The following is a 72,089-nucleotide window of genomic DNA, read 5'->3' on the forward strand; positions in this document are numbered from 1 at the left end:
TGCTACTTCCTATTTCTCTCATTCTCCATGTCTCCAAGGCAAACCAACAAGGAAAATATTATTATGAGGATTGTATCCCAAATCATTCTCTTGCTAACCTAGACTAGGCTATGAAGACAACTTTTATTTTTTTTAAGATTTTATTTATTTATCTTTAGAGGGGAAAGGATGGAGAGAAGTATCAATGTATGGTTGCCTCTCCTGAGTCCCCTCCTGGGAACTGGCCTGCAACCCAGGCATGTGCCCTGACTGGGAATCGAACTGCGATTGTGTTGTTTGCAGGCCCAGGCTCAATCCACTGAGCTACGCCAGCCAGGGCATTATTTTTCAATTATTGGTTGGAATAAGGGATCTCTTTTTTGCACAGAAACACGTCCACTTATTATTCTAATAGTGAGAAAAAGAAAGCCAGGGAGAGTTGATTCATGAAAGAGCATGCCCTGGCTGGTGTGGCTCAATGGATTGAGCACCAGCCTGTGAATCAAAGGGTTGCTGGTTTGGTTCCCAGTCAGGGCAGATGCCTGTGTTGCGTGCCAGGTGCCCAGTAGGGGGCGCACAAAAAGCAACCACACATTGATACCTCTCTGCCTCTCTGTGTGCCTTCCCCTCTCTAAAAATAAACAAATAGAAACTTCCAAAAAAAAAAGAAAGAGTATGGCATTTTTATTTACCTCTAAGAGGTAAATTTACCTCTTAATTATTTACCTGGCTTAATCTGCTCGCCCAAGACCTTCCTAGAGTACAGACTACTTCTAAACTGTAGCAATAGCCTGCCTGCTATAAATGGAAAGGAGGTACAAACAAGAAGGAAGAATTGCCTGGTATACCTTATCCAGTGGGTAGAAATCTTTACCACCTCCATCAATGGAGCTCCACGTCTAAGCACAATAGTGAAAAAAGAATATTTTCTTTATTCTGACCCATCAGTGGGCAGTCAGAGCTGGACAGAACAGGGAGTCCTGAACAAACAATTACAAAACACCCTGAGGATACACAGTCCGTGGGATGTTTTTAAGTATGTGATGTACAGGACAGTGATGTAGCGCAGCGTTCCATTCCAGGGCATTCACAGTCAAGTTTGCAGTCCTTCTTCAGTGAATGGTACCAACAGCTCCTCTGCTACTTTCACTTCTTTTTATGTATGTGAAGTTTCATGGATGATCAGAATTTAGACACACCTGTTTGGACATATAAATCAAAGCTAATGATGGCACTTTCTCTTTTAAAAATAAATATGTTTTGACAGCCCTAATAAATATTCAGTAGCCGATCGTAGAGATGAACAGGTGATCTGCAGTGATATATGTTTTAAAAAATGAAGATGCCATGTGTTTTCATTGGTTGTGCACAGAAGAATGAATGCTTTTTCCCCCTAAAGTGCTATGCTTTGAGTGGGATGGCAATACATTTATTTTATTGGTCAGTCATCTAAAGTGCTTATTACAAGGCAGCTTTTATGGACCTAAGACCAGAATTGATTAGGTCTGCCATTAAAATCTGCTAGTTTTTTTTAAAACAAATATCCTAGGGGATTCCGATATAAGTGGTCTGCATACTGTACTTTGAGATACACATTGCCCCCAAAGGATCCTGCTCCTATTAAAACAATTACACAAACTAACTCCAAATGAATGGCAAAATGACTGGCACATCCTTAGGTGAAACATCAGAAATATGGAAGTTTTAATTCATTATTTTAATGCAAGAATGATAGTAATTAAAATAAACATGAAATTATAAGAATGAACTCTAAACAATTTTAAATAGAAATGCATCTGGTGCATTTCTTCCATGATACCTCCATTATTAAGAGCTACTAATAAATCTTAAATAATGTCAAGGAATATTTCTGTGTTAACAGAATTATCTAGGGCTATCATGAAAATGGAAGGATGTATGAACTTGTCTCCTGTTGTGTCTTGGAGTTTTGCAGACCTCTAATGAAATTAACTCAGATTCAGAGAAATTGAGTCAACTTCAGAAAACTATCCCTCAACGGCAGGATAATTTATCCCAGCAGCTGAGCAACTACAGAAACTTTTCCATGGAGGAGGAATTCCTCAAATCACAGATCTCCAGTCTATTGGAGAAGCAGGGACAAATGGCCATCAAACTCTGTCAAGAGCTGGTCATTCGCACTTCAGGTAATCAGGACCCACTGATAAGTCTGTCGTCCTGGTTTAGGTTAACTGTGGGCACCACCTATGGGAGCCTGAGGGAGTCACGTTATCCAATGGCCCCCAATGATGTCATGTTAATTTTACAGAAGGCAAGGGAAGATACAAATTTATATTTTATATTTTTGAAAACACAGAGGCAAGTTTGGGGAAGCATTGTGGAATAATATCAATCTGGATAGTTCAGCCCCTCACTTTATAAACTATTTTTTTAGGGGACCCTGTTGTTATAACAAGTTAAAGATATAACTGATGATTCTAAGGCCAGAAAACTGAGCCCTGAAAAGAGAATTTCAGTCACATAATCGGGGCAACTTCATTTTCAGAGGCTCTTGAAGCAGCATGTTTTCAGGGTCCTGGGTCTCACACCCTATTATCAAATTAAATAATTCAGTTCCCCGAACCTTCCCCAACCACTCCAAGGTTGTTTCGTTTGTACTTTTGTGTATAATTTCTTTTTCAGACCACAAATGTAATCCTTGTCCCAAGATGTGGCAGTGGCACCAAGATAGTTGTTATTATTTTGCAACAAATGAGGAGAAAACCTGGACTAGCAGTAGAAAGCACTGCATGGACCAGAACTCCACCTTGGTGAAGATAGACAGCTCGGAAGAAAAGGTCTGAATAGCATTTCCTGATTACAGAAATTACCCGTATAGTGGAAAATAAATACGTGGAATTTCCGATTCACACAATAGGAATTCCGTGCCATCTCCCTTCGGCAAATGAAAACGTGGCTCTCACATAGTATTTTTTTTCTTCTCTCCCTCAGGATTTTCTGAAGCTACAGCCCTTACCTAAGCTTCCTTTCTTCTGGTTGGGATTATCATGGGATCCATCTGGCAGAAGTTGGCTTTGGGAGGATGGCTCTGACCCCTCTCCATCCTTGTAAGTCTCTGTTTGGGAAAAAGAAATGGAATACTGAATAGATACGTGATCTGATTTGTATTGATGGTGACGTGGAACATCTTTTCCTCTGCCTGTTGTCCCTCTGTGAATGTCATCCTTGGAGAAATGTCTATTCAGACGCTTTGTCCATTTTTTTAAATTTTGGTAATGAGAATGCTATAGTGTATACAGATATCAAATTATAATGTACATGTGAAACTTGTTATTAATTAATATCACCTCAGTAAAAAGGTTCATTGTAAGAGTTATAAATCTAGACACAAAAACAGTACAGCCTACAAAGAAAATACAGTTTCAGAAGCAGTACTGAAAGAAGGAATACCGACTTTCATGTGTGTGACGAACTCATAGCAAGGCATTGAACTTCATCTATGAATTTACATTTTTTATTTAACAAACACAAATAACACTATGTTCACACTGCTTTATAAATATTATCCCTATGATGAAAGCATATTATATTCCACTTTTATAGATGAAAATTGTCACAGAGAGCTTAAATAACTTGACTGTGGCCACTCGGGTCAAAAGTAGCAAAATCAGAATGAAGTGCGTGATCATGAGCTCAGCTTCCCAGCTTCTCTGGCTCCCCAGTGCTTACCATCCAGGAGAGTTTATTATAAGAACATACACTCAAAATAGAACAGTTGCTAACAAAAAGAAAATCTACATTGGTTGGTTAGTTCAACAATTAACTTTTTTAATGATGGGGACTTGGCAATTCAGTTATTTGACAACTGTTTTTCACACATTAACATAAAGCTCTTCCTGGTTTTGATGAAAACATTTAAAGTACTTATAGAATATATAATATTTTTAAAATTGCATTTCTGACAACTATTTAAAGATATGAAAAAGTAGGTGTCAACATAAAAATATGTCAAGGGGCACATAGTTTTGCAAAATTCTTTTAATGACTGACTACAAAATCAAATTTTTTGTGGGACAAATATAAAGAACAAACTGACAGTGAGCAGAGGGGAGGGGGAAGAAGAATAAAGGGGGAAAGAAGGGGAAGGGTCAAGTCAAGGAACACGTATAAAGGACCCATGGTCAAGGACAACAAGGGGAAAGGATTGAATGTGAGAGGGGGGATGGGGAGGGCAGGGGAGAGTAATGGGAGAAAATGGGGACACTCGTAATTGAGCCATCAAAAAAAGAAACACTAAAAATAAAAAATGAAAAAATAAATTCTACCTGGGATCACCATTAACTTAAAAAAAGAACTTACATATATGCCAGCTTCAGAGATTGTTTTGTGTCATGAAGCAGAAGTCTCCCAACATCCAGATACATGATATGTGGTAACTGGGAACACTGAGTTGTGATCAAATTTTAATATGTGATATACAGATTAATTTTTAATTTATAATTAATTTTGAATTGATTAATTTTCAGATTTAGTACTAAAGAATACGCCCAAATCAATGGATCCAAAGGATGTGCCTATTTTCAAAATGGAAATATTTATACTTCCCGCTGCAGTGCTGAAATTTCTTGGATTTGTGAGAAGACAGCAGCATCAGTGAAGATTGAAGATCTGGATTAATAAGCTTTGTCCAAGTTCAGCAAAAAGTAAGACAGTTGTGATTAAGTTCATGTGAGGAGGGAGACAGCCATCCCACCAGAGCCAAAACAGGTTAAGAAGTGACTGTGTATTAAAACTATCAGGCAAATAAACTTGCTTCACAGAACATTCTCCACCTCATTGTCCGGTGCTTTCTGATCTGATGTTCTGGGCATTGCTGGAGACTTAAGGGGACAGCTGTTCTAGGTCCCTGTCATTCTGTCTCAGAATCATTTTATTGACTTTTCCTTTCTCAAATAAAACACTCTTTTCTTGCTTTGTTGTTACATACACACAAGTGCTCTGGGGTGTTATATAAATATTTCATCAGTCAGAACGGACACAGACCATAGCCCTGGAATGAGGGCCAGGAGAACTTGCTGTGAGAGCTGCTGGACCATATAGAGGTTGTGGGGGTCCCGTTAGGAGTCCTAGTTGCTGGGCGGCAGCACGATACCAAATGAAGGGGAATATCTCAGTCGATGATTTGCCTGTACCCCTGTATACCAGGTAGGCACCAGCCTGCACGTACAAAATAACTTGTCCTCTTCATCTCCCTGTGAAAATACATTTCAATTAATCTGTAAATTTAAATAATTTGTAATCTAGGTGAAGTGGCACATCATTTAACATTACATTCTTTTTTATTTAAATTAATAATGTTGAGGTTATTCATGTGATAATCTGGGTATTATTCTTTGAAGTTTATTCTCTTATAATTGACATTTATTTCATTCAGAAAAGTCTTAATAAATTAAAGAGATTAAGATATTAGAATAATTATTTTTAACTTTTCTGCATTTTCCTTTGACATTGTTTGCTAGTGTCTTTGCACACTAGATGATAAACATTGTAAATTTAGAGGTCAGGTGTTTTTCTGGGACAAAATTACTGATTTGAGGATATCAATAAAAATATAGTTCTTATGTTCTCATATAATTGTATTGCTATGTACAAGCTAAAGAGAGTGGTAAACTCATCTGTGACATCGATTTTGCTAGAACAAAGATCTGGAATTTACTGGAAAAACTGATATGATCTCAATTCCAAGCTAAGTTGCATTTCAGAATACTGTGGCAGTTTTTTGGAAGAACATCTCCACACATGCCACCTAGTAGCCTGCTAGACCCTAAAGATTTGAAATTATGAGCCAATCAACATTTATTTCTGAACCAACAGGAAGTCTAGAATAAAGGAGTTAAAGTCTAATGTGAAAATTTAGCAAGATTTTAAATAAAATGTATTTAAGCACAACTCAAATATAATTATTTTATCATCATTCACCTAAACAGGGTATACCATTTTTCATACAGGACCGCTATTTATGAAGCATCCTTGCTTCATTTCTCTTCAGTAGCTTACTGCCAATGTCATTCTCACAAAGATAAAATTATTTACTAAAGGTCAAGAACTCTGCCCCTGACTCCTACACATCTGAGTTTTTCTCGATTCCTGGAGTAAAGATAATTTCTTCTTTTAGTCATCTATTTATAACCATAGAAATATCTGATCTTAGTAGTTAAAATATCTGCTTTGGTTATTTTGTTCCTATAAAGAAGTTACAAGTTTTTTTTTTCCTTCTGGTATGTGGTATCTTTTAACTCGTACATCACGTGTGCTCTGACTTTCACACTCAGCGGGAAGACCATTTCTGTCTCTGACCTCGGAGTGGCCCTGGGATTTGTGGAGATCTCATTGCCCATAGACCTCCCCGCTGCCCTGCCCCCAACCATGGTGTCCCTGGCAGCCCCTCTACAGTAGATGAGCAACTCCAAAGCTTGGGACACCTCGTGTCACAATAATTGATCTCTTATTGCTTACTGCTAATGGCTTGTGAAACATGGTGTATCTCAGGAATTTCAATCTCTCTCTTTCTCTCACTCTCTCACTAGTCAAAATTCCTCAGATATATTTTCTCTCTCTCTCTCTCTCTCACACACACACACACACACAGTCAAATTTCTTGGCAAAAGGCTGTTTGATTTTAATCTTGAATACCTTTTCTTCCCTCACTGAGTGATTTCCAAACCAGCCTTTACATTACATTTACAAAAATAGTGTCTTAAAAGTTCATGTCTAAGATCTAGAGACTCACAATGGCTGGGGGACAGGACTAAAACACTTGTGAATTTCGCAGGTGAATCTTAACCCAGCCAGTGTAATGTTTGGGTAAACGACCTCAACTTCCTGAGCAAATATGCGGAAGCAAAGTGCTGGAACCATCCTTAAATTGGATGGCTCTTTCTTTCCTCTCCTTTTTTTTGATATTTTGAACCTTTTTTCAGGTTCATTGAGATAATTGACATATAACATTATATTGCATAAGTTTGAGGTGTACAGCATAGTAACTTGATGTATGTGTAAACTGCGACATGATTTCCACAGTAAGTTCAATTACCATTTCCACCACCCCACTGGAATGGCTCTTTTTTACAATGATAGCAAAATTAGTTTGGTTTGTACAGGTCAGAGCAGATCTAAACTGGGAGAGAAATAACTGCAAATATCAGCTATTTTATTGGTGCAGCTTTGATCAACAACTCCTTAAAGAAGGGATGTTATTGGATGGGCAGAATAGACAGTCAATATGCAATTGGTCTATCTGATCTTTGTAGAAGTAAAGTGATTCTCAATTTAGGTGCACACTGAGGAGCTTTGAAGAATCACCGATGCCTGAGACTATCCCATCTCTTACAATTCTCATTTGTTTGCTCAGTGGTGTGGTTAGGCTATCAAAAAAAATTGAAGTTTCCTATGTGATTCTAATGTGTAGCTAAGGTTGAAAAACCACTGCAGAGAGATCATTCTAGTGACCCTTATGTTGGTGTGGAGGTAACATATTGGTAAAATAGCCAATCCTTGATTATTGCAAGGGAGTGTCCCCAGAAAGCCATAATTATCTTATGGAGGGTGGGCTCCCTTGTAGTACTGGCTTTCGCCACTATGTGAGTGTTCTAGGAATCCATCTATATCAGTGTACCAGCTGGCATCATTGTGAGAGGCTGCATTTGGCTTCCGTGAATTTTTTGGAAGACTCTTTCAATGCATTTTCCCATTTAATGATGGGTGATTCATGAGTGTACCTTCCCACACTGCAGTGAGTGTTCAGTAGTTTTTGACAAAAAAAAATGGCATGACCCCTTTGCCACATCCTCCTATCCACCCCATCTCGCTCTGAGTAACTTTTTTTTTGTTTCCCTGGATTAAAAAGTCCTTAAAGGGAAACTTTTTACTGATGTGGAAGAGGTGAAACAAAAAACAGCAAAAGCACTAAATGGCATCAGAATTGAAGAATTCAAAAACTGTTTTGAGCAGCAGAAAAATGTCTCGATAGGTGTATTACATCAAATGGACAGTACTTTGAAGGAGACTGAAATTTAAACATGTAAGAACAAATGCACAACTTTTTATAAATAAATTCTAGGTTTGGGGGCTACCAAGTTTTTTGGGTATTAAGAAAGTAGGTGAGCTAGTCTCATTGGCAGGGATTCTATGGAGCTGGGACAGTGAGCATAGTGACTATTATCTCAAGATAAGTTTGATGATGTGTTCAAAGCTATCTAATGACTGATTTACAGGTAATCGTGCGTGTATATGTTTGACCAGGTATGGAGAAAGATGTGGCAAATGCATGGTTGACATTGTTTTTCTCAGGGTAGATATGATGGTAGTGAAGTGAGACAGGAAGAAGAAATGACTGACTTTGTAAATTGAGAATTTATGGTGAAGCTGAAGACTGAAAGTGAGACATGGATTGTGCAAAGATGACCAAAATTAGCAAGGCGATCTTGAAGCAAATGTAACTCTTTGTTCTTCAGGTATGGCAGTGTTGCTGAACAAGTAACATCAATCATAGCATGGGTTTTTCACTCGCCTTCAACATATATAATAATATAAATATGATAAAGTGCATCTTCCCTGAGTTTTCTCAAACTATGTATTAGTTTCCAAGATTTAGCTGTGCCCTAGCCTTTTATTGAAGAGTCATATTGTCTCGTGCTTAAGGCAACATATTTTCAGTCAGACAGTTGCAGGTGTATGTTCTTATTCTCCATTTAAAAGCCGTATAAGCTTAGATAAGATTCATAAACTCTCAGCAGCACAGGGTCACAGACGTAGTACCTGTCCCCCATGAAATTTGTGGAGAAAAAACATGCCACGCAAAGCACGTGGGGCAGGGAGCAGCCAAGGCAGTTTAGCCGTTATTACTGTCACACTCCCAGCTTCCACTCCAAGAGTGGATTCTTGTGACCCTTCTGGGCCTGTGCACACTGCTGCGTGGTGCTCCATGATTTTCACCACCAGAGCCTGTTTTCGTGTGCTGGTGCTGAATCTCTACTTCTGTACCTGCGGGGTTTTTAAGAAGTTCATCTGGATGTAACAGAAAGGCAACCTTTTTTTCTTACAAATATAACGAAAGCTAGTGCGTGCAACTAAACACCAGTTCATCAGAGTACAAAGGGCTGGGGCAAAAAGGCAAGCTGTAGGTGGGAGACAGCCCTAAGTAATGCCCTGACACTGGCGCTGTTTCCCGCGGACTATTTTTGTGCTTTCTATGCCCTCTGTGATGTTCCTGGTCAGAAACGAGGTAGGCAAGGGGAGGGGCCAGGCCCTTTGACTTTTTAAATTCCGTAACACTGAAATTGTTATGAAACACTAATTTTTACTGTACCGAATGAAACTGTTAGGAAACACTCATTTTATTGTACCATCATTTTCAGTCCTCCAACTTTCTTGATTCTAGACAGAATTTGTTCAGGTAAAAAGTTGCTTTCTATGGGTGACCTTGAGGTTGCAAATTCCGTCCAACTCAGTTTTATTTCACAAATTACCTTGGCTATGGTAGTCACATGACCTTGAGCAGGCCAATCAGCATATCCCATCTCACTGGCCACAGTGATTGGCTCAGGGCAGGGCATGTGACCAATCAGCTCCCGTGGATCAGCCGGTAGTGTTGGAATCCTGGGGGAAGAAAAGCTCTATTTCCGTTGGAGAGCTGAAGTTCTGTGTTACTAGACCGTCGCAGTTGGTGGCCATCTTGTTTTCGTAAAAGGAAAGCCTCCACGAGAATGACGGCAGCAGAAAGCGAAGTAAGCTAAGCCGAGGGGTCAGAAGAGATGATTCTTGCCGAGGTCCTCGAGCACCCAGGTACAGTTTGCCTGAAGCTGTCTGCCTTTAGACTTCTTAGATACATAAACTATGTTTTCCTGCTTTGGTTGTTGCTTGTTTATGCCACTTTCTGGATTTTCGCCTCTGGCTAGCGAAACAATTCTGACTGCCCCTTCTAGTTTGCTAAACAGAATACCTTGGAACTGCAACTCAATGGATTTAGGCTATCTTTAAGGAAGATTTTCCAGATAACACTGCAAGGCTCTAGTCCAATCTAGGATCCAAATGGATTTCAGCACTATCTGGTGAGGGCTGGCCACAGGCTGGACCATTCCCGTTACCCAAATTAATCCTCATGTGGTTAACCTTGTTAAGGTAACAACTGTGTCCTCATTTTTCAGGGCAAGACTAAGGTTCAGAGAGCAGAAGTAACTAGACCCTACTGAGGAAGTGGGGAGCCATCCTGCAAATCCAGAGTCTGCTCCCCGCAATCTGGGAAGACACATGGTGTGCCTTGGCCATGTGGCAGGTGCTAAGGCTCCCAGACCCACACCCAGTGGGCTCCTGAGACTTGGCTACTACCATACGGCCATTGGGACACTCACGAAAGCAATTTGCACTTCAGGGAGGAAGGTGACCTTCCTCCGTCAGCATCACCATACCCTCCCAGATCCACGACATCCAACATCCCTTTCTCCTGCTTTGTTTGGCAATTACAGAGCCGTGTTCATGTGACCCTTGGGCGGTCCCCCATTCACAGGCTGGCATCTGGAGCTGCTACAGGGAGGGCCAAGAGCCTCAGCCCCACCATACCTGGGGACGTCTCCTTCCTTTGGACCTTGGGACACCCTACTTGCCACTCGCACGCAAGAGGTCTTTTCCAAAATATGCAGAGAATCTCACTCAGTTTGGAATGGGATCTATCCATCACTGGTCCTTCCATAGTTCATTTAAAACTCAGCTGGTACGCTCCTTTCTTGGCACTGTGGCCTCTGATGGGTCCTGCAAGAGAGTGAGGGGACAAAAAATCAGCAGCACCTGAAGACATGCTTGAGGTGAGGTCGGACAGCTCTGACCTCACACAGGCCACTTGTGGACAAGGCAGACAGAGCACTATAGCTCATGAGCTGCTTTCATGGATGGAGGGCCAGGACACAGGGGTCAGAGAGCCACGTCTGCTTGGGAACTAGTTTTCAGCGGCCCATATCCCCAGGAGACCAGTCATCCCCAGCAATTACAAGCACATGGGATGAGTACAAAGAGGGCTGAGTGTGGCAGGGTGGGGGTGGGGGCGCTAGATAGGAGGGCCAGGAAAAAAATTTCTAGAATGAGGACCTGGATAAAGAAGACAAAGAGATGTGACAGAGGATCGGGTTCTGAGATCAAGATCCAGACCAGAAGGGGCAGGTGTGTAGTGGAAAAGGCTTGAGTACATCTAGACATTCATGAACTTGGGTTGGCAGGGTGGACTGTGGAAGTCATTTCACAACACTGCTGAGTCCATGGAAGCCACCCAATAAACATGTTCTGACTTGACCCAAATTCACCCATTTTCCTGTTAAATCGCTGTGATAGAATTTAATAGATGGATGACCCAGGCTCAGGTTAATTAGCTAACATAAAACTAAGGATTACAAATGAAAGCAAAATACAGACTTGAGACAAAACTAAGAATCCACACTAATAACTAAGACTTTCTTCTCTTTTTTTTTTTTAACTAAGATTTTCAACATGCGTCCATGACCTCAGGGCCTTTGCACTTGCAGTTCTCAGCCTGGAACACTCAGCCCTCTACATTGCTTGCTCCCTGAACACCTTCAGGAATTTCCTCAAATGTTCTTCCTGACTTCATTTTTCTACACGGTACATATAACTGCCAAATTTGCCTATGTTTTAATTAATTTTTTCTCTGTCTCCTCCACTAGGCTGTCAGCTGCGTGAGAATGGAGACCTCTGCCTTCATGACCCACTGCTATGCCTCAGTATCAGAAACTGGTCCAGCATGTAGTAGGGCCTCACTGTTTGGGTTCTGGGTGAGTGAACACTGTAGACTAAGATAGGAATGTTTCAGGTAGGGATAAGTTATTCATTCACTATTTGCTGAGCCTCAATTAAATGCCTGGCACTGACCTAGTCTGTAGACACAGAAGTAAATGAGGAAAAAAAAACCTCTACTGCTTCTGTGGAGCTGACATTGTGGAAGGGAGACAGAGAAGACAGCGTGTTAGGAGGGGTAAGCGCTATGGAGAAAAGCAGAGCTCAAGGAAATCTGCAGAGCTGAAGTGGGCCAAGGGAGGAAACGGGTGGGAGAAGAAATGAGAGAGAGGTTAGGGGTCTCAGATCACACAGGGTCTGGTGGGCACTTTTCCTCTGGCTGGGGGTTGCTGCAGCTGGGTGCTAAGCAGGGGGACAAACCCTGAATGCTATGAAGAGAGTGAAGTGAGTAACGGCTGCAGAGACTGCACTGTAGTTTGCACAGGTAGGGAAGGCTCCTCTAAGAGGCCGGTACCTGAGCTGCACCATTGTGCGGACTATGACTCTAGCTTCTGTAAAGTCATCTGCCCTGCACATACCAGTGTATGCTGGACACACCTTATACTAAGTCACCTCGACTTGGCCTTGTGCCTCTGTTTTTGGCCGCCTACCCTCTGCCCCTGTGGAGGAATTCTCTTTCTAGGGGCCCACATTTCAAATACAAACAACCAATCCAGTGTCCACAGCCCCACCGCCTCCTCTTTGGACTATCATACTCCTGACATTATCCCCCCCGCCCTAACCACCCATGGACATTACCAGACAACTTGGGAGCAGCAGTATGGCACAGAGCTCATGAAGTCAACAAACCAGCCAATCCTAAACCCGCCTACCGCACCTTATTCCCTACTTCCTACAGAATCGATAGTAACGGCTCCTGCCCACAGCTCCCTCTGCTCCTAACCTACCCTGGGGCTTCTCTGTGGGCTCTGTGTGGCATGACTTGCCCTCTACTCTGGAATTGTGAGCTATCTTTTCACCTCCTGATCTGTTGACCTCACTTAACTTGGCATATTCTATTAATGCATTCTATTTTAGACCAGCCGTACAGCACAGTACATACTTTTTAAATAATATCTTCATTTAATATATATGTTAAGATTCCTTTTCCCCATAAAAATTTCAGGCACTATAAAAGTGGAGGGCAAATACAAAATTACAGGGACAAGAGCAGACACTGACAATGAGGAAGTTCAAAATACCTGTCTCTCCAAACAGATCTCAGGCCAAGGTTAGCCAAGTCCCCAGTCTCTGCCTTTATATAGCAAGTGGGATTTGGTTGGTTTTTCAGATTAAGCTTTTAAACTCATCAGCTTAGCAGGGAACTTGTCAATTCTGAACTCATCTTTCGAACAACAACCAAGTTACACCAGACATGAGACAGTCTGTTCCCTGAGTTATTTTGTTAGAATCTGCATATATTAGCATGGCAAAGTTAGCATAGCATATTTCAAAACAAGCAGTATCTTTGGGAGAGAGTGTGTGGTGCACTCATGTGGGAGGAAAGAACAAGATGATGCCCCTGGAAGAGGTTTGCTCCAGATTAGTTTAGGGGGAGTATTGGTCTTCACAGGTTAGATCTCCAGAGAAGAGCCAGGAGAGGAGGGTAGGTTGGAGCTGAGGTTGGCTGTCACCCCATGGAATACAGGGCTCAACATTTTACACAACTGTGGTTCTTCAAGCAGCCCTCCAAAACAGCTGCCCTGCTTAGGTTAAGGTCTACCTGTTGTAAAAAAGGACACCCATGTGAGAGTGGAAGATAGAAGGTTACATCTCTTTCCTGGTGAGTCTGGCTGGGCCACCCGGGGAGCTCTCTCCCACGTTGCCCTGTCATACTCGAGTACTTGCCCTCATCCACACAAACCACGGAGAGGCTCCAGCCCCAAAGCTCACCTTTCCAACAGCAGGAAGAGGAGGAAGTAGAAAGAAGAGTCTGATTCTCTCCCCTAGGCAATGTCCTAAGAGCTGTACAAATTGTTTTCCTTCCTATCCTGGAGAGGGGGCTTGGGCACATACCCAGCCTAGCCGCAGAGGAGGCTGGGAACTGTGCCCCACTATAAGTCAGGTATTTAGTTGTTCTCAGAGAGAAGTGGACAGGGCTGTTGGGAGGCACCCAGACATATCTGCCGTACCCCTTTTAGTGTTTCCTTCTATCACCTGACCACTTCATACCCTGGGTTCTTGTTTAATGAAAGATTGTATATCAGACCAAGTTGCAAATAGTTCACAATTCAGGAACCAGCTGAAAATCATGGGCTGATGGCTACTTTTCACTAGATTTTATGGAAAATCTCTGGTGGGATTCCATGACTGATTCTGAGGCTCTCTCTCACCCATGGGCATGCAGCCAGAAGTATCGCATCCAGTGGAAGTTGATGACGTCAATCCCTGCTCACGGATCCCTTGCTCTGTAGAACAACACCCAAAGCCTGTCTTGTGTTACTGAGCTGGGAGTAATGAGGGACATCAGAGGCAGCCACTGGTCCAACTAGTCAAGGTCAAAACCAGTCACAGGAAGAGAAAGTCTCCTTAGCAGACCATGTGGTCATCAGAGCTGACTGCTTTCCATACCCTGAGCAGGAGATACTTTAGTACGGAGACGCAGAGCAGAATGCACCAGTGGGGGTGGTCCCAGAGGAAAGGGGTGCTGCCCCACTCCTTACTCCCAGCCCCAGCCCCACTGTCCACTTGTGTCCTGTATGTGCCTAACACTCCAGCTGCCTCCTGACCCCAAGCCTCCTCTCCATTTTCTGTGGTAAAACTCAGGCTTCAGGGCCCCTTCCCAGTGGGGAAAGGTAGAAGGCTTGACTCCTGTATTATAGTCAGGAAACTTAGCTGCACAGGCAATTGACCCCTAAGCTGCTTGGAGGCCCACACCTCTGCCACTTCTCTGACTTCCCAAACAGACTGGTTCATGGGACTGTGTTATCTTGTTTGGACTTCTTGGTCATGATTAACATAGGCCAGAGGACCAAAAGTTCCCCTTAGTTCTCCTGCAAATGTTAGGTAATGTGAGTGTAGGAAAGGAACAAACAGTTTTGAGTTTCTGCCCTGCAGTGTGGCTCACAGCCTTTTCCCATGCCTGTTGCTCCTGGAAGTTACCATGATAATTCTCTTTTCTTCCCCATTTAGTTGTTCTGATTAAGTCCCAAGTACTACATCACTACATGCTTCTCAAACTGGATCCTGCATGGGCCCAATTCTGTGCTGGGAGGAGGCAAAACAGAGCTTTCCGTGCATCTTCCTGAAATATCAAGTTCATTACAAGATTTGGTAAAACCAAGTACTTGAATAAGAACTGTCCCATGGAAGGGAAAAAGAGAGCATGGGAGGCAAGAAGGGCCTCAGGAAGAACAGTCCAGTCTCTGAAGTTTCACCCAGGTTGGGGCCGAGTGGAAAACCTGTAGTGAGAGTGTCCTCTCCTCTTGTTGCCTATGGGCTCCAGGCCATCCTCCAAGGCCACCAGGTATTTGGACATTATGTTTCAGAAGGCCACGAAGGTGCCAGTTAACCACCTCATTTTATTCCCATGCAGAGACTGTTGTGGCCCTTTGCACACTTCCATTGTCCGCTGGATCAAGTCCTCTTGCCCAGGGTCCTTGTACACACGGTGTACACTCCTTGCACCTCTCCATCCCTGTTTGGGTCCAGTCTCTGGCACCACAGGCCTGTGGCCAACATCTCCAAAGCTCAGCATCTTCAAGTAGGGCCTTTAAAATCCCGGGAGCCCAGCTTAACCTCCCAGGAGTCCTCGTGGCTCTGCTTTGGTTGTCCACAATTTACATTGGTTCTAACCTGTTTTTGCCGTCTGCCTCTTGTAGGATGGCCTAAAGAAGAACTTTGTAAACATAAAGTTTAAGAACCTCCCAGCAACACCCCTTCCTTGTTCCTCATCTGGCTAAGCCTGGCGGTGACAGAGTGAAAAGCTGGGGCCACACCATCAGACTACCCATCACAGATGGAGATTTGCTTGTAGGGCATGGCTTGGGGGCAGTTGGTTCTTACTGGGGAGCCCCCAGATCCATTATGGGGGTCTGGGCTTTGGGCGTTGATCCTCAACTCCTAGGTGGTCAGAGGAATGGAAGGTTCTATAATCTTCTGCCCCGAATCCTGGCATTCAGGCTGCTGATCTGTCTTGCCGATTCAGATGGAAATAACTGACTCACTCCAGTTTCCTTTTATTGGTGGGGAGGAGTAACAGAGACCTGCTGAACCTCCCTGGTGTGGAGGGAACTATGCCTGTTAGGTTGATGGAAAGACAAGGGCCTTACCTTGATGGTGCAGACCTCCATATTGGTTTCTTTGTGCTTAGGATACAGTATGTGCCCATCATGTTGTCATATCTCTTGCTTCTTAAAGAGTCATTCACCTGGTACCACTGAAACCCCATGTTCCTCAGGACCTCTGTGATACGGTGTCCATGCTCTCACAGAGCTGCTCACTGGAAGACTTAGGTTCTTCCTCTTGGCCCATGTTTTGTCATGGGTCCATCCCAGTTTCTTTTGAAGTTTCTCTGTTGTTGGGGTTCAGGGATCCTCGGTGTTTAAACAGTTTACTTCATCGAAAAGTTATACAAACGGTATGTCACATTGTCAGTTCAGTGTCCTGTGGCGAAGCTGCCATGGATGCTCCTCACAGAAAGACAGGCTCCCAGTGAGCAGCTCATACAGCACCACTTCCAGGCTCCACGTGTCTACTTTGGGGCAGCCACAGTTTCCGCCCTGGGAGGGGCTCTGTGGCGAAGTAAGAGAGTCTGCCACAGAAGGTGCTCAGCTTGTGGATGGCAACTCATTGCTGGGGTCAAAGTAATGTATTTTTCATGGCCTCGTGACATAGCACCATCCCTGACTTCAGGTCCCTGTGGACAAAGCCCTTCCGGTGGTAGTCCTGCCCAGTGAATTCCAGCAGCTGGAATTTGCATTAAGCTTCACTTTTGGTAATGCTGCAGCAGTTCTGTGATTATCTACATGCCCCCTCCGTTCACATGCTCCATGAAAATAAAGTGTTGTTCTCGAGGCAGTCACCTTGAATAACTTTGTAAAGGTAATTCATAGGTACACACATATAGTTTATATGTATTATCTGTGTGCATTATCCACAACTTTTAAAATGGAGGAAAATGCACATTTTTAAAAGAAAATAATGAATTTTCATTTAAAAAAGGGAGACAGAGTCCATATTTTGCTCCTCCAACCTCCAGCCACGACGTCACAGGTCACAGACAGATGAACTGAAGCCTCCCGCGGCCGCACCCAAACACCACATGCTATCAACTGTAACAAATGAGAAAAGAGGCAGGTACCTGCCCACCATCCTCTATTCCTCTTCTATTTATGTTTGGGTGGGAGTGAAAACTTTCAAGCTCTTTATTTGAGGGTGAAGAAAGCAACATTGGGTAAAAGAAGTTATTCATCCGTGCAATGCTGTTGCAACGGAGGCCTCAGTTGATGGATGGGGACAGCTGGCTCTGAACTGGCAGTACTTCCAGGAGACCCAAAACATCACTGTGGCTAACCACTCGGAGTAGGGGCTTATGGAAGTGTGGTGACCAGTACAGTTGTAGCTCAGAGCCCTCTCACTGTGAGCCCCAGGGGTCCTCCAAACCCATCCCGGTATTTGCCTTTCCTAGAACGCACAATTAGAATAGATACCCTCAGCAACTGGCAGAATCTGCACGTAGTTTCCCTGATCTGTGCAGTGAGTGCTATTGTGGTGGGAACATCAGTCCAAGTGGAAGCTTCTTTGCTGATCTGACTTGCAGATCCAGGTTGGAACAGCACACTCACTGCAGCTTCCTTCTATTGCGGGACAGAGACGTCCCACTAAACCTCCCCTGTTCGGGAAGGACTATGACTGATTGGTTAAGAGGAAAGGAAGGGCCTTAACTTGATGGTATAAACCTCCAACTTGGGTTTCTTTGTGCTTAGGACACTATGTGCTCTTCACGCTGTCATACCCCCTGCTTCTTAAAGAGTCATTCACCTGGTACCACTGAAACCCCATGTTCCTCAGGACCTCTGTGATACGGTGTCCATGCTCTCACAGAGCTGCTCACTGGAAGACTTAGGTTCTTCCTCTTGGCCCATGTTTTGTCATGGGTCCATCACAGTTTCTTTTGAAGTTTCTCTGTTGTTGGGGTTCAGGGATCCTCGGTGTTTAAACAGTTTACTTCACTGAAAAGTTATACAAACGGTATGTCACACTGTCAGTTCAGTGTCCTGTGGCGAAGCTGCCATGGATGCTCCTCACAGAAAGACAGGCTCCCAGTGAGCAGCTCATACAGCACCACTTCCAGGCTCCACGTGTCTACTTTGGGGCAGCCACAGTTTCCGCCCTGGGAGGGGCTCTGTGGCCAAGTAAGAGAGTCTGCCACAGAAGGTGCTCAGCTTGTGGATGGCAACTCATTGCTGGGGTCAAAGTAATGTATTTTTCATGGCCTCGTGACATAGCACCATCCCTGACTTCAGGTCCCTGTGGACAAAGCCCTTCCGGTGGTAGTCCTGCCCAGTGAATTCCAGCAGCTGGAATTTGCATTAAGCTTCACTTTTGGTAATGCTGCAGCAGTCCTGTGATTATCTACATGCCCCCTCCATTCACATGCTCCATGAAAAAAAAGTGTTGCTCTCGAGGCAGTCACCTTGAATAACTTTGTAAAGGTAATTCATAGGTACACACATATATTTTATATGTATTATCTGTGTGCATTATCCACAACTTTAAAAATGGAAGAAAACGCACATTTTAAAAGGAAATAATTTTCATTTTAAAAAGAGAGAGCCCCCACTTCACCCCTACAACTCTTCCCTGTTGTTAGAGACAGAGGAACCGGCCTCCACTGGCCGTGCCCATCCTCCCCCGTGCTATCAATTGTAGCAAATGAGAAAAGAGGTGGGTACCTGCCAAACATGCTGTATTGCCTATTATTATGTATGTCTGGAATGGAAGGAGAAATTTCAAGCTCTTTATTTGAGGGCGAAGGAAGCAATATGGGCAAAGGGAAAAATCTGTGTTGTTTCATTTATCCATCCATGCGATTCAGATGCAACAGCGGCCTCAGCTAACCTACGGGGACTACTGCATCTGAACTGGCAGTACTTCCAGGAGACCCAAAACGTCACTGTGGCTGACCAGTCAGAGGAGGGGCTTATGGAGGTGAGGTGACCAATAGAGTTTTAGCTCAGATCCCTCTCACTGTGAGCCCAGTGAGTCTCCAAACCCATCCTGGTGTTTTCCTTTCCTGGAACGCACCATTGGAGTAGATATACTCAGCAGCTCAGTGCTGTCAGTGAGAAAGTCCAAGTGGAAGCTATTCAATTGGCCAAAAATTTTATTCAGTGTTAAAGTAAACATAAAAGACACAGTTTTCGTTTTCATCAATAACTTAGTTGAACACATGCACTGTTTTATTCTACCCTCTGCTTTCGGACAACTTTATAATTCCAACTTTCCAAAACTTTTTATCTTTTTGAGTAAAGAATTCTAGGTGCCTTTTGCAGTCTTCCAGGGAATTGGAATTTTTTCCCATTGAGAGAATTTTGAAAAGACAGAGATAACTGGCGATTTAATAATGGTGCAATGTCTTGTGAATACAGTAGATAAATGAGAACTTCCCAGCCAAGCCATAACAGTTTTTGCCTAGTCATCAAAGACACATGAGGCTTTGCATTATCCTGATAGAAGATTATGCATTTTCTGTTGACTAATTCTGGTCAACTGCTGCTTCCAATTGATATAGTTGGGAACAGCACTTGTTGGAATTAATTGTTTGGTTTTCTGGAAAGAGTTCATAATAGGGGACTCCCTTCCAATCCCACCATATACACAACATCACCTTCTTTGGGTGAAGATGGCCTTTGGTGTGGTTCGTGGTGGTTCATTTCACTTGCCCAATCACCCCTTTTGTTCCACATTATTGTAAAGTACCTACTTTTCAATACACATTATAACTTGCTTTAAAAATGGAACATTTTCATTACATTTAAGTAGAGAATCCCATGCCAGAAATGGTAAAGAAGGGTTGTTTTCTTTTTTTGCTTAATTTATGTAGAACCCAAACACCAAAGTGATTAACATAATCAAGGTGACATGAAGGATGTCCAACACTTGACTTGGATTATTTGAGTATGTCAGTTATCTCCCACGTGACATAACATTGATTGTTCTCAATGTCTATTTAATCCCCATCAACTAATGTCTCTAAGTGACCATGGAGCATTGTCCAGCAAGAAATCTCCAGCGTGAAATTTTGCAGACCACGTTCGGTACATTTAGTCAGTCACAACATCTTCCCCACACATGGCACAAATCTTTTTTTTGCGTTTCAGTTGCATTTTTGCCTTTCTTGAAATAATAAAGCATACTGTACTGAAAATGTTGCTTATTTTCTTCCATCTTCGATATTAAAATTGCCACACAAAAATTTACCAATTTTAATGATTTTTTTAAAATGCACACTGATGTGACATCTGTCACATAACACTCTAACAAAATTGTTTCAAATGAAGTTGAAAATAACAAAGTGCTACTACAGCCATCTTACAGAAAAAAATGAACAAACTTTTTGGCCACCCCACTTTGCTGGTCTGACTTGCAGATCCAGGTTAGACTAGCAGACTCACTACAGCTTCCTCCTATTAGGGAACAGAGATCTTGGTTGGGCAAGGACCACGTCTGTGTGGTTGAGGAGACGGGAAGGGCCTTACCACGATGGTAAAGACCTCCATCTTGGGTTTTTAAGCTATGTGGCCATGCTGCTGTCATAACTCTTGCCTCATAATCAGTCATGGACGTGGTTTTATTCAAACCACATGAACTAGTAATAGTCAACCAAAAGCAACATTGTATTTCCAGAGGCTTTGTGGAGATTAGTGCCACCTACTGTCTAGGTCTGAAAAATGCAGGGGTGGTGACTCATCCCATCTTCATCTGACTTGCCTATTTGATCTGTGGAGAAGACAGATGGGTCTTGGAGAATTACAATAGATTATTGTAATATTAATCAGCTGGTTATCCTAAGTGAAGTTCCTCTACCAGCTCTGGTTGTTTTTCTAAGCAAATTAATTCATTTCCTAGTATTTGGTGTGAAGCTATCCATCCGGCAAATGCTTTTTTCTTCATTCTTATCAATCAAACAAATGATGCTTATGTCATAATTTAGTTCACAGAAATTGTGATCACCTTTTTCTTCCACAGATTTCATACTGGCCCATTGCTTTGATAATAATATTCCAATTGGATCTTATAAGAAGCAGCAACCCCTCTCAATTTATTAGTAACACATTTGTGTGTCAGAGAGTAGGAAATAAATTTGCCCATTAGGGGTATTCTTTTTCAGTGAAATTTCTAAGGGTCCATTGGTACAGGGCATATCAAGAAATCTATGATAAAATTATTTATTGTATATGGGCTCTTCTACAACCAAAAATGAGATGCAATGCCCACTGGGCCTCTTTGAATTTTGGAGGCAACACATTTTTCATGTGGGTATTATTTAGATCTATTTCTAGCTAGAAATAAAGATTTAAGTATTGTCTGTGTTTTCTACTTAAATCCATGTACAAAGGTGAGGCCTGCGAGAGTATATGTACAACAAAAAGATTAAATTCAAGGTGGGGCAAAAGTAGGTTTACAGTTGTGAGTACAAGAAACAGTTTATTCTTGTGTAATTGTTTATTGGTTATTGTATTATTTTCCATATGGACAATGTGGGTTTGTCAGTCTGGAAATTACTGATGCTTTTTGCAAGTACAGTTTCCGTGTAGTGACAAAGGCTGAAGACAAAATATGGCAGCAAATAAGAGAAATGCTTTTGAGAAATAGAGAAAGCTAAGAGATGCTTTCCAGATTCTTGACTCTAAGACTTCACCTCCCTCTATTTGAAATACATTTGCAATTAATCTTGTGTTTCCATGTCATTTGCTTGTATGAAATTACTGAGGTTTTTAAATTTTACCTTAACTTCTATTGTTATAATTTGCATCTTTCCAGTAAATAAATACAGTTGTAACCAATTGATAAAAAACAGAAGATAAATTAATTTACTAACTAGGAACCTCAACTGAATGTGTCCTGGAACTTCCTAATCAAATATTTTCTTAATACTTTTTTTTCTATTTCATATCTACTTCTACTGAGTAAATTCAACCACAGAATGATATATAGTTATAATGCTCATCTATTCCTGTTCTGTAAAGTCTGTAGTAATGTAATAATGTGGGAAAAGACAGAACACTGAGTATAATAATGATTGAATTATAATAATGTCTTGGCTTCACCATGTGTTAAATACAATCTTAGGCATAAAACCTGAATTCTAAAGTTCAATTTCTTTTTAATTGTGATATTCATAATGATAACTTATGTAAATCACAAGGTCAGACAAGAAAATAATATCTGATAAGTTGTTTTTAATGTCAAGTGTCATACAAATAAAATTTTTTCCTAGCATCACTTTCTTCTTTATTCTTTGGTATATTGTTTCAAAAGTATAATGTGTAGATTCTGGTAATATAAGTGTAGAATTAAAGGTAGATCCTGGTTTCACATTAAACATGAAATTAAACTTCAGATTCAAATCTAAATGTAAAATAAAAATAGCAATACTTTGAGAAAACCTGCAACATGGAGCATTTTATTTCAAAGAACACCATCAAACATAACACATGGTAAACAAACTGGGGGAGAGTCCGTTCACCGTCTAAGCATACAGAGAACGGAAGCTGTTGCACTGCAGAAGTCCATATTCTGTTTCTCCTCTGTGAGGTCCTTAGCAAAGTTTAGGAACTTGACTTTTATGCTCCCATTCTTATTTCTGGTTTGAACTTCAGATTGGCCTTATCATCTTCTTTCTCAGCAGTCACTCTGTGCACTTTTTTCTTCTACTTTTTTCTGTTATCCTATGCCTTATGAAAGTAGGAAGAATATCTTGATTTCAGGACAAAAGACCAGGCTTTAAAATCAAAACTAACAGTGGGAAACATATTTTTTCTATATTCTCCCAGATTAGTTTTGTTCTGTTATTTCACTAAAACGTGGCATCATTTAACAAAATCTGTTTTTACCCAATTCCTTAGAAAAGGACTCTTGTACTGAATAAGTCTTCCAACTAGCAGTATAGCAGTTGATAGAACTCCAGAGCAAACTTTTTATCTTCCCAATTGAGCAGCTTTTTGTCAGGATGGGTGGGATAGGACAAAATGGCTGCTGAACTACAACTCGGAAAAGATGGCTGACTCGGAAAAGAAACCAGAGAGCTGAAAGGGTGGGCTTTGCTAAGATGGATATCCCCATAGCAACCTGAGCCCAAGGAAAGCCACCGATGACATATTGCCACTTTGTTCCAAGGGGACCAATCCCCAGCTCCCACAAAGAGAGCCAATGAAAATAGAACCCCACCACATTCCTTGCTTGGGCACAACTTCCTTGGCCCCACTCTGTGGACTGGGGAACCTCGCCCGGGTGCGCAAACCCCAGTAAAGCTCTGTACTGCCTAACTTTGTGGCTGATTGGCATTTCTTCCTCGATGGAGCCTAAGAAAATCTTTCACTTTTTTTATTAATTCAAAACAACATTAAACTCAATAAAGACAAGTTTATTATATCAACTTTCAATTTTTCATATTAATTTCTTGATATGCCCTGTACCCTTAGAAATTTCACTGAAAAAGAATACCCCTAATGGGCAAATTTTTTTAATTTTTTAATTTTTAATTTATTTAATTTTTCAGTGGAGAAATATGGGAAATATTTTCTGCCACAGTTTTAACCACTCTCCTACCAAGTCAAATAACTTCTAATCTAGAAATTTTTTTCTATTCTTCTGTATCTTTCACATTCTCTAATTTAGCTCATTCTATGCCCTAATCTATGTGGAAATGCCATTTTCCACATCTCCTCCATTATAATATCTATTTATTAGGTTTCAGTAAAAAAATCAGAAAACATCCAATCCCTAATTCATACATTTCATTGGATATAACCAATTTTTTAGCACATTTTATAAGGTCTTAATTAGTTGGATAGTTGGATTCTATCACGAGTGTGATAGAATCTTTAGATTTGTGTCTCTGTGAAGGCCTCCAACGCAGGACTAAAAGGTATAAAGAAGAAAACTGTACTTGAAAAATAATTAAATAAATTTAAGAAAAGGTATAAAGAAGAGGACGTGACTTAAGAATCTGAGAGAAAAATTTATTCACTGCAATAGATGTAAGGAACGAAATGAAGGTTATGGATTTAGTTTTCAGGGAAAAGCTGCATTTTTTTCTGTAAAACATATCCATTATAGAATATTGGACCTATTGACAGTACAGTTCTTGATGGAAAACTTAAATGCACACCTTTCTAAATCATAAAAAGGGGACTAACCTTTTTTCTCATCTCCTATGTTAAAATTTTGTATTTTTAATACCAAGAAAAAAATTTTTTGCTTACTATATTAGAAAGCAATAAAGACTTTCAAAAATTTGTTTGTATGTTCCCCTTTAGTCTTAATATTCTTTATTTCCTCTAATTATTCTAAATTATGTGTATATTCTAAGGGGGAAATTCCCTTAAAGGACATTTGCTTGAGAAAAAGAGTGAGATACCAAAGACACCTTCTGTGCTAATCTCATAAAAGGAAACAACACTTCAGCAAGTGTGTCTAGTCTATCTTCACATCATTCTTCGATAAACCAGAATTATTTCCAAAGGACTCGGCGAGGACAGAGTGAGGCAAGTATATGGTTAACATACGTTTGGACTGAGCTGAAACTCATGCTCTACATTTGCCCTAAGAATTCAATATTAGCAACGATAATTGTGTCTAAATGTTTATAATCAGTAAACAGCTTGCCAGAACTATTGGAGGATAGATAAGTAAAATTAAAATACAAAAAATATTTATAAATTAAAAATGAAGTACAATGAAGGTTTTCATTTTGTTTCTGCTGCTGCTGCAAGAAGTTACCACTCTATCGTCTCTCACTGATCAATTAATAATGTGACTAGAATTTATTTATGTATTTACTTATTTACCTACTTAATGTACTTACTTATTTACTTATCCTTAGAGAAAGTGGGAGAGAGAAAAAGAGGGAGAGAAACACCAGTGTGTGTTTGCCTCCCACAGGCCACACCTGAGGACCAGGCCTGCAGCCCAGGCATGTGCCCTGACTACAATTGGAATGAGTGACCCTTTGGTCCGCAGGCCATTGCTCAATCCACCAAGCCACCCTAGCCAGGGCTGGAGTTGATTTTAAAGAGTTAAATTTTTCTGATATGTTCTACTAGTATTAAATCACCTGCACTGGATTTGAAAGAATGATTAGGAATTAATATGGTAAATATAAAATATAATATTAAAATTTTAAGGAGACACAAAGGCTTTGATGTAAGATATGCATTTTCTTGATTTTAGGAAATTAAACACTATAGATACTTATTTTATGAAGAAATGTGGTACGTAATAACATTGGAGATATGTTTTGTTTCCCATATGACTGAGAGATTTATATGGCAGATATGAAAAGACTATTCTGGGAGAAGAGATAAAAGAATGGAAGATACCCAAATTATTTTATACTAGAATTGTATATAGAATGGAAAATAAGGAATAAATTAAAAAGTTTCAGGGGTGTGGGTTATCTCAGACTGATGGTTTACCATACAAATAGCATAAATATAATGAGTATAGAGATTATGTTTTTAGAAAATGTACATTCATATAACATAATATAATTAGTCATAAGTTCTATGTAATGATGTCATAGTACATAATTAAGACCTTATAAAATGTGCTAAAAATTTGGTTATATCCAATGAAATGTATGAATTAGGGATTGGATGTCTTCTGATTTTTTTACTGAAACCTAATAAATAGATATTATAATGGAGGAGATGTGGAAAATGGCATTTCCACATAGATTAGGGCATAGAATGAGCTAAATTAGAGAATGTGAAAGATACAGAAGAATAGAAAAAAATTTCTAGATTAGAAGTTATTTGACTTGGTAGGAGAGTGGTTAAAACTGTGGCAGAAAATATTTCCCATATTTCTCCACTGAAAAATTAAATAAATTAAAAATTAAAAAATTAAAAAAATTTGCCCATTAGGGGTATTCTTTTTCAGTGAAATTTCTAAGGGTACAGGGCATATCAAGAAATTAATATGAAAAATTGAAAGTTGATATAATAAACTTGTCTTTATTGAGTTTAATGTTGTTTTGAATTAATAAAAAAAGTGAAAGATTTTCTTAGGCTCCATCGAGGAAGAAATGCCAATCAGCCACAAAGTTAGGCAGTACAGAGCTTTACTGGGGTTTGCGCACCCGGGCGAGGTTCCCCAGTCCACAGAGTGGGGCCAAGGAAGTTGTGCCCAAGCAAGGAATGTGGTGGGGTTCTATTTTCATTGGCTCTCTTTGTGGGAGCTGGGGATTGGTCCCCTTGGAACAAAGTGGCAATATGTCATCGGTAGCTTTCCTTGGGCTCAGGTTGCTATGGGGATATCCATCTTAGCAAAGCCCACCCTTTCAGCTCTCTGGTTTCTTTTCCGAGTCAGCCATCTTTTCCGAGTTGTAGTTCAGCAGCCATTTTGTCCTATCCCACCCATCCTGACAAAAAGCTGCTCAATTGGGAAGATAAAAAGTTTGCTCTGGAGTTTAAGAGAGAGGATACTTGAAAAAAATGATTTGGATATTATCAACATTTCAGTAAGTGTTAATATTTGGGCATATGAAGAAAACATGTGTAAAGAGAAGAAGGTCTCAAGAAGAACCTCAACACAGGACAGTGGACAGGAAGAGCCTGAGTGGTAAAAAGTAGTCAAAGAGGCAATAGGAGCACCACAAGTGAGGGTAAGGATGAGAGAATTTCAGAGGCATGTGTTATCTATAATATGAAATGTTCTGAAACTGAAAACTGCCTGTTTAATGGCAATTTGATGATCAATTTTAAGTGTGACTAAAGTTTTCTTAAAGTGAATTGAGAAGTAACCTAAAGGTGAAAAAGTGAATAAAAATTATCCATGAAGAAGCTTCTCTTAAAATGAAAGTTTTCCATATTTGTGATAAGAAAACACGTCATTGCCTGTATGCTTCACAGTATGACTCTCAGAATATGTGTGTCACTTTATCCACTGCTATGACTTTGGTGAAGGTTGCTAAAAACAGCTACTAACTTATTATCATCTGCACCTAAGTTTTTTTCTTCCTTTACTTCTGTTTATTCCCTTTTGACAGTGCAACTTTCTAAACATATCACTTATTCTGTGCTAGACTGATTGAAATAGTTAATTTCATGTGTCATCTTGCCTGGGCTACGGGATGAATAGATAGCTAATAAAAAATTATTTCTGTATATATCAGTGAGGTTGTTTCCAGAAGAAATTAGCATTTGAATCAGTTGACTGAGTAAAGAAAATCCACCTTCAACAGCATAATCGGGCATCATCCAATTTGTTGAAGGCCCAAATAGACCAAGAGGAATGACAGATCTCTCTTCATGAGCTGGGACATTCATCTTCCGCCATTACACATCAGAGCCACTGATTCTTGGGCCTTCAGAATCTATGACTGACACCAGCCTTTGCCCTGTGACTAGGGCTTATATTGTACTATTGACTTCTCTGACTGTCAGATTTGGACTAAGGTGATTTATAATATTGGCTTCCTGGATCTCCAGTTTGCACATGGCAGATTGTGGCATATCTAAGCCAGTCTCATAATAAGCCTCTTTTTTTAAGAGAGTAGGGAAGGGAGGAAGAAATAGAGGGAGGGAACATCAATGCATGGTTGGTTCTCATAGTGGGGACGTGGCTCAGAACCCAGGTACATGCCCTGACTGAGAATCCAACCAGCGACCCATGGCTCACAGGCTGCCACTCAACCCACTGAGCCACACCAGCCATGACAAATATCTTATTTTCTTATATCCTATTCTTTCAATTGCTCTGCAGAACCCTGACTAATACATAGATTTTTATTGACTCAACTTTAATAGCTGTGTGCTCTTATACTCTTGGCCATTTTCTTTTCTAATTCTCCACTCATTATTTTAACCAGTACCCATTTTTCTGTAATAATTCTAACATCTTTTAAAGGGAGACTGTATTCAAAATGGCTTCCACAAAATTGCTATTTAACACATTTTGTCAAATATTTAGTAAATATAAACATTGATGGTTCAAAATTCATGCCTCCAGATTCTTCTCCCCTTCTCTTTCTTTCTCTCTTTCTCCTATCTTCCTCTCTTTTCTGAGCTCTGAACTTATATATTTACATCCATGTAGTAAAAACTGAACTCAATAGAGTTCACAATACAAATTCACTTCTATGTTTGTTTTTATATTACATTTTAATGAAATATATTAATATCCAGTCATTTAAATATAAAGTTGATTTTATTTTGGATTTCTTCTCCTACCCCTCCCAAGAAAATTGGATTATATAAAATTGAGAAGAGCGGGATTAACACTATACAATGATGGGACAGTTTGCAACCAAAAAATAACAACAAAAGTGATAGGAATGTTGAAAAAGTTATTTCTAGAGCATGGTGTGTATAATAGAAAAAGGAATTAGATGTGACCAAAAGAATAGAATAGACTAGAATAAGATAGAATAGTACAGGATAGATGTAGAAATAAAGAGTGAAGGGGCATTTATCATATGGCAAATAGATTGGACTAAATTTTTTAAGTAATTGAGAGACAAAAGAGATTTCTAAATGACAAGTTTACTAGGTCATATTTGTTTTTCCTGACAGTGACTTTAGAAATTCTGTATCATTTGCTTATAAGCCCCTTCAACTAGAGTTTTATTTGAGTCACTGAATTTACTCTATGTTTTTGATATTGCACAACTACTATTTATCTCCTTGAAACCTGTATTAACCTCATTTTTGTTGTTTTTGTCAGAGTTATTAAGAAAGGAATTTGGTGTTGTGGTAGAAAACTTGGTTAATGTTAGTTGAGGAAAGAATAACAAAAGAAGAATTAAAGCTTGCATGTATTCCCAAATCTAGAATATTTTTGTAAAATGGCAGAAAAGAAATAATGCAATAGCCACAGAAGACATACATGTTTGTATGAACCTGGGAGTGATTTAATAGGGAGGGAAGTTTGATGATGCAGGAGAGAGAAGACTACTATAATGATGCCTTGAATAGGTAAAGGGGAGGGAGGATGTGGAAACATTGGTTAAGATCAGGAATAGTCTATTCATAGTAATACTGCATGAGTGAGAGCACAATATGTGGACAATGATGTATGCAGCTTAAAGCTATGGTGGTGGGGCTTTGTGGAAGTTTTTTTTCTATTTTTTCAATAATATAGGAAGAAAGGTTATTAGATGACAGTGAGGATAGGAAGAAAGTGAGTTTTGAGGGGAAAATGCATAGAAAAATTGAGTAGGCAAGTTGGTGAGTAAATGCACTATTGAGATTAAATATAGATTTTGAGCTGCATTAAGACCTATTTGAGGTTAGTGGATACGTCTTTGTCTAGTCACTATTAACTGAAGGGGTGTAAGTGTGGGCTAGTCGAAGATTCAGTGTGATTCTTGTTGGTGTTTTTTTCAGCATAAGGAAGTAAGCAAGGGAGTTGAGAGCATATTTAAGGGGGTGGTTAAAAACTGTTTACTAATTTAAGTGGTCAATAAGGAGAGTGAGGATATGAGGGGAGGAAGTGGCAATGAAGAAGGTAAAGGGTCATCAGATAGTAAGATCTGGTGAAACAACATTTTTGGGAATCAGAATAATGGAGGAAATGATTTGGGAGTGTAGGAGGCTGAATTTAGACCATGGGTCACTTCAAGTTAAGATTATGGAGGGGTTTCAATAATTTTATTATTGACAATAATAAAATTTTATATTATGACCAAAAGGGTTAGCAGAATAGGTAAGAAAGCATGCAAGATCACTGGAGGTCAAGGAACTAAGTGTCTAGAATGTTGGCAGAATCACTACATATTAGGAGAATACTGGTGCTAGAGATATGAACAGTGAGCTGAAATCTTCAAGGAATCAGGAACATGGTCCAGGGTTGGAAGATGACTGAAATAGTGTTGTGTCATGGTTGTAGTAGTCTGTGGTCAAGGGAGTCAACACTAGAACTTTTTAAAAATTACTTTATTGTTGTTCAATTAGTTGTCTGTATTTTCCCCTCACCACTCCTCCCCCCACAGCCAAACCTCCCTCCCTCCCTTGCTTCCACCCTCCCCTTTGGTTTTATCCCTGCATCCTTTATAGTAGTTCCTGAAAACCCTTCCCCCCATTATCCCCTCCCCCCTCCCCTCTGGTTATTGTTAGACTGTTCTTAATTTCAATGTCTCTGGTTATATTTTGTTTGCTTTTTTCTTTTATTGATTATGTTCCAGTTAAAAACACTAGAAATTTTTAGAGATGGAGGGAGGAAAGATGTTCTGGAAATTGGAAACAAGAGCAAAAAAGAACTTACAGGCTTAGTTGTACAAGGGATGTGGGAAACAAAACCACCAACAAACATTTGTGTTATCTGCAGAAAACCTAAAGGAGAAATGGATTTCAATTAAAGCAAGAGGTAGAAGAGATGTACAGTGAGTATTTGAGTTTATACAGATTTTGGTGGTGAATAACAATGGCTTTCAGATGGTGGGAAAGCTAGATTTTTAGATGTCCACAAGGTTTTGAAAGTCAGAACAGATGTTCAGAGCCCTATATATACACATTGCAAACTCTGGAGCAACCAGTACAGAATTTTAAAAAGAGGTGTAATAGATATTCTAAGAAAGGAGATAAATAAAATTATATAAAATGCTCAAATAGAACCAGAGAAGGTGAGAGAGAGAGAACAATCCATCTAGTTCAAAGAATAGAAAAAGATACAAACACAGCAGATATTAATCCAACTATATCAACAAACACTTTAAATGTGAACGGTCTAAGTACACCAATTAAAAGCCAGAGCTTTTCAGAATGAATTTTAAAAAGATCCCACTATATGTTGTCTACAAAAAAAAGAAACTTTAATTGTAACAATACAGGTTATATGTAAAGGGTGGGGAAAGATGCATCGTTCTAACACCACTCAGAATAAAACTGGAGTAGCTATATTAATTTCAGACAAAGCAGACTTAAGAACAAGAAAAATTATCAGGGATACAGAAGGGTATTACATAATGATAAAGTGGTCAGTTCTCTAATAAGGTATAATAATTTTAAAGTGTCTGCACCTATCAATGTAACATCAAATTATGAGAAGCAAAAACTGTTAGAACTAAAAGGAGAAATATTTTAGCACCCTAAAGGTGAAATGAGTTTCTTATTATTCATAACAAGTCCATTTCAACCAATTGCCGACTTGTGGACATCTCCTAAGAGGGTAGAGGCTGATTGTCAGCAACTACGTCAAGGGGACATTGAGACTATAAATACTGAAAGTGTGTGAGGACTATCTGAGAGTTTCTACTTGAGTGAGGTGACTCTTTCCCAACCTAAAAACTCTCTGAAGACCCTTTTGATATTTGCTTCTACTGTGGCCAAGGTGACTCCTTCATTGTTAGTGGTGTTTCAACCAAGCAGGGGTCTCAAGAGCAATAGTCTTTAGAGCATCTCAGCTTGCCGCCTAACACTGGCATCTTTGTTACCTTGCAACGTGTTCTAGCTACGAAACTTTTGCTTTGTGCTGGATGGTGGAAATCAGCTCTTGATAGTCATTGACTCTCTCGAGTGTGCCTTCTCCTTGAACAAAAAGGCACACCTCATGTTAAAAATTTTACTTTAGTCTTCTCATTATCCCCTTGCCTAAAACAATAGCGTGATTAGTCTGTCATTGGTTTGAAGTGTATTATTTCCTTATTTGGCTTACTAAGAGATATTACCCTATACCCTAAGTTTTGGCTTATAAAATTATTGTATTTCTCACAGTGAATCTATGCTAAATAAATTGCTGGCAGGCAAAATCAGTTTCTGGAGCCTGATTTTGCTGCCTCCACAAAACAAGAAGGTCACACTGATTCTCTTAGGTCCTAGAGTGAAAATATGCTTCTTACCACCAGACACTAAAATCTTATTCTTTATGGACATTTGGACAGGCTATTGACTCTACATCATGTGATTTCTTTAGCTGAGTTTAAAAAAAAAAGATATCAAGCATACCACTGAAAATATTCAATCATCCTAACAGGAAGTAATAGTGAAAGAAGTGTGATCGGAACTTTTTTACCACACTGTGCAGATAAGAATCTAATACAATTAAAGAAGGGAGAGCTAACCAGAGAAATATTGACACTGTCATCATTTCAGAGTCTTGATATGCATTAGGAGGACATTACTAAAGGAAATGTATTGACATAAACAAGAAAGGTAGTTGCAATGAAGAAGACTAAGACACCTAAAGGAAGTAATGACAGCCAAAAACATCACACGAAAGGAACTGTTGAAAATATTTCATGTCTTTATGACCACAGAGAATAAAAATGTTAAAAGCTGATCCCAACCTAGAAAAGAGTATGGCAATTTGCTAAGGCATGGAAAAGATATTCAATATGCTTACTAAGTTGGACCACAGAAGAAGTTGCTCCATTATTCATGCTACTCTTAAAAAAATGAAAAAAAAATCACTTTAATTCTCAATGTTCTAATATTACAAATTCTAATGTAATAACTAATATTAATTTCACTATATTTATTTCCATATTTACTTATAATAAAAAGTAATAGAGTTTTAATGTCGAGAAAAAAATTTTCAGGTCACAAAACAATAAAAAATTTTTCTTTGATTCTGAGATTTTTTTTGCATAGTTTTAGCTTGCATATGATATTTACATTTTGTAATATAATAAGCTATACATTTGTGTTTATCTAGGGCTAAAATGTGGCATATCTACTTTGTTTTCACAAATATTAACTACTAGAGTCATGAAATTTTCCAGTTGCTTAATTCCCATTGAATACTTCATACTTCACTGTTTCAGCACTTGAAACATTTAAAAAGGTGCCAAACCTGTAACAAAAAAATAAATAAAAATGAGCAATATGCTTTATTTATTTTTAAAAAACAGACAACTACCTCACAGATCCAATCTGTTATATCCAAAATCTATTATTGTTTCCTTGATAAAAGAAAAGGAAGTGACAATAGCTATGGTAATTCTCTATCCTCCTGTGAGAATTCACAGGAGCCCTCAACTGTCTAGGATCCCAACCCACCTTCTTGGCCTTGTGTTCCCAGTTTCACCTAGGACGTCATTGAGTAACCTCGGCTTGCCCAGGACACTTCTGATTTATTCCCAGTGTCTTGATGTAATTATTAACAGTACCTCCTTTCACTCTCAAAAGTGTTCTAGTTTGGAAATAAGTCATGGTTACCCTGATTATAACTCTCTTAAAATACTTGCATAATCTTCATTTAATGAAGTATGTAAACCTACTATGTTATACAACATGTAAAGTAGTAAAATCAAAGCATAGCTTTGTTGCCTCCACAAGGACCCTTTCTCTTATACAGGGTAATGCCCTTGACTGTGATTTGATTTTGTGTTTATACTTTAGTGCCTTGGCAAATCAAGGGATGGTAGTGTGAAAGGAAAGGCAGAAAAATATAGCAAAGCTTCTGAATTTCTACCTCCTGTGTTCCTAATTCCAAGGGACTCCTTTTACATAGGTGATTGTTGGAGAAACATATTCAAAATTAGTATACCAGACATTACTTTATTATTGACAAGATAGAAGAGACAGATTAACTCACAGGTCAAATTATAAAATTTTGAAACATTATCTGCCATCTTTTTTTATCTCGGTGCATGTACAATTCAGATCCTCCCAGGAGACAGGTGATGGAAGACATGTAATGAGCAGCTAAACACAAAAGAAACATCAATTACTGCTCTTTCATACCTCTGGGGGCTAAGTCAAGTACAACAGAACTGGATTCATATCATCAAAGTTCCACTCAACAATCATTTCACTTATTCTTGATTCCTTATCCCCTTTCCCTTAGTGAAATTTTAAAACCTTGTTTATTTTCAGGTTTCCTATTTAACATCACTACACTCTTAACATTCATCAGATGATAGGCAAAAGCAGAAAGTATCAGATGAGCTAAGTTCTTAGACCCCCAAATACCACCATATCTACATCTGTAGGGGTTCTAATTTTTTTCTGCATTCACTGCAGAATGGTTCCCATTTATTCAAGACTAGACTTTCCAATGAGTACCCCCACAAATTTCTAACTTACTACCTCTCTCCTACTCCACCAATCTTTCTCACTTCTTTGGGACCTACCCTGAAGTAGGTAATAATGTCTTTAAAACTCTCCTGTTCTCATGGACTTTCTTTAGTGACATAAAACATAACTTCTCTTCCATTAGCTTCAAAGACTTGAAAGAGAAAATCTGGAGTTTCGGCTTTATTTTACTCCTCCTTCCTCATTCAGATTTAAAGCCATCTCTATCCTCTCTGAACACTGTACTTTTCATTTGAATATATGAAAGACCATAATTGCAATAAAATAACCATTTGCATGATTTACTGCTTTGATTCACTTAGATAAAAGCTTCTGAAAGATGTATAAAGGTAGGGCTTATTATTACATCCCCAGAATTTAGCCTATGTTTCAGTCCTTTATAAACACAAGAGATATTTGTTTGAAAATAATAAAATATTATCAATATTTAACCAACATTATTTTATTTATAACACTCTTGCCTGAGTTGTCTTTTAATTGTTAACTAACTTTATTTTTAGGCATATGTTGGGCTTCAAAAATAGGCAGACTATAATTTGAGCCTGCATTCTGGTGCTTATTACCCATGTGGCCTTAAGAAATTTATTTATTCTCCATGAAATTCAACTTCCTGATCTGAAACTTAGAGATAATGATAGGTATATCATAGATCATTTTAAGGTTAAATAAAATATTGAATAGAAAGGCCTTTTCGTTATAAGCATATAATACATAGTATTTGTCATCACTGTTTTGGGGTATTTTCACTGTTAACATTATTCTTTTTTTTCTTTTCCCAATTTTTTTATTTAATTATTTTTCAAATACAGTTTTCTGTCTATTACTCTCATCCCCTCCCATCCCCCGTGCTCCTCCTCCCTCCCATTTCCACCCTTCTCAGTTGTTGTCCATGTATCCTTTGTATATGTTCCTTTAAATCCCTCCCCTCTCCCCTCTGGTCACTGTCAGCCTGTTCTCTATTTCAGTGTCTTTGGTTATATTTTGCTTGCTTGTTTGTTTTGTTGTTTAGCTTCCTGTTAAAGGTGAGATCATATGGTATTTGTCCTTCAACACCTGGCTTATTTCACTCAGCTTAATGCTTTCCAGTTCCATCCATGATGTTGCCAAAGGTAGGAGCTCCTTCTTTCTTTCTGCAGCATAAAATTCCATTGTGTATATGTACCATCGTTTTTTGATTTACTGACGGGCACCTAGGTTGCTTCCAACTCTTGGCTATTGTAAATTGTGCTGCTATGAACATTGGGGTGCATAGGTTCTTTGGGATTGGTGTTTTAGGGTTCTTAGGATACAATCCTAGCAGTGGAATTGCTGGGTCAAAAGGCAAGTTCAATTTTAGTTTTCTGAGAAAATTCCATTCTGTTTTCCATTATGGTTGTACCAGTCTGCAATCCCACCAACAGTGGACCAGAGTCCCCTTTTCCCTACACCCTCTCCAACATTTGTTGTTTATTGCTTTGTTTATGATAGCCATTCTCACCGGTGTAAAGTGGTATCTCATTGTGGTTTTAATTTGCATCTCTCTGATAGCAAGCGATATTGAGCATCTCTTCATGTGTCTCTGGATCCTCTGTATGTCCTCCTTGCAGAAGTGTCTGTTCAAGTCCTTTCCCCATTTTTTAATTGGGTTAGTTGTCTTCTTAGAGTGAAGTCATGTGAGTTCTTTGTATATTTTGGAGATTGAACCTTTGTCTGAGGTATCATTGGCAAATATGTTTTCCCATACAGCTGGTTGTCTTTTTATTTTAATGCTGTTTTCTTTAGCTGCACAGAAGCTTTTTATTTTGATGAGATCCCATTTGTTTGTTCTTTCCTTTATATTCCTTGCTCTAGGGGACATATCAGTAAAAATGTTGCTGCTTGAAATATCTGATATTTTCCTGCCAATGTTCTCCTCTAGGACTTTAATGGTGTCACGGCTTATATTTAAGTCTTTTATCCACCTTGAATTTATTTTGGTGCATGGTGTAAGTTGGTGCTCGAACTAATAAATGAATTTGGCAAAACAGCAGATTACAAAGTCAGTATCCAGAAATCGAAGACATTTTTGTATACTAAAAATGAATCAGCAGAAACAGAAATCAAGAAAAAAATCCCATTCGATATAGCAAAAACAAAAATAAAATATCTGGGAATAAATATAACCAGGGAGGTAAAAGTCCTGTGTGCAGAAAACCACACAACACTGTAGAAAGAAATCAAGGAAGACACAAACAAATGGAAACATATACCGTGTTCATGGATTGGAAGAATTAACATCATCAAAATGTCCATACTACCCAAAGCAATTTACAGATTCAGTGCAATACCTATTAAAGTACCAATGGCATATTTCACAGACATAGAACAAACACTTCAAACATTTATATGGAACCATAAAAGACCCCGAATAGCAGCTGCAATGTTAAGAAAGAAGAACAAAGTAGGAGGGATCACAATACCTGATATCAAACTGTATTGCAAGGCCACTGTAATCAAAACAGCCTGGTACTGGCATAAAAACAGGAATATAGGCCAATGGAACAGAATAGAAAACCCAGAAATAAACCCAATTCTCTACTGTTTACATTATTCTTGAAGCTCCTTTTTTTCATCAGCTTCCATTCTTTCTCCTTTTTCTTTAATCACGTACTCTTAAACACTTGTGCTAGTGTCCTGTTTGTCTGATCCATGTAGTGTGGATATGTAGGTTTTTATCCCGTGGCTTCTCCTTTTTCCAATTTACCAAGTCGTTTTGGATAGTTTTTAATTTAGCAAAGCTTTCTTACCAAGATCAAATTCCCCTTGATGATGACTCATCTGTTATTTCCCCCAAATATAGTAAACATTGGTAAATGTTTGATAAGTAATTAATTTTTAATAAAATCATGGGTAGATACTTTTTAAAATTTTTCTCCACTACTGACATGTCCCATTCACCTGCAGGTTTGCATTTTATGTTCATGTGATTCTCACAAGTACCATAAATTTGACATATTAATGTTCACAATCAGTATCAATTCCAAAGATAAAAATACTATACATATACTTGATATTTTTTTATTTCTTGTTGTTCTGTTACAGTTGTCCTGCCTTTTCCCCCATTGTTATCCCCTGCCCCATGACCCCCCACTCCAACAGTCAATCTTTGCCCCTGCATTGACCTTGTCCATAGGTCCTTTATACATGTTCCTTGATTTGACCCTTCCCTTCCTCCCCCCCGGTTATGCCCTTCCCCCCTCACCTCTGGTTACTGTCAGTTTGTTCTTTATTTCCAAGTCTCTGATTCTATTTTGCCACTTGTTTGTTTTGTTGATTAGGTTCCACTTATTGATGATATCATATGGTATTTGTCTTTCACTGCTTGGCTTATTCATTGAGTATAATACTCCCTAGTTCCATCCATGCTGTCGTGAGGGATAGGCATTCTTTGTTTTTGCTGTGTAGTATTGCTCTGTGTAAATGTACCAGAGTTTTTTGATCCACTAATTTACTGATGGGCACTTAGGCTGTTTCCAGCACTTGGCTATTGTAAATTGTGCTGCTATAACATAGGGGCACATAGGTTCTTTTCAATTGGTGATTCAGGATTGTTAGGGTGTAATCCCATCAGTGGAATCACTGGATTGAAAGGCAGCCCATCTTTAGTTTTTTGAGGAAATTCCATACTGTTTTCCACAATAGCTGCACCAGCCTGCATTCCCACCAACAGTGCACTGGGCTTCCCTTTTCTCTACAACCTTGCTAGCACTTGTTTGTTGATTTATTAATGATGACCATTCTGACCAGTGTGAAGTGGTATCTCTTCATGGTTTTAATTTGCATCACTGTAATGCCTAGTGATGTTGAGCATTTTTTTCATGTGTCTCTGGACCCTCTGTATGTTTCCCTTGGAGAAATGTCTGTTCAGGTCCTGTTCTTATTTTTCACCTGGATTGTTTGTCTTCCTGGTGTGGAGTCATGTGAGTTCTTTATATATTTTGGAGATCAGACACTTGTCTGAGGTATCACTGGCAAATATGTTTTCCCATACAGTTAGTTCCCTTTCCACTTTATTGATCTTTTCTTTAGCTGTACAGAAGCTTTTTAATTTGACGTAGTCCCATTTGTTTATTTTTTTATTTTATATCCCTGCCCTAAAGGATGTATCATTGAGAATAATGCTGCATGGAATATCTAAAATTTTTTTGCCAACATTTTTCTCCAAGACTTTAATAGTGTCATAACTTATATTTAAGTCTTTTATTCGTCTTGAGTTTATTTTTGTGTGTGGTTTAAATTGGTAGTCTAATTTCTTTTTTTTTTTGCATGTACTTGTCCAGATGATAATTTTTTTCTTATGTGTAAATTCAAGAAAGAAAACTTAAACTTATCATAGTCTGCTCTCTTTTCTTCATACCTCACACCTAATTAGGTTTAGCCCAAAACAATTTTATCTCAATTTTTCTGTTTTAATTTTTTATTATTATTCTATTACAGTTGCCCCAAATTTCCCCCTTTGACTCCCTCCAACCAGCATTCCCTACCCCATCAGGCAAGCCCCCACCATTGTTCATGTCCATGGGTCTTTGTGTATAAGTTCTTTGGCTACTCCATTTCTTATACTGTACTTTACATCCCCATAGCTATTCTGTAACTACTTGTTTGTACTTCTTTTTTAATTAAATATTTTATTGTTATTCTATAACAATTGTCCTAATTTCCCCCCTTTGCCCTCCTCCATCCAGCCCACCCCACAGTCATTCTCCTCCCAGTTGTCCATGTCCATGGGTTATTCATACATGTGCCTTGCCCAGTACTTTCCCTTTCTTTCAACCCTATTCTCCTCTCCCCTCCCCTCTGGTCATTGTGAGTTTGTTCCTTGTTTCCGTGCCTCTAGTTCTGTTTTTCTTGTTAGTTTACTTTGTTCATTAGGTCCCTCTTATAGATTAGATTATATGGTATTTGTCTGTTACCCACTGGCTTATTTCACTTAGCATCTATTCTTCAGTTCCATCCATGCTGTTGTGAAAGATAAGAGTCCCTTCCTTCTTTATGCTGTATAGCAACTGTGTAAATGTTCCACAGTATGTTGATCATCTTATTCACCAATGGGCACTTAGGCTGTTTCCAGAATGTGGCTATTGTAAATGGTGCTGCTATGAACATAGAAGTGTTTAAGTTCTTTTGATATTTGTACTTCTTAATCCCCTCACCTCTTCAACCATTCCCCCACAGCCCCTTTGAATCTCTCTGTTGGCTAGTGATGCTGAGCATCTTTTCATATGTCTCTGGGCCCTCTGATTGTCTTCCTTGGAGAAGTGTTCAGGTCCTTCCCCCATTTTTAATTGGGTTGTTTGTCTTCCTGTTGCAGAGTTGTGTGAGTGCTTTATATATTTTGGGGATTCAAACCCTTGTCCAATATATCACTGGCAAAGATGTTCTCCTATACTGTAGGTTTCCTTTTCATTTTGATAATGGCTTCTTTACCCATGCAAAATCTTTTTTGTTTGATGTAATCCCATTTGTGCATCCCTTGCACAAGGGATGTCTTGTGCAATCCCTTGCCCTACAGATATATCAACAAAAATACTGCAACTTGGGATATCTGCAATTTTGCTGCCTGTATTGTTCTCTAAGACTTTCATGGTGTCATGATTTATTTTTAAGTCTTTTATCTGTTTTGAGTTTATTCTGCTTTATGGTGTAAGTTGGTGGTCTAATTTCTTTTTTTTTTACATGTACCGGTAAAAAAAAAATCTCTCAGCACCATCTGCTGAAGAGGATATTCTTACCCCATTCTATCCTCTTACTCCCTTTGTCAAATATTAATTGACCACAAAGACATCAGTTTATTTCTGGGTTCTCTATCCTGTTCCATTAATCTATGTGTCTGTTCTTATGCCAGTACCAGACTTTTTTGATTACAGTGGCCTTGTACTATAGTTTGATATCAGGCTTTGTGATCCCTCTTACTTTGTTCTTTTTCAGCATTCTTGAGGTCTTTTATGGTTCCATATAAATTTTTGAAACATTTATTCTGCACCTGTGGAATACACCATTGGTGTTTTAATAAGAATTACATTGAACCTATAGATTGCTTTGGGTAGTATGGACATTTAATTATGTTAATTCTTCCAATTCATGAACACAGTATATACTTCCATTTATTCGTATCTTTTTCAGTTTCTTTCTTCAGTGTTCTATAGTTTCCTGAGTACAAGTCTTTTACTTCCTTGGTTATATTTATTCCTAGGTAGTTTATTTTTCTTGTCACTATATTAAATGGGATTTTCTCCTAGTTTCTCCTTCTGATATTTCAGTTTTGAATTACAAAAATGCCATCACTTTCTGAATATTAACTTTGTATCCCACTATTTTGCCAAATTCACTAATTAAGTTGGGTAGTTTTTTGGTGATTTTCTATGTACACTATCATGTCATCTGCAAATAATGAAAGTTTTACTTCCTTCCTTTGCAGTTTGGATGCCTTTTATTTTTTTTCTTGTCTGCTGTGGCTAGAACTTCCAGTATTATGTTAAATAAGAGTGGTAAGAATAGGTATCCTTGTCTTGTTCCTGATTAAGGGGAAAGCTTTTTGGTTTTGCCTGTTGAGTATGATGTTGGCTGCAGGTTTCTTGTATATGGCCTAATATTCTTGATGTATGGTCCCTCTATTAACACTTTGCTGAACCTTTTCATCATAAGTGGGTGCTGGATTTTATTAAGTGCTTTTTCAGCATCTCTTCAAATGATCGTGTGATTTTTCTCCTCCATTTTGTTTATATGGTGTATTGCATTTATTGATTTGCAAATATTCTACCATCTTTGCATCCCTGGGATGAATCCCACTTGGTCATGGTGTGTGACCTTTTTAATGTACTGCTGGATCCGGATTGCCAGTATTTTATTGAGAATTTTAGCATTTATGTTCATCAAAAACAGTGACTTGTAGTTTTCTTTCTTTGTTTTGTCTTCACCTGGTTTTGGAATTAGAATGATGCTGTCTTAGTAAAGAGTTTGAAAGTCTTTCCTCTTCTTGAATTTTTTGGAAAAGCTTGAGAAGAATAGATAGTTCTTCTTTAAATATTTGGTAAAATTCATGTGTGAAACTATCCAGCCCAGGGATTTTATGTGTCTCAAGTTTTTTGATTACTGCTTCGAATTCACTAGTTCTATTGGTCTATCCAGTCTTTCTGCTTGTTCTTGATTCAGTTTTGGAAGACTGTATGTTTCTAGAAATTGTCCATTTCACCCAGGTTGTCCAATTTCTTGAAATAATGTTGTTCATAGTAATTTCTTACAATCCTTTGTATTTTTGTGGTATTGATTGTAACTTCTCTTCTTTTATTTCTGATTTTATTTGGGTCCTTTCTCTTTTTCTCTTGACGAGTCTCATTAAAGGTTTGTCATTTTGTTTATGTTTTCAAAGAACAAGCTCCTGGATTTATTGCTCCTCTGCAATGTTTTTTTTAGTCTCTATGTCATTTACATTTGCTTAGATCTTGATTATTGCCTCACTTCTACTCACTCTGGGCTTTTTGTTGTTGTTCCTCTAGTTTTTATAGATGTAAGGTTGAAATGTTTATTTGAGATTTTTCAAATCTTCTTTAGGTAGGGCTATATTGCTATGAACTTTCGTCTCAGGAATGACTTTGCTGTGCCCCATAGGTTTTGGGTTGTTTTGTGTTCATTGTCATTTGTTTCCAGATACTTTCTGATTTCTTGTTAACTCATTCATTATTTAATAACATGTTACTCAGTATTCATGTATTTGAATGTTTTGAGTTTTTCCTTGATGTTTGTTTCTAGTTTCAAACCATTGTGATTTAAGAAGATGCTTGATACGCTTTCCATTTTCTTGAATTTGTTGAGGCTTGTCCTCCCATGTGGTCTATCTTTGACAACTGTTCATGTGCATTTGAAAAGAATGTATATTTTGTTTCTTTGGGGTGAAGTGTTCCCCCTGCTTCTGTCTCTCTCTGTCTCTGTCTTTCTCTCTCCATATATATAGTTATATAGTTTTATATATAGTTATATATATAATGTTAACTCCATTTGATCTACAGTGTCACTCAATGCCACACTATCCTTGCTGATTCTTTATTTGGAAAGTCTATCCATTTTTGATAGTGGGATATCAAAATCCCCCATGATGACTCTGTTGGTGTCAATCTTTTTGAAGTTCTCCAAATTTTTCCTTATTTATTTAGCTGCTTCTGTGTTTAGCTGCACATACATTTACAAGGGTTATATACTCTTGTTGGACTACTCCCTTAAGTATTATATAGTGATCTTCTTTTTCTCTTGCTATGGTTTTTGTTTTGAAGTCTATTTTGTCTGATATAAGCATTGATAGCCCAGGTTTTTTTCATGTCCTTTTGCTTGGAATATTCTTTTCATCTGTTCACTTTGAGCCTGTGTAGAACTTTTGTTCTGAGGTGGGTCTCCTGCAAACAGCATACATGCAGATCATGTTTTCTTATCCATTCAGTTACCCTACATCTTTTGATTGGAGCATTTAGTCCATTTACATTTTAGATTATTATCAATAAGTACTTATTCATTGCCATGTTCCCCTTTGTACCTGTGTTTCCATCTTTTGCTTTTCTTCATATTCTTAAAACAGTCTCCTTAGCGTCTCTTGCATGGCTATTTGGTGGAGATATACTCTTTAGCTTTTTTTTTTTTTTTTTTTGTCTGGAAACTCCTTATTTCACCTTCCACTTTAATTGAGAGCCTTGCTGGGTAGAGTAGTCCTGGTTGCAGGCCTTTGTTTTTCATTACTTGAAATATTTCTTGTCATTCCTTCTGGCTTTTAGTCTTTTCTGTTGAGAAATCAGCTGCTAGCCTTATCAGAGCTACTTTCATAGCTGTTTCTCCCTTGCTGCCTGTAAGATTGTCTCTTTGTCTTTAAATTTTGACATTTTAATTATGATGTGTCTTGGAGTGGGCCTATTTGGATTCATCTGGATCAGACCCTCTGTGCTTCCTGGACTGTGTGACTTTTTCCCTCACTAAATTAGGGAAGTTTTCTGTCATTATCTTTTCAAACAGGTTTTCCATCCCTTACTCCTCTTCTCCTTCTGGTATCTCAATAATGGAAATATTATGATGTTGCATGTTGTCCTGAAGCTCCCTTAAACTATCCTATTCCTTTCTGCATCTTTTTTTTTCATTTTGTTGCTCTTTGTGGGTGTTTTTTTCTACCTTGACCTCCAATCACTAATTTGATCCTCTGCTTCATCTAGCTTGCTTTCAATTCCTTCTATTGTATTCTTCATTTCTCCCTGGCTTTTATTCATAGTTTCTATGTTCTTTTTCATGTTGATCTAGTTCCCAGTAAGTTCCTTGTAGCTTCTATAGAGTTCCTTGTAGTTCTCACTGAGCTCCTTGAGCATCTTTATAACCATTATTTTGACCTCTATGTCTGATAGATTGTTTGCCTCAATTTCACTGAGCTCTTTTTCCGGGAATTCCTCCTTCCCATTTGATTGGAAGTTGTTTCTTTGTCTCCCCATTTTAGCTGACTCTTTTTCTTTGTTTCTGTCCATTAGATTAGATTGATCTGTTTTGACTCCCTGTCTTTGTAGGGTGGCCTTCTGTGGTAATAGACCTGTGGGACTCATTAGTGCAGTCTCCTTGATCCTCTGAGCTGGATGCTCTAAGGATGCCCTTTATGCTGTTGATGTGGGTTCTCTTGTTGTAATTGGGCTTTGGCTCTTGTTGGGTCATTTTTTGATGGGTTTTTCCCACTGGCTGGCTGACTGAGAATCAAACCACCCACCATATTTTATCTGCTGTTGTATAGGTACAGACAGTGCAAAGTGTCATCTGTATTCCTTGGCTTCAAAAATTCATATGAGTTGAGATTGTGTTGATTATTCAGGTCACTTGTCAGATGACCATCCAAAAATAAGTGCTGGTGGGACAAGCAGTTGGGCTCAGCTTCCACCTACTAATCCACCATCTTCTAAATCCTCTCTCAATTTTTCTCAATTTCTTAACTATTTTTTAATTTTTTTCTCTGATTGAGATGTTTCTATCCTTAATAGATTATCAAAATAATACATTAAACCAATACAAAGTCTTTCCTTTGACATTCTAAATACTCCTTTCCTTATAGAAAAAGGTCACAATTTTTAAAAATCAGACATTTGAAGAAACCTTGTATATACTTCAGCTAGGTTTAAAGTGTTCTCAGTATCACAAACAGATATACAATAATGAATAAGACACATTTTCTACCTTTAAAAAGCTAAAATCTAGCAGAACACATTCAAAGCTATTGACTAAAAATATAATGATGACAGAGAAAGCCCCAAATTGACAATAATATTTGCAAAGAAGCAACAAAGTTGACACTTGAAAATTGAGTTGGATTAATCAAGTTGAAAAGGAACAAAATAATAAGTCAGGTAATAAAATCATAAAGGGCAAAAATTACAGAGCCATGAAACTCATTCAAATTAATGGTGGTAATAAGATCTGTTGGGTTGGAGAATGTTATTGTAGCAAATTAAACAATCAGATGTTGCTGGATAGTAAGACTTGAGCATTGCACAGTTAAGAATTTGGCATTTTTTCACTAAAATATTAATAAAAACAGTAACAGCAAAATAATCATGGACATTGCAGTAACTTTATCTGATTTCTTTGTATTTTAACTTTAATAACACTAAGTAGGGTTGTAACATGTGAAAATAAAATAGATTATTTATATGATTGTACCAAGTGAACTATAGTCAAAACTGCAATTTTTCATTGGTGTACAATCACTTTAAGAGGGAGGAGAATTTCATGATTTAGTTTTTATATATTGTCTATTAATATATGCCTCAAAAGCAATTACAAGGGATAAGAAATACCAAATATATATATAATATATATATATAGAGAGAGAGAGAGAGAGAGATTTCAATAACTTACCTGTTGTGATATGTGTATTAACTGGTTACCCAAACAATTGTATATTCTTGCTATTTAAAACTGAGATATAGGAATTCTCCAATGAACTCCCCTCAGAGGGAGGGGTCACTCATAAAAGGCATAAAGGCCATAGTAACAGCCAAGGATTAATATTCGTCTTACCTGTACCACTAACAATACCAAATTATTTCTGTGGACAGACTAAAAATCATAACACAGACCTGAGTTCTATTCCCAAATATCTCACTGTCACATCTCAGGGAGGAGGAATTCCTTTTGCTCCCATTCTGACATTTGCATGCCTTTGAGCATGAGCAACATCTGAGATCTGAAAAGTAAACAAGGAAAGTCTTTGACACTGGTACATGTATATGCATAATATGTATGCAGAGATATACAATCAGTAAGCATATATATCAGAATTTCCAAACATCTGTACTATATATTGTAATGATTAGCAAAGTTTATATATTAAATGAGATGATTGTTTAACATATGAGAGAAGGAAGAGAATATGATATGAAGTTAAATGGGGTATGGATCTGAAACTATCTGAGATAGAAGAATCATAGATACAGAGGCAGAAAAATGATGAAGGGATTATTAAAAGCACTCAGAGAAAACTTCAGTGTTTGGATTGCTGCAACAAGACCCTAGTCCATCTCTAATATGGTAAATTTTCTACAGAAACCTCATCACTCTGCTGTTTCCAGTGATGTTGCTTTAAATTATTTAGTGTTCTGCCATTGCTTTCAGGTTAAAATTCAAACCTCCCATGTTATTTCCACAAACCCTAATGACATTCAAATTTTATTCCTATCAGCCCACATATATCTTGAATACCTTGAACTTTTCCTGAGAGTGTCAGGCTATTGCCCATCACTTTTATTTAATATGTTTTCAGTCCCAGCATTGAATATTGTACCCTCATCTAGTCTTGACTATCCCCTCCAACTATATATTTTTCATTATATATTTATGATTATGTGCATTTCTTATACTGAGTTATATAGTTATCTGTTTACTCCTCTGCTTTTCCTATCATATCATAAGATCCTCAAGATGAAGAATTGTTAAGCTATTATGCTGAAAACTGTATGTTATCAGGGTCTCCTCCCAAGTGCTTGACATTTTTTTTATATTGAAAGAAGGTGGGAAAGGAAAGAGTAAATAAAGAGTGAAAGGAAGACAAATTAGTGAGAGGGTATAGGATTTTCAGCAGGAGAAATGATGTAGTTCCTCTCTGAGGAAACTGAATAAGCTATCTAGCAAAGCCTAAGTTTATATATGATTGTTAGTGCTACACTTTATAACCATCTTCATTTGGGAAGTTTTCTGTTCATACATTCCACCCTGGTTTCCACTCTGAAAATATCCAGGTAGATGTCTCATCTCCAGAGAAACCTAACAGAAAACCTATCCTGTTTTAATAGCAAAAGTGTAAACCCAAACCAACCATTCCTTTCTTTTTTAAATATGAACAGAGAAGCAAGAATTGTAACATATATTGGAGCACCAGCACATGAGAGAGAATTCCTATTATAAAAGAAAAAGAAAAAAACCTGTCTATCCCGACCCTCCAAAAGAATTAGGAAAGACAAGAGTCATATTTTAAATGACTCCTCTAATTAACACACTTAGATAATTCCAAAAGTAAGAACAAGATGCTACAAAAAACAACTCTCAAGAATCACAGAAGATTTTATCAGGTTAAAAAATATGATTGTCAAAATAATAATCAATATAAAGATTGATAAATAAAGTTTAGAAAATCTCCCACAACAATTTGCAAATTTTAACATTTGAAGCAGAGATGTCATAAAAACAAAAAAAAAAGACACAAAGTAGAAAACATAAACTTATTAGTAATAGCACATATTTTCCCTAAATTTGGCATAAACTTTCAGATTGAGAAGGCTCACAAAGTGTACCCCAAATAAATGATTAAAAATACTCATACCCAAAACATCCTAAAATTTCAACTCCTAAAAAATGAAGAAAGTATTTAAAAGCTAAAATCAGGTCACTTTTATGGAATGAAAATCACACTGGGAACAGACTTATTAAAAACATTGTTTGCTAGAGACAAAGATGCAATCTTTTCAATATCCTCAAAGAAATTAATTTTTAACCTTCAAATTTACATCTAGCCAAAATAAAGACCTTCTCAGACATGCAAATGTACAGAACATTTATTCCCTATGTACCCAGCAAAATTCCATTAAAATGGTAATTTAAATTAAGGAAAAAAAGAAGAAAGAAGAGATTTAAGAGAACTCAATTCAATAAGAGAGAGAGAAGGAAATTGGTTTGATAAAAGTAATGGTTAAATAACATATAAAGAAACTTAGTCAAGGAAGATAAAAAGCATTTTTATAAAAGAATTTATAAAAGGCTAACATATTTCCATGTTGTTGTTTTTTTAAATTTCAGCACTATTTAAAGATCTGGAACCCGGTGAAAAGGCTGGAGAAAGTTAGAGGACCCTAAATTATTGAGGAGATTATGAAATGGACGATTTCACTCACCACTGTCCTGCTTCTTTAATCTCTCAAGGCATTTTGAGGTGAACTCTTTCAACTCTTTTAATGTGTTTTCTAACATATTTTTGAAAAAAATGTGCTCATTTGAGATATTTTTGTACATATCCAGGTATAATGTGATATTTTTCTCCCACTGTCCTGTTATGCTCTGTGGCTTGTCATATGCTGTTCTGTTGCCGAAGAAGAGTTTTCGGTAATCTGTAATTCATGGCAAGAGACTTTAACACAAAATTTTGCAATAAGTTATATTAATATCATAGTAGTTATTTAACACTTTAGTGGAAAACATGTTAATAGAACATGTAGCTACATGCAAGTAGAACACCAACCTTGCATACTTTTAAGATTAAAATTAATTGAGAAAAAAATGATTTAAATTGCTTAAGGGTGCACTAGTTTCTTGTTTATGGAAATGCCCGAGTAAGTTTAAATGCAAAATGGAAAAAATCTACATGAAGCAGAAATTTCAAAATAAAAAAAAGTGTAATTCAGTATATTACTGAGCCTGTGTGTTATGAATTTAGGTTTTTTGAAGTTATAACCATAATTGAAGGAGAATCTGTAAGCACATGACTCAGAATTAAAGAAAAAGTTTAAAACACAGGGACCATGTCTCTCAGTACTTCAGAAGATTCAGCCCTGGCTGGTGTGGTGCAGTGGATTGAGGGCTGGCCTGAAAACCAAAGGGCCACCAGTTCAATTCCCAGTCAGGGTACCTGCCTGGGTTGCAGGACAGGTCCCATGCAGGGGACACTTAAGAGGCAACCACCCATTGATGTTTCTCTCCCTCTCTCCTTCCCTTTCCCTTTCTCTAAAAATAAACAACATCTTAACAAAAAAAGAAATTCAGAAGATCCAGAAAGTTTCTTAAGCTATCCATTCTGTGAATCATTACAATATAACCTGGCTTTTCTCGATAGATAGATATCAGTTGCCTGGCAGCTCTGCAAATTAATAGAAACTTTAATTTTTAATTTAAGTTCTATAAGGATTGAATGAGATAAAGATCACCAAGATGAGCATTCAAGAAATGTTAGCAATTACAGTGATAATCATTTTCTATTTCCTCAAGATACCTTTCCACTTACTGTTGTATGGAGTGAATGGGGAAGGGCGCTTCCCGCCAGCATCCAGACTTGGGCAGACACGTCCCCAAATACGGAGGGTTTAAAAAAGTCTCATAATTCCCAAATAAATAAATAATGGATATTTAAAGAAACACATTCTGGCAGGGGTTGGGGATGTATTCAAGGAGAAGGAAAAATATGATCAATATAGCAAAAGATGAAAACATGAAAGGAAAAAGGGTATTAAAACTATAAAGTACAAAATAAAATGACACATATATGATGAAAGATTTTCCACTGATCATTTATTAATCATACGGAATTTAAAAAGTACTTTGGACACTCTGAACTTTAAATTGAGAAAAAATATGCCTGTAGGTTATGGTTGGGATGAAGATTAAATGAGACTGTGTGTGAAGAACTTGAGAAAACAGTACTTCAGATATTAAGTAACATAATATCAGAATAATGTGATGTGCATGATAAAGTGAAAGAACAGCCTCAGAGAAAAGGGGAAACTTACCCATTAATATCAGGGTTCCCAGTCCAGCCATCACTGCCAAGTTCAGCATCAGCACAATGAAAGCCACAATGCCCCACACTTTCCATGGATTAGAATGTTCTATGAGGAAGCACAAATTCAGAAGAACGAGATGAAAAACACACTTTATGCTCCTCTCTCTTTCCCTAACCTCCTCTGCACCTCAGCGTATAGGACCATTTAACTCTATTTTAATGAAAAAAATAATTTGCAAAATCAAGCAGCCCTCATTTATGTGAAGTCTCTAGATTCACATCTAACACTAAAAACACAATTTCACATAAATGTAATTATAATCATATTCTGAGTATTTTTATGGACACTGTTTGGTTTATAATTTATCAGTCATCCCCCCACCCCATCTTCTCAATCTTGCTTTCCTTGGTGTGTCTTCCGTCTCCATGTAATCAGTGTTGACCACCTGCCGGATATTCTTCCTCACTTTTCCACACTAGTATTGAAATGTATTACTTAATTCAATTTCCTACCCATTCTCTGATGATTGATCTTTTCAGTTGTTCTCTTTAATATCAGCTTCTTAGAAAATCACCTATTTCCTCTGGATTTTCAAATTTATTGTCATAAATTTGCATGGACTATAGTCATATGTACGTATTCTCTCCCAGTTTATGGCTATATTTTAAAACTATTCCTAATATCTGATATTTTTGCTTTTATTATTTTTTCTTAATTTGGTATTGGGTTCCTTTAAATGAAACAAGTCTTCAGATTATATTCTGTCTTCAAAATTATTCTATCTTTAACTTAAACTTTTAAATTCATTGATTCTCTCTTAAGTTATTTTACATTTATTAAAGTGTATTCATATTCTCCAGGTCCATCCAGAAAATCACGTAAGTGAATTGAGCCAGTCAGTGAAAGAAAAATACCACATATTTCACTTATACATGGAATCTAGTGAACACAATAAACTAACAAACAACAGCACCAGGAAGCAGGGGCATGGGAAGAGGATGGCAAGAAATCAAATGGCGAAGGGATTAACCAAAGAATATTTATGTGCATCCCATGGACATAGACAGCAATGTGAGGATTGGAAGTAGGCAAAGGGAGAAAGTGGGAAGTATAAGAGCATAAACAATAAAAATAAAATGAAAAATATATAAGTAAAAAATTTTCATTACGTTTGGCTATTCCTTTTTCTCTGATAATGAAATATTTGAGGTGATAAATCTTTCTCTTTGATAGCTTTAGCTGTGTTCAAAAAGATGTTTTTGTGTTACATTTTAAATATCTGTAATTTCATTTGTTTTGTTTTTAATCAATATATTATTAGAAATATATCTTTCCCCAATTATTTAAAATTATTTGGATTATTCTAATATTATTACTCTTTTTATTGTATTATAATCAGAAAGATAGAGGTCTATTAATTTCTAAAATTTTAATATTTAGTAGGTTTTTAAAAAGTAAATTACTAACTCTTTGCAGTAAAGATATGTTATCTGAAGAATTTACAAGTATATAAAATGTGTATTTATATCTATTAAGTGTAATAATCTAATTATTGAATTACTTATTTCATATTTATCAGATTTTTGCTAGGTATTCTATAGTAACAAAAGTAGTATACAAAAAACCTTGAGTCAAATTTACTTCAAACAAAATCTCCTCTTAAAATTTTTGTTTTATATTATTTACCTCAATTTTTTTGGTGTACATGGATTTATGGTTTTAAGATTTACTTCATGAATTATAAATTTGATGATTACTTAACATGCATTTTTCTGATGTAATCCAGACTTAATTTTTTTTTACTTTTTCTTAGTACTAGAAAAGTTCTACTTGTATATCTTTCTTCTTCTACTAGTTACTAGCCCTAAGACAACAACCTTACTCCCTCCACCAAAGTGCTCTAATAACTTACAGTTTCTGAGTTACAAAAGCATAATATTATATATAATTACCAATCCCACTCCCCAACCTGAGCTTTCATAGTATCTTTACTTCCTCACACTTTCTCTCCTTGACCTTAGGTTTTAAAGTGAGAATTTTGTAAAATTTGTCCTAGACTATTATAGACTCTCTCTTGGAATACATTTATTTCATTGCAAAAATAATTTAATACTTATTATTATCATTTTATTATAATCATCCCACCATCAACTATTACTTTTTTATAATCCTCTAAAGTTTCCCTTATTAATTCTTCTATGTTTAGAAAGTTTCCAGAGTATGTTTCTCACTTGAAGTGTATGATGATTTTCTATTTTATTAGAATGAATGAATTGTATATTTTCTGAGTTCAGGATGAGTAAATGGTAATAATTTCTCTCCATTTTTATTCAGTATTAGAGAGTATCTAATTGTTCTTTAGTTTTTCCCTTGTTTATATCTGTTACTTTTGCTGTTTATGGAATCTTAGTATTTACCTATTAAATCACTTGGGTTTATTACTCAAGTCTATCATGATTTTAATATCTCTTTATTTTTGAATAATTTCTTTCATATGGTCTTCCAGGACATGCACGGGGCCTTAATGATCTTTACTTTTTTCTTTCAGTTCATGTACTAAATTTATTATAGTGAAAGTCATATTATTTCAGTTTAAATTCCTGTGAGGCTATAATTTAACATCTTACATGATGCTATTATGCTGGGTGTTTATTGTGCTTGTCTTTCTCTTCCAGGAATTGTTTGGAGTCAAATTGGCTTTTTCTTCCTCCTCTGGCCTCTGAGTCCCCTAAGCTCAGTAGCTATTTTTAATTGTTTTGTCTTAATTTTATTTACTCTTGTGTTTGACAATAAGCTCTGAAGTACTTTGAGAACCATTAAACCTATGTGTGATGGAAAGCACATGTTTCTTTCACTATTTGTCAGTGGAATACCAGATTAGAAGCTGTTAATTCTATGAATCCATGAAAAAAGACACCTGGTCCAGTATTTTCTCAGATGCAAAGGCTAGCATGCTCTAGATTTAGTACAGAGGCCTGGATCTGCATGCCTGTTCAGTTTGAATACTAGTCCTCCGAGGCCAGAAAGACAGGTAAGTCCTCTTGAGACTACTTGAGAAGACTGGCACCACCTTTCCTATATGGAGTCCAATAACATCAAGTGACGAGGCCCTTTACTTTTCAGGGAATTTCTTAACTAGCACAGAAATAAACAAATCCATTATCCCTTCTTCTCATTGGAATCCCATGACAGTTTTGGACATACACTGTATACATCTTCAATGCTCTGTCTTTGCTAGCTCCATTCAGAGGAGGTATTTGATAATAGAAAATTAGGGAAAAGGGAAGAATAAAATTGCATTTGAGTTAACTGAAATGTTGATTGATCGGTTTGGAATTAATTGTTATATTTAGATCTCATTCTTCTCCCTTGGTTTTCTCTAAAAATTCCAATAAAATGTAGAAAGAGGGTTAAAGAAGGCATAGATTCACGATTTAAAAAGAGGAAGAAAACCAAAGAAATGAAATTTTAGAAGGTAGACTAGTAACTTTGTAAGCCCTTAGAAACTGAAGCAAAGTCAGCACTGAAGCAAAAAAAGCAAGCTAATTCTCATTTAAGAACCCAAAACAGCTCCAGAATTGATGATATCTGGTACTTTCCATGCAGAGGTATAAGCAATCTGAAAACTGAAAATGTGCCTAAACATCCATGTAAGATACAAGCAGACTCCCCTCATCAGTATTTTTCCTCCACTCCATAAAACTGACTTAACCTCTCTTATCCGTTCTCATAGGAGGCTGCCTGGGGTGGTGTATTGGAGGATTCATCTCCAGAGCAATTAACTGTCCAAAGACAGTGAAAAAAACCTACCAACACTGACAATGGAGTTTTTCAGGGAACTGCCCCAGTCCATGAAGGCTACATTTAATAAGCCAATCACATATACACATGGGACCAACAAAATTGATTTCTTATCATACTCTTACAAGTAACCAAGGATTACCAGATATTTGAAGAAAATTGACAACATGAAAGACTGAGGAAAAAATAAAACACAGATGAGCAATTTAGAAAAAGTAGAGCTAATACAATCAAGAAATTTCAAAATTGCTGTAAATATACTTTCTGGTGGAAGTGTAAATGTGAAAATGGTTTTGACAATTTCTTATAAAGTTAAACATACTCCAATCAAAACTAAAATTTTACTCCTACAAAGATAGTTACCTAATATAATTTCTAAAAAATATGTCTACAAAAAGACATGCTCATAAAAGCAGCTTTATTCATACTAGCCCTAAACTGGAAGTAACAAATATCTACCTACAGGTGAATGGATAAACATTGTGGTATATCCATGCAATGGACTACTACTCAGCAATGAAAAGGAATTAACTACTAATCTGCACAACATGGATGAATCTCAAAAACACTATGCTAATGAGGACTTCCAGCCAAGACGAAGGCATAGGTAGATATGATTTGCTTCCTTGCACAATCAAAAGAAGGACATTGATCAATTTAAAAGCAAAAAACAACCAAAATTGCCAGAAAATTGAACTGCATGGAAGTCTGACAACCAAGGAGTTAAAGAAGAAGCATTCATCCAGACTGTGCCACAACACAGTGAAGTGGGTTGCCCTGCTATAGTGAATACTTAAAGCTCTGCCCCTTATAATGCAACAGGTGCACCAAGACAAATAAGTATGGCCCAAATAAAAGAACAGATCAAAACTCCAGAAATAGAACTAAGCAATGAGGAGATAGCCAACCTATCAGATGCAGAGTTCAAAGCACTGGTGATCAGGATGTACACAGAAATGATTAAGTACAGCTATAAAATAAAGGGAGAAGTGAAGGCTACACAAAGTGAAATAAAAAATATATACAGGAAACCAACACTAAAGGGAAGGAAATGAGGACTCACATCAATGATTTGGAACAAAAGGAAAAAATAAACATTCAACAGGAACAGAATAAAGAAACAAGGATTCAAAAAATGAGGAGAGATTTATGAACCTCTGGGACAACTTTAAATATTCTGACAAATGAATCATAGGGGTGCCAGAAGGAGAAGAGGAAGACCAAGAAACTGAAAGCTTACTTGAAAATATAATGAAAGAAAACTTCCCCAATCTGGTGAAGGAGATAAACACGTAACTCCAGTAAGCTCAGAGTCCCAAAGAAATTAGACCCAAGGAAGAACACAGCAAGACACATCATAATTAAATTACCCAAGACTAAAGATAAGGAGAGAATCTTAAAAGCAGCAAGAGAAAAGGAGACAGTTACCTACAAAGGAGTTCCCATAAGATTATCAGCTGATTTCTCAAAAGAAACAGACAGAAAGAGCTGGAAAGAAGTATTGAAAGTCATGAAAAGCAAGGACCAATATCCAAGATTACTCTATCCAGCAAAGTTATCATTTGGAATGGAAAAGCAGATAAAGTGCTTCCCAGGTAAGGTAAAGTTAAAGGGAGTCATCGTCACCAAGCCCTTATTATTTGAAGTGCCAAAGGGACATATCTAAGAAGAAGATCAAAACTGTGAACAGTAAAATAACAACAAACACAACTATCAACAACTGAGCCTAAAAAACAAAAACAAATGAAGCAAACAACTAGAACAGCAAAAGAATCACAGAAGTGAAGATTACATTATCAGCAGAGAGGGGGTGGAGTGAGAATGTGGGAAAAGCTACAGAGAATAAGAAGCATAATTGATACAAATAGACAGGGGAAGGTTAAGAATAGCATAGGAGATGGTGAACCTAAAGAACTTGTATGTATGACCCGTGGACGTGATCTAAGGGTGGAGGAATGCTGAAGAAAAAAAGGGTGGAGGAGGATAAAGGGGAAAAAGAAAGTGGGACAACTGTAATAGCATAATTAATAAAATATACTTGAAATTTTTAATTATGCTAATGAAAGAAGACAGTCATGAAGAGTATATGTTATTCAAATTCATTTTTATTAAATTCTAGACCAGGCAGAATAGTCCAGTATGACAGAAAACAGGTCAATGATTATCTGCAGCCAAGACTGTTGATAATGCAGTGAGGATAATTGGAAGTCACACAAGTGTCTTTTAAAGGTGACAAATATATTGTGTATATTAATTTTGGTGAACTCTACAGTAAATGTGAGAAAATTATTTTGTATTTAAATTATACTTCAGTAAGGTTGACTTGAAAATATAATTTTAAAAAGCCATCAGAGAAGTAAGAGATTTTCTTATATACATAAAATAGAATATTATAAAAAGCCTTTAGAAAACAAGAATTTGTGAAATAAAATAATACTAAGAACACATTTTCTGATAGGAAAATTAAAAGGCAATGTAAGGAAATCACCCATAAAATATAAGAAAAGGATATAATCATAAAAATTGGAATGTTTAATGTTATAAAAATAAGAAAAAAACAGAAAAGGATATGAAAAATCTGGGGGTAGATGGAGAAAATAATAAAAAAGGAGATGGTTGCCCATAAAGGGTATGAGTGTATCACCTTGTGTTTACCCTCCTTCATTTCTCAAAATTTGTCTGTCTTTTATTTTTAAAAGTAATCTCTAATTTTTATGCCACAACATCTCACATCCTGTCTTTTTTAAATTTCCTTGTGACCCAGTCTCCCTATTTATTCCGTTAGTTCTCACCTCTCATGGCTCTGCTCTCTGCCGCCTCAGTTGTGCTCTCAGCTGCCCCTGGTCTGTTCTCAGGTGCACCATTCAGCTCCAGTTCCGGCACTTCACGATTATATGTACAGGGAGAGGAAGGTAAAAGTATTTAAAAAATAAAAAAGCCCTCTTTGTTCCAGTCCTCTTTTTACTTTCTAACTATTCAGATAGCCCCACTATTTTTGACTTGATTTTGATCGTGTATCTTTCTTAATACACAAACTCCTTGTTTCTTTTTACTAAAGTGAAATTCAAGCAACCTACCCAGATGTATGTAAAACAATAAAAATATTGTGAAAATGTAATAACAGTTGTTTAAGATTGGGGAAGTATGTGACTGAACATAAATTGCTTCTCCAGTTTTGTAACCTCCTGAGACCAGTTGCCTATGATACTAATTGGATGGTGATGATGTAATACCTCTATACACACAGTTCCTTCATCAAACATCACAGAAAAGATGACTCTATTTGGGAAATTTGTCTCTAAAATATAATCTACTAACCTGTTGCCTAAAATTCTATAATCAAGTTTGTTTATATGGACTGCTTTTTCTTCATCATTTGAATATCAAATACTTTGGGGTAAATAAGCAAATTAAAAGTTCCACATATTTATGGAAGATGTAATTTTATATTAAAACCTAAAGGACTTAAAAACAAATTTAAAAACATACAAAAATATGTAAATATGTAAATTAAAAGTTATAAAGTACAAAAATAATCTCAGGAATGTGCAAGAAACTGTATATCTCATTGCAAAAACAACATTTCAATAAATATGATTTTGATGTTTTCAAAACTTGTCTTCCTACTGCTTCAGTGTTATATCTAACATTCTAGGGATTGAATTGATGGATACAACAGACTGCAATTGTGTGGACTGGAATTATATTATGTTGAAATAAGGAGCCTTCAGCCCATTCCATCTTAGAAAGAAAGAAATGTTTACTTCACTGAGTAGAGTGCGATCCTTTGAATCCCATAGCATATGTCTACTTAATATCTTTTAGCAGTTAAATTAAAATCCTGGGGAGTTATTTTCATGCTGTCACTGTTTTTTTCCCCTAAGCCTATAATCTCTAAAAATATTTTAAAACGATACTAATTGGATTCCTGGTGACACCAGGAATCTGGATTTCTAGAAGCTCAGACTACAGTCTTCTTTTATACTCTATAATGATCTTACCAACTAAGTAAGATAGATAAATTCAGGGTCTGGTATAGCAACTTTACTATGAACTAGCACTGCATAATTGAACCTCAGAAGAGCCTAACAGCCTTGAGTTGAAGCCAGGAGAACTCACCAGTAGTATAGCTGAATAGTCTTTGGTCTGTCTGATCCTGCATAGAGGACCTTACCTGTTTTCTTCAGACCGAAGCTTTCCTGGAGTTTCTTTGACTTAGAAGGATTTGGAAATTGGAGAGTAGCATAAGTCACTTCCTCAGACATTACTGAACAAAGAAAGCACAATTTAATCACTATGCGCTGAGCTATCCTCCTGAAGTTGTTCTGGCTATTGTTGGGTGATTCGTGCATGCAGGAACTAAGTTGAGTGAACTGCTTGTGTAAAAACCAGGCAAAAAATAGTGTCAAAAACAGAACTGTTACTTCTGCACATGTCTTATCTCCCTTTTCTAACTTCCTCCAGTAAAGCATCGAGTTGAAGAACTGGTCTTAAGAGAAAAATATGGGTTTTAAACATAAATATTTTTTTTAATTTGTGGAAAAACCATACAGCTATTCAGACTCAAGACTACCCTGTGAAAATACAAATTCAAGTTTATTTATTCCTGCATATATGAAGTAGTTAATACATTGTGCCTGTAAAAACACTTATAATTTCATGTACTATTTAACCCACTACTAACTCCCAGAAAACCACAGGTGAGTTAATTTCTCAACAAAATGTTTTGCTTTTCTTTTTTTACTTCCTATTTTTCTGGATTAAAGAGAGTCCTGAGAAGTTAAAAACAGTATATTAATGGACAAGAAAAAAAAGGCTGATATACTTTAAAGTGGCAGTTCTTTCTTTAGAGTACACCCATCAAGATAGGATCTGATTTTTGATTATTTGAATTTTGGGAGGAAAGTAGTGTATATGTTTAAATTAACCTCTTTGGAAGATTGCAGAATTGAAGTTCAGGGAGACCCAGCGTCCTGCTTGCAATCCAGTACGAGATTAGCCAGTGGACAGCGTGCTCACTGTGTCCTGATTATCTGGCGCAGTGACAACCGTATGATGCATCTTCAATTGGTATCTCTAAATGGATAAATTATTCATTCATTAATAAATAATCACAGCATTGTTCAGTGTAAAGAAACTATGAAATATTCTTATTAATAAAGACACCTGTATTGACTTTCAAGAAAGATTAAACAATGCTCAATAGGCTTACAGAGGAAAACCACACTTAAACAATCTAACCTTACACATAGAGGAACTAGAAAAAGGAAAACAAACACAACCTGAAGTGAGTAAAAGGAAGGAAATGATAAAGATCAGAGCGCAGAGAAATTGAGTCTAATCAACAATAAAAAAGATCAATAAACCAAGAGCTTGCTCTTTAAAAGGATAAATAAAATTGATAATGTTTTAACCAGATACATCAAGAAAAAAAGATGAAGAGCCTAACCAAATAAAATGAGAAAAATCCAAGATGAAGGTGAAGTAGGTGGAAGTTACACTCACTTCCTTCCAAGACCCATCTGGAATTGCAGCTGAAATATAGAGCAAGTAACCTGAATAACCAACTGAAGTCTATCTCCAGAGAAGTCTTACAACCAAGGATTTCCAAAAGAAGCCACATTGATACTACTACGAAGGGCAGAGATGTGAGAAGGCCTGGTCCTGCTCCCACGGGCAGTGGCTGAGATTCCTGAGGGATATCTCAGCTGCAAAAGTCCCCCCTGATAAGTATGAGGTCTTAACTCCAATCTGGGCTCCTTACTCCCAAGCATCAGAGCCTGGAACAAGCACCCACATAACAACCGGCTGTGAAAATTTGGGGGATTCTGTCCAACAGGGAGAGATGTGAGTCTGCTAGAGAAAAAGGCACCCTTTTTGCCACAGCCCGCTGCAGCAAGCGTGGTCACGAGGTGAGGTGAGAGACTTAAAAAATAATGGAGAGGACCATAAGCTCTGCTGGCATATGGCACTTTATTCAAGAAACAGCTGTCTTATATACAAACTGTTAATGCCTAAAGCAAGACTGCAGGGAACTAGAAACAATGTTGTTTTTCAAAGTTCGTGCACTCCCTTAAGCTATCAAAAGGGCAAGAAGTTCTCATAACCATCTGGGAATATGACACCTGCGCCAGAGCCTTGTTGTGTCCTTCAAGGCTGGGAACTAGAAGGTTAGGAAAGTGTCAAGGTACCCGCCGGCTCCAGGGACCAGAAACCAAGTCCCTCCACCATTTTCACAGTGGGGGACTCTGTCCTTGGTCCCCTGCGACCTGGTGGGCCCCCACACCTTTTAAAATGCCAAAGTATAAAATCTTGTTCACAGCCATGCATCCTGGACCCTCGCTGAAGGAGGGCCAAACAAACTCAAGTCACATGAGGGGAGATTGGAGTTTGTAGCTTTGTGGAGAAAGGTTAAGGGTTAGCCACCAAAATCCCTGTGGTGAGTCAATGTCCTGCACAACAGATCCTTTCTTGGGTAGGGCACTACCTGCTATAGGGCATCAACCTGGGGGAAAGCAATAGCCCCATCCTCTAAATTCCCTCTCAGCCCACCTTGCAGAGGAGTCGGCTGCCTGGGTAGGGTGTAGAGGTCTGGGAAAGTCCAGGGTGTGTCAGTGACTGAGCTGTGTGGTTTTGGGGTGAGAGGCCATTGCCCCAATTTCCCATAAACCTGACTGACAACTTCCCCTTATAGGAGATCCACTAGCCCAAGTGTCACAGTGGCCCCTCCTCCTGACTCCTGGTGGCCCCACCATGCCAAGATCTAGACAGAATCTGGAACAGACTAAGTTGTGTGGCTCTGGCACATGGGCCAGACCAGCCAGACCAGCACCTTCCACTCACAAGTGATTTACTAGTCCTGTCCTCTCAAATCCTGGCAACACTGCCATCCTGAGATCAGGCTCCTGACAAAACTGGAACAGACTGAGTTGTGTGGTTTTAGGACAAGGACCATTTTTCCCTTGCATGCCCAGCCAGTGCAGAGCCCTCCCTTCGTAGGATCATAGTTCATTCTGTTTGGGCCTGATAAACTCTGCTGGCCTGACCTTGATGACTCCCTAAAACCCTACCCCACCACAAAAGTGTGGGGGCAACTCGATGGGTAGCAGCTAGATATGGTATCCCTGGGACAATTGAGGAGCAGACTCCAACCAACCACCAGCACCGAGTTTGGCTCTGTATCAGTGTAATGACACACGCCCTCACTTGGTGACTCACTGAGAACATACCTCATACAGAACAAGTACTGACAAAGGCTCTTTTGGTAACTGAACCTAACAGGAAACTGACAGGTAGAGGCAAGCAGAGGGGGATCTCAAGGTGCTTAAGGAATTTTTGCTAACCTTCCCCTAGGCCTGGTGCTGGTAAAAGCCAGCTTTTGAAGTGTAAATAGCTCTGCATTTCAAAATTCGGGTCATTCATTCCCAAGTGAAAATATGTTCATTTGCAACATTGAGGTTACAGTGAAATTCCTTAGAAATTTTCCCACGAGAATGCAGTAGTCTCTGCAGGACTGCACCATCGCACCTGTGGATAGACCTATGGTTACTTCGGGTTGGCAGGCTAAGAAGCCAGCAAGATGAGCTGGATGTGGAGAAGGAGGAGCTGATGAGCTGAAGCCTGCCTACCAGGCACTCCAGCTGTCACCTGCCATACTGTTTGACTAGAGCAACCTTTTGAAAATAATGACCTCTGCTTCGATGTTGCCTTCTAGTTGTTCTATGTGTTCCCTTCATTGCCTAATTCTGACCAGTACCTAAAAAGGCCAAGGCATTCTGGGAAAAGTGTTTTCTGGACTTAAGAGAACCAATGATAGTTTGACCACTGAAAATCCAGTGTGTTACACATTTTGCTAACTTTTAGTATTGTCAGACTTTAATTTTACTCATTCTGGAGAGTACCCCACTATATTTTTGTTTTAAATTATTTTCTGGTTAACAGTGATATATAGCAACTTTTATATGTATTTAGGCTCTTTGAATATCCTTCTTTTTTTTTCTTTTTTTTTAAATTTATTTAACTTTTGTTCAAGTACAGTTTTCTTTCTTGTATTCCCAGCCCTGCATCCCCCCCAGTGCTCCCCACACCCCTCCCATCTCTGCCCCCCGTCTTAGTTATTGTCCATGTGTCTTTCATACTTATTCATGTGAGTCCACCCCCTTTTACTCTGTGCTTCTCTCCCCTCTACCCTCTGGACCCTGTCAGCACGTTCTGTATTTCACTGTCATTGGTTACATTTTGCTTGCTTGTTTGTTTTGTTGTTTACATTCCTGTTAAAGGTGATATCATATGGTATTTGTCTTTCACTGCCTGATGAATATCCTTCTTGATAAGTAGCTCTTTACATCTTTCTGTCCATTCCTAATTAGAGTTATTTTTAATTATTAATTTGTAGGAGTTAATCACATCTTTATGATGAGCCTTATGTAAATATGGATATGGATATGTTATATTAATACAAATTCAGGACATATCAAAAATTCAGCACATGTATAAAAATTTAGCACATGTCTTTTTCACGGTTATGACTTGCATTTTCATTTTCTAATAGTGTTCTTATTTATAAAATCCAATATTTCTATCCTTTTCATTATTGGTATTTGTTTAGTCCTGTTTAAGAAAAATCTTAAAAAATCTTGTTCACTTTCCATTTGCATCTTGTTCATGTTTTCTTTAGCCATGCAGAAGCTTCTTAGTTTGATGTAGTTCCATTTGTTTATTTTTTCCTTTATATCCCTTGCCCTAGGGCAGGGGCATCAAACTCATTTTCACCAGGGGCCACATCAGCCTCTCAGTTGCCTTCGAAAGGCTGACTATAATTTTAGGACTGTGTAAATGTAACTACTCCTTAACCAGGGGCAAGGAACTCAGCACTGCTGCCAGGTAGAAACAAGGTGCTGGGCCGGATAAAACAAGATGGAGAGCTGGATTGGGCCTGAGAGCCTTGTGTTTGCCATCTGTGCCTAGGGGATGTATCGGTGAAAATATTGCTGCACGGGACATCTGAGATTTTCCTGCCTATGTTCTCCTCTAGGACTTTTATGGTGTCATGACCTATACTTAAGTCTTTTATCCATCTCGAGTTTATTCTGGTGTATGGTGTAAGTTGGTGGTCGAGTTTCATTTTTTTGCATGTACTTGTCCAGATCTCCCAAAAACCTTTTTTTTAAAGAGGCTGTTTTTCCTCCAGTTCATGTCCCTGCCTGCTTTGTCAGACATGACCTGACCATGTTGACACAGGTTTATTTCTGGGCTCTCTCTTCTGTCCCACTGGTCTATGTGTCTGTTCTTATGCCAGTAGCAGACCACTTCGATTACAGTGGCCTTATAGTCAAAATAGTTTGATATCAGGTATTGGGCTCCCTCCTAGTTTGTTCTTTCTCAAAATTGCTCAGGCTATTCTTGGTGATTTATGGTTCCATATAAGTTTTTGAAATAATTTGTTCTATATCCGTGAAATATATCATTGGTATTTTGATAGGGATTCCATTGAATCTACAGATTGCTTTGGAAAGTACCGGACAATTCCATTTTCTACCTTTCTCTTTTTCTCAAAGTGTAAATCAGGCTATATTACTGGAATAAACCCAATTGGTCATGATTTATTATACTTCTATATATTCTCACATTCAGTTTTTTTTCTGATTCCCCATAAGGTTGGTATGCACCTTGTTTATGTCTGGAAAAACAGTATTTCCTTTTCAGGAGTATTCTCATCCAAATCACTGTGTTGATGCTTAATAATATCTGATTATATCTAAATTATATAATTTCACTTTAGGTCTGACTTCAGGTTTCTTTTACTTAGCAACCAAGGAGAAAGAAGAAATTTAAAAGTGTAAGTTGTTAGGCAAGAGTCAAAAATTTGGTTTCACGGCATCTTTATTCCATTTGTGTGGTCCACAAGATGTATGTTTTTTAAAGCGGCCTTTACTTGAGGACAGTATCTAAGGCAAAATAATTACACTAACTATATCCTTCCATCTGGTTCTTCATTCATGAGTGTACTCTCAATCTTCACTGGATTAGCTAACTTCTCACATGCACTATATTTTTGGTAAGTGCAAGAGCTATAATAAACATACTTTGTATTTGATATAAATCCACAATACATTCCATCATTTAAGTCACTTGTGTTTCTTGTAAACCTGAAAGAGAAAATAAAGAATTACACATGGCTAGTCAGACATTTGAAGCATACTCACACAGAAATTACTTTTCTAATATATCATTGCTCCTAGGCTCTGCATTGCCTTAAAAAATCAATTATCATTCAGAATATCCAGAGTGTCCTCATTTTTATTGACATATATAATGTCAAAGAAAGCCTTATTTTTCACATCTGGAATATTTCCCACATCTGGAATACTTGCTGTTCTTTCCAACATAACACCTCCCTTCCCTAATACCTAATATGACTTAGAATAATGCTGTTCCATTAGCTCCTCCAGTGTAACTGACTCAGTAGTAAATATTTGACACTGTCCTCCTCAAATGTTTTTCATAATCATCAATATCAGGAATAAACCTAATGTATGACACCCTAAGCTTCACATCTTTTCCAAGTGACATATCCCTCTAGGTATGTTTTTAGAGATCTACACTGAAATTCTAAATTTTGTCAGCCCCTTATCCAAGATTATTCATTAGGGATTATACGTTAAGGCAAACTTGTAAATTGAAAATATTATCTCTTGGAAAAAATTAGTATTAATACTTGAGCTTATAAATAATGATTATTTGTTAATAAGTAAATTCATCAAATTGCCAAAAGTAAAAGTTCCTATTCCAGGTGACATAATACAAATGTCATTGATCACACCCCTTTTCAGAAACAAGCTCCACAATAGCATTTAGAATAAAAAACAAAAGGGAATTATATGTATATATGTGATTATACATTATATACAAACATAATGTTATATATACATACACTATTATATAACTTTTATTTTAGTGTTATTTCTTTATAATTAGAAACATCTATTATATTTTTGGTCCATTATAGATTATCTCTCTATTAGTAAAAATTATAAATAAAAATCTTTTTGCTTATGTACTTTATTTTTTAAAATTTATTTATTTTAATTGTTGTTCAAGTACAGTTTTCTGTCTTTTACTCCCATCCCAGCTCACCACCCCACCAGTGCTCCCCACCTTCCTCCCATTTCCACCCCCTTAGTTTTTGTCAATGTGTCCTTTATACTCGTTCCTGTAAACCCTTCTTCCCCTTTTCCCCTGCACAGCTAAAGAAAACAGTATTAAAATAAAAAGAGAACCAACTGTATGAAAAAACATATTTGCCAATGATTCCTCAGACAAGGATTTAATCTCCAAAATATACAAAGAATTTACATGACTCCACTCTAAGAACATAAGCAACCCAATTAAAAAGTGGGCAAAGGACTTGAACAGACACTTCTCCAAGGGGAATGTACAGAGGATTCAGAGTCACATGAAAAGATGCTCAATATTGCCAGCTATCCAAGAGATGCAAATTAAAACCACAATGAGATACCACTTCACACAGGTCAGAATGAACATCATAAACAATGCAACAAACAACAAGTGTCAGAGAGGTTGTGGAGAAAGGGAACCCTAGTTCACTGTTGGTGGGATTGCAGACTGGTGAAACCACTATGGAAAACAGTATGAAATTTTTTAAGAAAACTAAAAATAGATATGCCTTTCAACCCAGCAATTCCACTGCTAGGATTACATCCTAAGAACCCTGAAAGACCAATACAAAAGAACCTATGCACCCCAATTTTCATAGCAGCACAATTTACAATAGCCAAGAGTTGGAAGCAACCTAGGTGCCCATCAGTAAATGAATGGATCTAAAAACCATGGTACATTTACACAATGGAATACTATGCTACAGAAAGGAAGAAGGAACTCCTACCCTTTGCAACAGCATGGATGGAACTGGAAAGCATTATGCTGAGTGAAATAAGCCAGGCAGTGAAAGACAAATACCATATGATCTCACCTTTAACAGGAACATGAAATAGAGAAATTCTACCTTTTCAGAACAAGTTTTCATCTCTACTTTTTCAAAACAAGGTTTCTCTGACATACACTACCTTTATCTTTTCTGCTTCACTCCAAATGAGATATTTTTAACTATATATTTTTTAATTCTCTGTTTGTACTCATTGCCTATTCTGGCCTATTATTGCAAACTTCCAAAGATAGAACTGCCTTGTCTTTTCGACCCATACTCCTTTAAAAAAAAAGACTCACCTACTATTTTTATTAGAAGAAAAACACAACCAAAACAAAAAAGCAAAGCTTCTATGTGCTGTCTGGCCACGGTGGTGAGTGTACAGGGACCGCAGAGCTCAGAGTCAGTGTGGCAGCACCGAACACAATCGCCCTGAGTTCACTCCTGCTTCATGTGCCCTCAACCCACACACACGTGTAAATGTGTGGGCTTGTGGCAGTATGCAGTAGGTAACACTCTGTCTTCTTTCTTCAATCTAATCTGCTTCCCAGATTGAATATATATTATAAACTGCAGATAAAATTTTGACATTATTTTTATGTAAGTCTTTTTTTCCCCATTACACATGGAACAACTGCAACATATGAGTGCATTTAAAGTCACATTTAAATATATTACACAACAAAATGTTTTATAGATAGCTTTTATGCAATATACACATTCAGGTGCATTTTATTTTCTTTATCAGAAATGCTACTCTATCTCCAAAATTTTCATTCAAAAATGGCCAATTCAAGTATCAGTTATAACACAAATTTCAAAGCTAAAACTTATTTTTTGTTATTCTAACTGAAGCATTATCACGTTCTATCTGTTTTTATCTGCAGATTTTTCAATTTAGTCTGATCACACCATCAATGGTGAAGCAACTAAGGGTAGAATCACTCTTTTGTTCATCTATGAATCCCAGCACTTAGCATTATTTTAGACATGTTCAAACCCAAGAAATCATGTTGGCTTCTACAGTGCTCTTAGATAAAAACACTATTTACAGAAATTCTCCCTTTTTTGATTACTATAAATTTATTAGTGGCTTGTCAAGATAATGAGAAGACATTTGTGACAACTTCTTGCATGATTAGATACATAAAAATACTTATGGAAAACAGTTCTTTACGAATGCAATTTTAACTGAAGCCACTTTTAATGGTAATCTACAATGCCCCTGGAGAAAAGTCCTTTACTCATATCAACCAGAAACACTCAAGGAAAACTAAAGACTTACCAATCCAAGGAGGTAAATGCTTCATCCAAGTCTTTGTATTTTGTGGGATATTTCCTGGGAGATAATCCTAGCCAATAGTCATGTAACCGCTGGGACTTTATAAATTCCTATGGGAAATAGAAATGGTTGATTAAAATAACCACCTCCCATTTCTTTATATTGCCTCGCATATAAATTCTTATAAATAACTGTCTGAATGTAACATTTTCTAAAATTATATTATTTTTCAATCTTATTAAAGAAAATTGAGACTTTTTTTACTGTAAGACTTCCTGTAGCATTTGTACATCCGTTACTGTAGAAGGATCTACCAATCCACACATAACTTTAATTAAGGGTCAATGTAGTTTACAGGATTCAAATACTGAACAGTAAATATTTAGTCTGGGGGCAACGAGGTGGCTAATCACTACAAACATATGTTAATAGAAACAGAGAGCAGGGGAAAAACAGCAAAGTGAGATGATAGGGGTTATAGAATAGAATTTAAATACAGTCCATATTTTTGTAGCTATAATAGCTTTTCTTTGAGTAAATAACTGTGAATGGATCATTTGAGGAAGAGCTATGGATTGATTTTTGCTCTTTTTATACAGAAGGCAAAGTTGCTTGAGTGAGGAAGCTGAGTATTTTTAGAAAATGAATTTTTGGCTTAAAAATAAATATGATTATTATCTGAGAGGCCAGAAATTCTGAGTAATAAGCAAAATATGGAGATACTAATTAGATATTATAAAATAATTATACAAATAAGTCTTCCAAGGAACTCACTTTTTCCTGGATTTCCTGGATTTCCTGGACTCCTTGCAATATAGCTGCCTTTGTCATTCCATCTTAATTCTGCTCTTTATATTTTACCCAAACTGTCTTTTTATTTTAGTATGTGTTGACTTTGTCTCTTAGTTAAACAAATGCAAAATGGTGAAAATAAAGAATCTCCTCCTACGTACATTTTATGGAATTGGTAAACCTCAGGAATAATTTCCAGACTTTCTGTTTTTAGATAAATCCTCATAAATTGTGTTCTGCAAATTGATCTTCACATTTGGAAATGTTTAAAGACCTGATTCTCGGTGCCCCATTACTATACGTCTGCCCAGCCTCTCAGATTCCACTGATGCTAAAGTTCTAAATTTAAAGTGTTGTATGCTGTACCTTAGCTATCTGAGATAAGTGTGCTAAATCTCAGTCGCTTCACACCCCAACTAGAATAAGCCGCAATCATGTCTGGATTAATACGTATCTTCCCCAGCATGCATCACTCCTCCTTACTGTATCTTGAGAAAAGTGACTTCCTCCCTCCCAAGCAGAGATCCATAAAACCTTACCAATACACTTTTGTTCTTAATCTTCAACAGGCTGGCATTGTGAGCAGAACATGTCATGTCACTATTTTGCCATGTGTCATCATTGTTAAATAGTTTATAACAGCTGTCCTCATGCCACATCCATTCTTTTGGACAAGGTTTACATCTATGCTCTGGAAGAAGAATGCTGTTTTACTTGGTGTATGTTGACAGACTTCATTATTCTCATGATTCTCATTGCCCTCTATGTTAGATTAACCAGATTTACTTGTTTTCTTCTTCTTATAACAAAGACAAAGAAAATCCATCTTGTATTTTAAGCCCATATCTATCACCACAATGTGTCTAGAATATATTGGGTTGCCCAAAAAGTCCATTTAGTTTTTTTCCTTAAAATAAAAGACACATTTTTTCATTTTCACCAATAACTTTATTGATTTGGATATTTTGCATATGTCAGCTATCTTCTGTTAATGGCTTCTAGCGAGTGGAGTCCAGGGGTGCTGCTAAACATCTTCCAATGTTTAAGACAATACCACAACAAAGAATTATTTGGCAAAAATATCAAGAGTACCGACAAACTTTGTAAACCACTTTTGACATGTTTGATCAGTCACAGCACCTTCTCCATGTACTGCACAAGTCTTTTTTTTTGCATTTTTACCTTTCTTGAAATAATAAAGAATAATACACTGACAATGTTGCATATTCCTTTATCTTCAATATTAAAATGACTGCACAAATGCACCAATTTAGATACATTTTATTTTAAAATGCATGCTGATATGACAGTTATTACAATATAATCTAACAAAGTTTTTCAAATGAAGTTAAGGACAACTAAGCACTACTAGAGCTATCGTATGGAAAAAAATACTAAATGAACTGTTTGGCCAACCTAATAATTTGAACAACACCTTTCAAACTAAAAACTTGGATTCCAGCATATTTTCCCACCTCAGAAGCCCTGGATAGTGATTAAGTCAATTCTCTTTTTGTCATTCTTTAAAATTACTATATGGTAATAAAGGTTAATCACAAGAAACATTGGGTGGTGAGAATCAACCCCACAACATCAATCCTGCCTTCTCCAACTATGCCATTTCTAGCTCTGACTTGTTGAATATTTGGGCGACTTTGCAAGAGCACAAAGAACATACTTTAGTTATTACAGTGATAGGAAGTATTAAAGATATTAAAAGACAAATGTCTTCCAATTCTAAGGGTAAGGTTTAACTTTATTTTCTCTTGACTCTCATTAAAAATCACTGAGGTGAGCAAAAGGGCAACTCTTAATTGAACAATGATAAAATAAAAATAAGTAAATAAATAAACAAAAGTGAAAAATTCACTGAAATTTAGGGCACCTTTGAAGAGATACCCTTTTCTCTCTGTCATGTGTTGACCTCAATACCCCCCAAAAATCTAGTGAATGTCAGATTAGAGAAACTGCACATTGTTTAATGTCTCATTAAGTTATTGCTATCCCCTGTAATTTTGGGGCCTATGTTATTATTACTTTTTTTGTTTTTCTTCTAACTGCATAGAAATATCAATTTCTCTGTCAACTACATTTCATTCCTTTTCCCAAAAAATGACTTCCTAGGAAAAGACTGATTCCTAAGTGACACCTAGGTTTAGTTCATTGTCTAATAAATAACTTAGAGATGAATATAGGATTACCTGGTTCTTTTCTATATAGCTCATAACATAATTTGGTGGCCAGTTCCTGCAGTGTGGTAGAGATGTTCCTGATCTTGTTGCAAATATACATATTATGCATCAGTTGTAGAGAAACATTTTTCTGAAGTTCTTCTTTGACATTTTGTAGTTTTTTTAATTTTCCCATTGCTCTCTTTGAAGTTAGGTGAACTCCAGATCAGAAAAACAAAATGATTTAAAAAATTAATCTTTTAGTAGACCCATAACCTCCTTTTTTCCTGAAATAGTAGTAAGACTATTAGGAGGATCCAAGAAGGGGGAGGAATGAGTGGAAGTTACACTAAGTTCCTCCCGCAACCAATCTGGAATTACAACAAAATTATGGAGAAATCATCTGGAATAAACAACTGAACAATAGTAGGAGAGAAGTCTTATAACCACAGACACACAGAAGAAACAGCATCAACACAACATGACTGGTAAGGATCGTGGAGCCGTGAGAGGGCTGGCTGGGCCTGCATGAGTGGCAGTTTAAGTACTGGAGGGATATCTCAGCAGACTGGGGGTTCCCCCTGAGAAGCGTGGAGTCTAAAACCCAAGCTGTGCTCCCCAACTTACATTACCAGAGCTTGAAAAGTATACAGATAACATCAAGCTGCAAAAAGTGGCCGGGTTTCTCTCTGACAGAGATGGATGGCTGGAGAAGCAGAGAGGCATTTAAAGGGCCAATGCATAAATTTTTCACATGCAACCGCTTACCCTGTGCACTGGCACATGGGGTGGGATGCAGAGTGGACTAAAGATGCTTGAGGAGAAACAAGATGGTAGCCTTGGGGAGAGAACTGAGAGAGGAGCCACCAGGATTCCCGTGCTAAGTCATCCCCCAGACTGCAGAAGCCATCTTGCTCGGGCATACCATGCCCCTCTGAGTGGCATCAGCCTGGGGGGAAGCAATAGCCCTGCCCCATAGGAAATACTCTGCTTTACCCTGTGGTGCTTAAGCCTGACTGCAGAATGGAGAATGATTAGATTAACAACTGAAGGAGTCAGCCACAGAGGGTAGATCTCTGGTAGTCTTGAACAGGCTGCCAAAGGCCAGACTGGGACACCATCTGACATCACCAGAGGTGGATCCAGAAAGAAAAAAACAATGGTAAATACTAGATGCTACTGAGATGAATTCCACCATGGTTTTTTCCATAATGTGCAATATTTTCTTTTCTGCATAGTTCAGTAACATGCATTACTTATCCTTAAAGAGCATGCGTATTAAGTCACTAAATTTTATATTATAGTTTATTTCAATGCTTACATTTTCCTCCTCCCTTCTCTTACCCCATTTTACCTTCTATTTTCCTCTTACTATTTTCATTTTAAATTTTGTTTTCTCTCTTGCTACAGCTTGTTTCCATTCTGCACTCTTACTATTTCTCTCCTGTCCAGTCTCTCAAAACCGATTGTCTTGTAAATGGTCATCTCACAATCTTTTTCCTGTTCTTAAAAAGTACTCACTTTCTCTCTCCGCCTTTAGCAATCTTTGCTCATTGTTTGTGGATAGGGTAGTTCTTGGTCCATTTTTTTCAACTTTATCTCTAGATCTTAATTATCCTTCTGTTTCAAATCTCAAATTTTACCATTCCTCTCCCCTACTCTATTCTGCCTTCATCCAGCCCATTCTTTTTTTATCTCAAAGTTTAATTTTTCTCTGTCTGGGCCTGGTTTTCATTCCTCACTTTTAGTGTTCTTTCTTCTATGATCTCAAAATCATTTCCTTTTTCTCTAGCCAACTTTTTAACATTTTTCTTTCTTTTCCTCCTCTTATTCCCATCTCACCTATATTAATCTTAGCTCATTTATTGTTGATATGTACTGTAATGGATCTTTTTCTCCATTTTTTAATTTTTTATTATTTATTTACTGTTTTACTTTTTCTTTCTCTCTCTCGCTTTATTTTTTATTTTCTGTTTAAACCTAATATTATACACTTCTCTTCTGTCCAACTCCATTTTGCCTTCTTCACTCTTTTTTTATTTGTAGTGTAGATTTTACTTTCTGTCTTTGCATTGTTCCAATTCCCTACCCTTATTAGTGTACTTCCCTCTACCCTCTCAAACTCATTTTTCTTTCAGTTAGTCACCTCATATTTGCTTCTCCTTTATTATATTAGTCTTAATCTCCTTACACCCTTATTAATTAATACTAAATCATTTGCTCTTGATAGTGCAATTGTGAGTGGGTATTATTTTTGCAGATGTGGGTCTTTTTCCTGGGCTTTGTGGTTTTGTTCTGGCAGCGCCTACACAACAGCATGCAAGACATGGTGGGTGGAATGACCCTCATTCAGCCAGCTGGAGGGGAAGAATGACCCAACAATAATCAAAGCCCAATTATATCCAGAGAGCCAACATAAACAGCATAAAGAACATTCCAAGAGCATCAAGTTTAGGAGATCAAGGAGACTGCACCACTAAATCCCGCATGTCTTCTACCATAGCAGTTAATACCACAAAGACAGAAAGTCAAAGTAGATCAATTTGAGAAGCAGAAACAAACAAGAAAAGTCTCCCCTAAAATTGTGAACAAAGAAACAACACCTAATTGAAAGGAAAGGAGGAATCCCCAGAAAGTTGCTAAATGAAATAAAGGCAAGTAAACTACCAGATAGTGAGTTCAAACCAATGGTAATAAGGAAGCTCAATGAGCTCAGTGAGAATTACAAAGAGCTACAGGAAAGCTACAAGGAACTTGCTTCGAACTACATCAGCATGAAAAAGGACATAGAAACTATGAGTAAGAGCTGGGAGGAAGTAAAGAAAACAATTTTTGAATTGAAAAACACAGTAGAAGGAATTAAAAACAGGAGGACAAGGTATAAAAAAATTCCCATGAAGACCAAGAAAAGGAGAAAAGACTAAAAATGAATAAAGATGGATCAAGAAAGCTGCAGGATAACATGAAACATAATAATATCCATATAATAGGGTTACCAAAAGAAGAAGAGGAGGAGCAAGGGGTAGAAAACTTGTTTCAAAAGGTAATGACAGAAAACTTTCCTAACTTGATGGGGGAAAAAGTCAT

The 72,089-nt window shown here is 37.5% G+C and overlaps 3 protein-coding genes across 5 annotated transcripts in view; 1 reads left to right on the forward strand and 2 right to left on the reverse strand.

Annotated features, from left to right (window-relative positions):
• Positions 1-4,859, forward strand: part of CLEC12B (C-type lectin domain family 12 member B) — a 7,143-nt gene extending 2,284 nt beyond the window's left edge. Inside the window, exons 3-6 of the mRNA XM_037068227.1 lie at positions 1,926-2,144; positions 2,641-2,795; positions 2,950-3,065; positions 4,485-4,859. Of these exons, the coding sequence (XP_036924122.1) occupies positions 1,926-2,144; positions 2,641-2,795; positions 2,950-3,065; positions 4,485-4,635 (641 nt within the window). The 3' untranslated portion in view covers positions 4,636-4,859. The remainder of the gene's footprint in view (positions 1-1,925; positions 2,145-2,640; positions 2,796-2,949; positions 3,066-4,484) is intronic.
• Positions 4,860-31,024: 26,165 nt separating this feature from the next.
• On the reverse strand, positions 31,025-57,165 carry LOC119002515 (uncharacterized). 2 transcript variants are annotated; one of them, XM_037068460.1, is made up of 7 exons: positions 56,985-57,165; positions 55,603-55,686; positions 49,016-49,114; positions 47,411-47,623; positions 45,104-45,210; positions 33,499-33,608; positions 31,025-32,754 (listed from the first exon to the last, which is right to left on the reverse strand). In XM_037068460.1, the coding sequence occupies exons 1-6, from the start codon at positions 57,160-57,162 to the stop codon at positions 33,525-33,527; spliced, it is 765 nt and encodes a 254-aa protein (XP_036924355.1). In that variant the 5' UTR covers positions 57,163-57,165; the 3' UTR covers positions 31,025-32,754; positions 33,499-33,524. The 2 variants fall into 2 exon arrangements, with proteins under 2 accessions (XP_036924355.1, XP_036924354.1); XM_037068459.1 differs by having other exon boundaries at positions 55,603-55,692.
• Positions 57,166-62,674: 5,509 nt separating this feature from the next.
• The window catches only part of CLEC12A (C-type lectin domain family 12 member A), an 18,001-nt gene continuing 8,586 nt past the window's right edge, over positions 62,675-72,089 (reverse strand). For both annotated transcript variants that reach the window (XM_037068389.1, XM_037068387.1), the window contains 4 exons: positions 69,033-69,221; positions 67,371-67,522; positions 66,043-66,149; positions 62,675-62,958 (listed from right to left, as the gene is read on the reverse strand). In XM_037068389.1, the coding sequence (XP_036924284.1) occupies positions 62,781-62,958; positions 66,043-66,149; positions 67,371-67,522; positions 69,033-69,221 (626 nt within the window). In that variant the 3' untranslated portion in view covers positions 62,675-62,780. The remainder of the gene's footprint in view (positions 62,959-66,042; positions 66,150-67,370; positions 67,523-69,032; positions 69,222-72,089) is intronic.

Source organism: Sturnira hondurensis, unplaced genomic scaffold, assembly GCF_014824575.4.
Source record: "Sturnira hondurensis isolate 20B ecotype Veracruz unplaced genomic scaffold, ASM1482457v3 Scaffold0017436, whole genome shotgun sequence".
Taxonomy (NCBI): domain Eukaryota; kingdom Metazoa; phylum Chordata; class Mammalia; order Chiroptera; family Phyllostomidae; genus Sturnira; species Sturnira hondurensis.

What these genes read in the sequence shown, in the direction of transcription:
- LOC119002515 (XM_037068459.1), bottom strand. Translation starts at nt 57,162, where the DNA reads ATGCACGAATCACCCAACAATAGCCAGAACAACTTCAGGAGGATAGCT. An exon ending in CTTCGGTCTGAAGAAAACAG is followed by an intron (nt 55,693 to 56,984) that starts GTAAGGTCCTCT and finishes ATAATCGTGAAG; the next exon opens with TGCCGGAACTGGAGCTGAAT. An exon ending in GGGAACCCTGATATTAATGG is followed by an intron (nt 47,624 to 49,015) that starts GTAAGTTTCCCC and finishes CATGAATTACAG; the next exon opens with ATTACCGAAAACTCTTCTTC.